Source organism: Parambassis ranga, chromosome 4, assembly GCF_900634625.1.
Source record: "Parambassis ranga chromosome 4, fParRan2.1, whole genome shotgun sequence".
NCBI lineage: Eukaryota > Metazoa > Chordata > Actinopteri > Ambassidae > Parambassis > Parambassis ranga.
In genome coordinates, this window is record NC_041025.1 from 19,955,588 (window position 1) to 20,027,676 (window position 72,089).

General features: G+C 40.5%; 1 protein-coding gene across 2 annotated transcripts; it reads left to right on the top strand.

Moving 5' to 3' along the window:
* The first annotated feature begins 15,127 nt into the window (after nucleotides 1-15,127).
* Nucleotides 15,128-50,296, top strand: brinp3a.2 (bone morphogenetic protein/retinoic acid inducible neural-specific 3a, tandem duplicate 2). Of its 2 annotated transcripts, XM_028404065.1 has the most exons (9): nucleotides 15,159-15,204; nucleotides 15,235-15,382; nucleotides 30,451-30,641; nucleotides 33,064-33,254; nucleotides 39,139-39,244; nucleotides 39,476-39,712; nucleotides 41,662-41,884; nucleotides 47,726-48,068; nucleotides 49,526-50,296. In XM_028404065.1, the coding sequence occupies exons 1-9, from the start codon at nucleotides 15,159-15,161 to the stop codon at nucleotides 50,294-50,296; spliced, it is 2,256 nt and encodes a 751-aa protein (XP_028259866.1). The 2 variants fall into 2 exon arrangements, with proteins under 2 accessions (XP_028259865.1, XP_028259866.1); XM_028404064.1 differs by having other exon boundaries at nucleotides 15,128-15,382.
* The last annotated feature ends 21,793 nt before the right edge of the window (nucleotides 50,297-72,089 follow it).

Below are 72,089 nucleotides of genomic sequence, written 5' to 3' on the forward strand. Positions count from 1 at the left end.
AAGATAGGAGTAAAGAAACGAAGAGGATGAAAAGAAGGGGGAAAAAATGAGATTGTCTGTGCAGGTTTAGGTGGTATTTCAGGGTCAAGTCTTTGCCAGAATCCGCTCAATATCCACAGCCTATTATTTTATGATAATGAGCAAACCAATGAGTTTTACTTCTATCTAAAAATGATGGAGAGGAGCAGCTGTAGGGAGAGATGAGAAGATGAAGAAAAAAAAAGTCATAAAAAAAGAGGGAAAATGCCTCATTGAGGGATTTGGGACTGACTTGGGTGTTAAAATAGAATCTCTCAGATTAAGAGCGGCTGGGGCATTAAGCCAAAATCTCTCTCTGAGGCAACTGGTAATTGAATGTTGAGTCTGAGCATATTCTGTAGAAGCACACAACGGACAGACTGCAGGCCGCTCTTACAGCTAATTTACAGTCAGTCAGTCACAAAATGGCAATATGCTCAAATCAGGGACAGATTTTTGTTTTCTTTGCAAAAAACAATAGCGGTTTGACTTTGAAGGCATCACACATGTGACATATGTAATGCTAAAGATAGCACTTTGTTAGCTTTAAGTGTGAACAGGGCAGCGTTAATGGAAGGAATAGAAATTGTATCAATTGAGTTGATACACAAACCAAACCAAGGAGTCTTTATCCACCCATTAACCCGCTTTAGGATGAGCCTCAGTGGTTCAGTGGGTGAGAGGTTGGGTAATCTCTTGAAAGGTTTGACTATTACAGATTTAAAGACACCAAATCCACTATGTCCCTATAGAGACATGATGGGGGCCTATCCCAGCTGTCAATAGGTGAGTTCTGTCTGCAATTCTGTCGCATTGAGAGACAAACAATCATTCACACTCACACCCAAGGGTAATTTAGAGTTCCCAATTAACCTAACATCTAGATCTTTGGAATGTAGGAGGAAGCTGGTGACATGTGCAAATTGTAAGCAAAAAGGCCCCAGCTGTGTGACATATTCAAACCGGAACCCACATCTTTGCCTGCACTTGGATTAACAGGGAGTTTATGTGGAAAAGATGGTTGGAGCCTCATACTTGGGACTTCCCCTTGGGATAAATACAATATTTCTGATTCTGATAAAGCAGAGTTTTAGAAAACCACCCTGACCAATGTGAAGTGTGACGACATGTGTGAGAACATGTTGATAAATCAGGCAGGCAACAGTGATTGGCCAGAAAATTTGATTGCAAATGTCTGACTTCTCACATACCATAGTTAAAGTTGCCTTCGGATGAAGCCAGTGCAGGTCTATAAGAGACGGAATTTATAGGAAATTGCGATGTGAGAAAGGAGTGTGTCTCCTTAATTTAAGAGCAACCTTTGTCCCTGTTTGTACAAGGCCACCAGCAGCAGAGGTCTATTTGTGTTTTCCCGTGATTTATAGAAGCCTAACTCCCTGTATTTTCTCAGTGATATGCGGCCATATAAAAGCATGCGAGTGAGAAGTTTACAGTCTGAGTAGCAATCATTAAGGTGACTTTTCCCCTGTTGGCTTTCAGCATGAGCTTTTATGTACAACAGCTTAAAATGATTTATGACAGGCTCGCAGATTAAAACTTGCTCACTTGGTATTACCTTGTGAAAATCTACCATCACATGTCACCACTGCATCCACTGTACATCATGCACTAATTAAAAATAAAGGTTTTATTTGATGGTTTTTGGAGGAGCTTGTGCATATTTTACAGAATGTTGATGCCAGCGCGCCATCCATCCATCCATCCTGTATAATGAATTGTCACTGTATTACATGAATGTTAGAGAGAGTGTGTGGATGTTTTTGTTATCAGTTTATTACTTCCCTCGTCCTATTTTTTTTGTGAGAGAAAGGATTTGTTGCACGGATCAGTTTCCATGTTGGCCTAGATGATGTCTGCTGTCGAGTGCCTCCACGTTAATGAGAAGCTACTGTCTCATTTTGTAATAGTCATAGAAAGATTAAATTGGATTTTTTGTTTTGTTTTTGTTTTTTTCAGACAGACACAGATTCTTGTGTGGCACATGCTGATGTTCCTCAAATAGAACAACACACTGTGTCAGTGTTAAAACCCTGACAGTACATGTACAGCAGCGACAGCAGCTGGTATCTGACTCCACTGCTCAGAGATGACCAGAGAGCTCATTCCTGACCCCAAAATATGCTTAGCATCATTTATTAGCCTTTTACATTAAAGCCAACATGAGACTTTTACATAGAGAATTAACATTTAGTACATTCAAGCCTATGCCAAAAGAGATTATATAATGTTTAATCAGATTAAAGGTAAAGAGGAATTTCAGGTAGCATGATGTAAAAGGAAGGAACACTATGTTAAGGACAAAATGTGATATCTAAGTTTCTTTTCTTCTGTAGTCCTTCACCTGAGGATATACTGCATGGACAGATGTTTTTTATCTAAACTGCCTCAAGGAAAAACAAGTTAACAAGTAAATAAACCATATTCTGTTGGTCTCTATTACACATCTTTTATTCACTTTTCAGTTAGATTATTTGTACTTTGAATGACCTTAAAGCTCTTCCTGCAGTTCATTTAGCCTCTCCTTCCTCTGTGGAGGGATTAGCATCCTGTTAGCATCCCATTTTGGTGTGTGTCTACATACATAGCCAAGGGAGCTCTGTAGTAATGCAGCTCCTTTTTTTTTAACTCATTCTTTAGTCTTTGAAAAGCACTTTTTTGGATCGGAATGTAAATATTAGCAGATATTAGGGAAGGTATATCGAATTTAGAACATTTTCACTGTCATTGATGCAGTGTTTGATGCAGAGAGTAGATTACTTTAGTAATCCTAAAGTAAAGTTACTGACACTGAGTTGGAATTATAGAAATCACAGATTATTTTTTGAATGCGTCTAAAAGATTAATCTGTGTTTGATTGAAGGAAACCTGGATAATTATAGGAATTGACTGTAGGACACTTTTTGTTGTCGTCTCTTGCTGAGGAAAAGTCACACCAGTGCCTGTGTTAGCAAGCTAGCTAGCGTCACTTCCAGAGCCTGGGATGTTTGATGTTGATGATGCATATCTTGCTGTTGCTCCAATCTGGGTTAGTTTAGCTCTCACACCAGCAATGTTTTTGTAATTACTGTAAGTGCCAGAAGGGGGAGACAAATGTTACACACTGTAGCTTTAATGACTTCTAAAAGAATACATTTTTATTTTGATATTAAAACTTTTACATAATTTAGATAGCTTATATAGCTGAGATTGATATGGATAGTGCCTTTAATGTTTATATTTAACTAGTATGAGACACCTAGCTGTTCGAGAACCTAAGTAGTATTACACATACAGTTTGCTGTTTAATATTTTATGTTGAAAAAACATTTTTACAGATTTATCTGTGGTTTAATGAAGGAAGGCAGTCTATATGACCTACAGAAGCCCTTGTTAATGCTGTCTGTATTAAAAAAATGTCTAAATACATCTCCATACATATTTGATTAAAGCAGCAGGCTGTGCAAATAAGAAATGTAAATAAGTTTCTTTTCCTGGGAGCCCACTTAAATGCATTTACATACAAAGAGGATTATAGAAGATAAAGAAATACTGTAGCTGCAGTCGAACTTGATGGTGAAGTCGTCAAACAGGAAATGAGCTCATATCTCTGCAGTGCTTTAACATATTGTATCCCAACTTGGTCCCATAACTCCTGACCCCTTCACTGTGGGTCACAACAAACCTGGTGCAGTTTGACTACTAGGTCAAAATGAACAGGTTTTGGCTTATTTCTCATGATGTGCTTGGGTTACAAACGGAATTCCAATTTCTCATCATACTGTTCATAGTCCCATTGATGACTCTTGTTAACTTTCTAACTCAGCTGAATAATTTGGCCGCCATGTTGCATTTTGTTGAAACCAAAATTTGATGTCTCAAAATTTTGATGTCTCATCACCGAACTTGGTCACATGACCCTTCACCCCTTCCCAATGGGAAACAACAGATTTGGTACAGTTTGGCCACTAGAGGGCGAAGAAGTGCCATCACATCTCTACCAAATTTTGGTCTATTGACACAAAACTTAGACTACTGTGAGTGCTGAAGATCTCTGACTTCACTACACTGTGTCACTTCAGCATTCGCTGCTTGCAGCTATATCTAAATATGAATTCGGAGCTTGCTTTGACTCTCCATGTCTTATAAATGTGGTAAACAATACTGGGACACCTGGAACACAGACAGCTCCCAAAACATGAATTATATTACCCAACTGCATTCCCCAACTAAAGGACAGCATTAATCAGGTTGAGGTAAAACATAAAATGTTAGAGCCCGTTTGTTCCCTGTAACAATATGTACTATGAGAAAACAACAACAGAAGTCAGTCGTAATTGACACCACTGAATATACACTCAAAATACATGTGCACAATACATTGTGGTTACACACATATATATTATATATATATTAGTAAACTAGAACTCGCTTTAAAATGGCGGACAACTTGTCCAGACTGAAGTGAATACGCAGAAGGAACCTTGGACAGGGCTGTCTGAAAAAAACAAATTGCGAAAGTCGGTAATCTAAACAAAACTACAATCTGTAACACACCAGAGCTGGTAAATAATTATCATTAAACCCAATCATGCTTCACATAGCCTTAAACTTCACCACGTGGTTGGCCAAGCAGCCTCACTTCAACACAGCGACACCCACTGAAAATGTATAAGAACAACACCTTGTTGCACATGAGAGATAATAGCTACTTTGTTTAGAAAACTGTAATTTCATTACTTGACCTGGCTACATAAATGCATGTTTGTAGATGTGTGAATGTGTGTGTGTGTTTCCCATTGTGTATACAAGTGCTTTGAGAGTGTGAATTTTTTTTTTTATCTTTGATGTTCCCAGGACACCACGGGAGCTTATTCTTTGTATTTGTTTGTAAGACAGCCGAATGAGTGCAACTGGCAGTCATATTATAATTTCACAAAGGCTGTGTTTTCACCCCTGGCGCTGGTATGAGAGGTATTGTTGACAGTTGTAGGAGGGAAGATAACTGGGTTAATTAGGGCCAAAAACCTCATTAGTCAGCACGGAGGGGAAGATGTAAAGTTTATCAGTTCCTGTTTTCCTACTTTGAGGATGGTTTTAGGGTTGGCTTGCAGACAAGTTACAAAGCGGATCCTGTTGAAGAAATTTTTAATGAAATGTTTTAATCAAATCCCCCTCCTGTAAAGCGTCCGCCGCCTCCTCCTCTCCTCTTCTGTGTCTATCTCCACCATTGTTTTCCTTTAAAATGTCTTCAAAGTGTGAGATATCACAAAAAGAGAGAGACTCGTCCCGATTTGCATATTGCCGTGCCAACAAAGAGGATCTGCTGTGGCGAGTGTCTCAGTCATGGATACGAGCAAGCTTTGCAACACACACACACACACAAAAGCTCAGGTAGGTGACCATTACAGCTCTGGCATCCTACAATGAGCGAGCAGATGTTTAGGGGCTGAATTCTCCGTTTTGTCCCGGTCTCCGATGAAAACGGCTGCTGAAATTCTCAAGAAAGATTAGGCTTGGGAGTTCCCACATCTCATCAAGCTTACTGTATCCTCCAGAAGACAGGGTGAGAGTCATGATCCAACACTGCAGTCAGTAGCCAGGCCCGAATCCCCCCCCCCTGGAGGAAACATGTAATTCTGGCTGTTCCACAAACTTATACTGAAAGTGCTGCAGTGCAGCCTGTGAGACGTGCTCCAAAAAAAAAAATAAAAAACCTAAAAAATTCTGGAGACAGATTAATCTATTCATCACAAATGGTAGGCCGAATGAATGAGCTGTTTAGGATGTTCTCTTTAGCAAAAATCAATTGAGGTATTAAGTCAAAGTGGCAAAACTGGCAATTTTGTTAATTCAGTTCAAGAAGTCTGTGAATCAATCAGATGCTTTCAGAAGGGGCACTGAATAATGTCAAGAATTATCAGCAATCAAGGCTTCTGTGAAATTATTTCTTTCACTGAATGACAGAAATACCCCCCCCCCCTTTCCCACACGCCCCAAGGCTGCTGATTTATAACTGCTGTATCATTGAAAAGGGACATTTTTTTGCTACTTAAATGCTTTCTTGTTGATCATTCAGAGGGAAAAAAGGGAAAAACAAAGAGACTTGTCATTTTCACACAGATGTTCCAAATAGCCAGAGGACAAAGCAGACCCACACAGTGTGCACATCATACCTCAATGTAGTGTTTGTAATGAAAAATGGCTTTGACTCACTTTCTCCACATTTTTTAAAAACATTATGCTGCAGGGAGGAATAATTTTAAATATGAACTGACGTTTTACTGGCTCTTGAATGTCTGGTTTTTCAGTCAGTAGCACTTACTGAGAGAAATGTTGAAATGTCGTGTTTATTACATCACAATATTTTTTCCCTAACAAAATGCTATCTGACAACTTCACACTTGTGAACTTGTGTCTTTTGTGCACCTTGAGCTCGAACATACCCTTTGCAGAGTTGTGTTGGGTTGATTTGTTGATAGTATGGCCTTCAGTAGCCCTTCAGTTCCTGCAGTGGAAAATGCCCTTTGTAGAAATCATAGAGTTGTGCTCCATACTGATATTTGTCTGTTGTTATAAAGAGAAAGAGACCCAAAATTATCCTTTAATGACCATGTCTAACACACAGACAGCTGCCCTAAAACTGGCAAAATTTTAGTTCCCGCAGTGGGAAATAGCTTTTGTAAAGTGCATGTAGTTGAACTGTGTAGTTTTTACAGTATTTATTTATATCATATGGAGAGAAATGCACAATCCTATCCTAAAACATCCTATAGTTCCTGTAGTGAAAGCATCCCCGAATTGTCTTAAAACAGGCCTTTAGTTCCTGCACTGCATAGTATATGTCTATTATCATGAAAAACACACTGGCCATTTTAGTTCCTGCAAATATTGTTAAATTAAAGTTGACATGTTAATAGTTTGTTGTTTGTTGCTAACATAGAGAGAAATGCAATGAAACTGTCCTACAATGTCCTTTATTCTTTGCTGTGCAAGTGGAAGCTGGACATTTTAGTGTATGCTAAAATGTCCCTTGTTCCTGCAGTGAAACATCACCATTTGATAACTTCCAAATTTAAGTAACCAAAGCTCAAAATATTGAAACATTAAGGCCTTTAAATGGCAGTATTAAAGACTGAGCATAACAGTGGTGATTGTGCCTGTGGATCACAGATGATGACGGTCCATATAGCTTTTGTGAAGTCATACCAGGTTGACATGCAGATATACACTTTTGTTATAGAGAGCCATTTAAATTCAGTTAAAAATATTTGGACAGTGATTGAACATAGGAAAAAAAACTGCAGGTGTATCAGCATCCCCAGCTTTCACTCTCTGCCATGCCGTTGATCTGCTGGACCCCTTTCGCTCAGGTAATGACGAGACGTTAAACCTTGCATACAAAGGCAGTCATCACAGACAACATGTTGAGTATTTGATATTCAGCGGTGCTTAGTGAATATAACCTGTCATTATGATAGGCAGTGGGTGTAAAAAAATGTTGCAGGGTTTATTCCACTGTTGGCTGTACTTCCCTGGAATGGCCATTTGTTTAACCCCCTCCTCTCTATATTGATCTGGCAGAGGAGAAGAAGAAGAAAAAAAAAACTTCCAAATGGATATTCCCTCCCTGCAGAAATAAACAAGACCTTGTCTTGAGTGTCATTTAGAAGATAAATTACAATCTGCACAGGAACATTATGTTTCCTTTTGCAAATGCGACTGACATTTTTTATGAAAAACAATCGCGCGTCATGTGACAAGGCTAAAGTGATCGTGCATGGGGGCACGCGCTGACTGACAATTACACCGGTAAGCACAGCTAAACCTTGGAGGGCTCTGTAACAGATGTTGAGGGGAAAATGCTCGTGAAATCACAGTTTTTTTTTTTCCTTTTCCTTTTTACATTTATCTTAAAATTCTGATTACCTTTGTGCTCAGAGTGAAACTCTAGCAATCTTTTCCTAATCCCTCCAGGAGACAAACAATCACTCCATCACGAAACAAATAAATATAAATAATTGGTTTTAAGGGGGCTGCATTTGCTATACACTGCCGCGTCTCGCTTTTTCACTTATATTATTTGTGGCGTTTGTTCTATTCAGGGAGCGCAAATCTTCATTATATTCATGTGTGGGGAAAAAAAAAATCTATTCCCCCATCATTTGCACTCCTGTCACAATTCCACTGAGGGGACCTCACAGGAACAAATAGAGCTTTCATTTCATACAGAGGTTCCAAAACAGCCTGGAGCTATATCGCTGGCCCACGTTGTGCAAAAAAATCATATTTGAGTGGATGTACCGGAGCCCCGGTGCATGCCTCTTTTCTTCGACTGAAAAAATTCCTCCCTGTTTCCATCGCACACAACATTTGACTTGTTGTTTCTAGATTATACGAGGGTTTCCCGCCTCGAGGAGGAGCGTCGTTTGATGAAAAGCTGTGTTTGCATAAGGTTGGAAATGTGACATAATGCCCTTGTGAAGTAAGAAAAAAAAAGGCACACATCTGATATCATCTCAGCGGCTGATAACAACAGCTTAGCGGAGGGGCTTTGTTTGGGTGATAATGTGATTATAAGCACAGGCCTGTCTGAAAACAAGAAATGTTTACAGGCAGGGCTGTCACAGCAAGTGTGTAAAATATTGAGGATGTGACTCAAAAGTCTGTTTTTTTTGGAGAGTGCAGAGGAGGAGTAGAAGAGTGGGTTGTTTGAAAAGGAAAAGACAAAAGGAGAAAAAAAAAAAGCGAGGCCGCCTGTGTTCTCCTGCATCAGCTTTTTGGACAGCTGCCTGTCGGATGATAGGATTAAAGAGTCTTTTAGTGTGACCTCTGTGCTGTATTTTGATATTAACACGACACGCGCTCCCCTTCCGGAACAAGGTCGTGCTGTACACACAACACGCAGCATGTAAAGCAAGTCACCGTTTCACCTATAAGATGTTGTGGAGGATTCAGGATAACTGGGCTAATGAAGCTGCACTTTTAGAGCCAATTTTTAAATGCTGCGTAGATACATTGTCGAGCTCTTGTTCTCAAACCTGCTACTATATGATAGCAACTCCAGTGTCAAGAGTGTGACTCCGCTCTGCTTGTGTGGCGCTTCGCGGCTGGAGAAAGAAAGAGAAAAAAATAAAAAACGGGGAAAGAAAAGTGAGACGCTGAGACTCAAACAGAGAGCATGGCAGAAGATAACAGAAATGCCGGGGAGACTGAGGTCTCTCTGTCTCACTGCGAATAAACTATTCAGCACTGCTGGAATGAGAACAGAAAATGCTAAAGGACTGGCTCACAGTTTAACTGCACCCACAACAAAAGCAGTTAAAACAGAATTATGGAGAATTTGCTTTTTTTTTTTAATGTTTTGATGACTTTATTTCTGCTCCTGTTTTATTTGCGGCAGTGCACAATTGTACAACTTTTAAGCCGACAACCAAAGTGACATTATAAATATCAAAACAGCAGGCTTGGAGAGTGGAGACCCATATCTTAAATTTTCTTACTTTCTACTATCTTCTATCCCAGCTAGCTTTGGGTGAGAGACGGGGTACACCCTGGACAGGTCACCAGTCCATCACAGGGCAACATAGGGACAGACAACCATTTACACTCACACACACGCCTACGAGCGTATTTAAAGTCACCAATTAACCAAGCACATCTTTAGAATGTGGGAGGAAGCCGGAGCACCCAGAGAGAACCCACACAGAAAGGCCCCAGTCAGAATCGAACCAGGAACCTTCTTGCGAACCACTGCACCACTGTGCCGCCCTGAATCAGGACCAGGAAAAAAAAAAAAAAAAAAAAGCTCGCCAAGCATAAATCAGCGGGGTATCTTAAGAGAATTATTTTTTAATCCAGTTCATCAGGTTTTAGTGCAGAGTCACAGCTGTGCAAAGTTCACCTCACTCCCATAAAGCTCCATCTCCATCAGCTGTCTCTGCAGCCTGAGTCCTGGACGTTTTTTCTCTACCCCTGCTTTTTCCATTTGTTGCTGCGCTGTGCTGTTTTGGGATGTAGAAATCAGGGGGTTACATGCATACCAATGCACTCTACACCATTCTATTATTGAGTTTGAAGAATTACAGTCTGTGCTATTGGGAATAGAAGCATTTGCTGACTTTTTTTTTCTTGTAGGTTTTGGTAGTATTAAAGTTCTTTCCACATGTTTTTTGGACTTAAATTTGACTTTCTCCCTGAAATCTTGATGTCAGATTTTGAAGTTATAACAGCAATACACAGTTCTTTTTAAAACTGGGCAATGTAGTGCACAAGTGCTTTTGACAGAAAAGCTTTTGAAATGCATGCTTTGAAGAGCAAAATTGCCTAAAAAAACCCTCCATCACAGCCAGGAACTGTACAAACAGGAAGAATGAGCCACATCTGAGCATCAGAATGTGACGCATCTTCAGAGTGATTTTTAGAAAATCTGCACTCCATAACGTTGCTGTGAAACATCCATTGAATATGGTGTTATAAGCTACAGGACTGTTCTTGTTCAATCAGCATAATCTGAATAAAACAGTAGTGGTAGCAAATTTCACAATGGCGGCATGCCATTTTTAACATATTCTCATGGAACGAACGCTGCATTTGGTTAATAATACATAAGCCAGATACTGTACATGATTATGTTTATGCAAATATATGATCATATTTCTCAATGTCATCTGATCAGGGAACCATTACAGCCACAAGAGTCTGTGATAGGCAGCAGGAGAAACATGCATCACAACAGACTCTCACTCTGAGTCTGAGGTTTAAGTTCCCCCTGGCACAGGGGGAATCTACTGGTTAACCCATAAGAACCCACGGTGACAAAGGTGTCACCAGTCCTTTTAGGAGTTCCTTATATAGGTTTATTCTTGTCTCTGAGAGACACCTACTGAACATCCTGGTGTCACATGTGACAGGTCATGTGATTTTGTGTTCACGCACCAACATTTCCAAGATGGCTGTGTGCCATGTTAGCAGACGCAACAGAGCTAGCTAATTTTAAAAAGGCTCTATCTACTGGTTAAAGGTTAAGATTTGACCAATCAAGGATTCTAATGATTACATAACACATCCTTTATTACATTTAACCTGTTGTAAACACATTTATTGAACAAACAAATTCACTAAATCAGATAAAAATCGTTGTGACATATTTGTCATATCGGACCTTTAACCAAAAAATTGGTGACAAAAAAGTGGCATGACATATACACTACCGTTCAAAAGGTTTGGGGTCACTTAGAAATGTCTTTATTTATTTATTTATTTATTTATTTTTCAATGAAGATAACATTAAAGTAATCAGACATACAATCTAGATATTGTTAATGTGGTTAGTGACTATTCTAGTTAGAAAAGGCAGATTTTTAATGGAATATATACAAAGGTATACAGAGGCACTTTTCCAGCACCCATCACTCGGTCAGAGTGAGTCGGCATGCCATTTATGCCAAGAACCCCAAGAGAGTTTGGATGGAAGTCTGCAGCCAGGCCTTGTGGATAGAACAGCGATAATGGAGTTCACAGATGTAGAAAATGGAGAGAACATTTCCAAATTTCCATCCAAGGCTCATGTAACAAACTCAAGCCATTTGCGCCTGTTGTAAAATGCTATGAATATGCTATTGTGCAGAAGTGTTGTTCACATGGTGTAATAATGCGACTACAATCATCTTCCTCCACATATCTGAATTCGATTATGGCTTAAGCTGAATATGACCTCTATTCAGCTAAGCTAATCAGAAAAAGGTGTTCGCATGACAATGTCTTATTACATGGTTTATATTGGAGTATTGCAGTGCATGTAGTGACTTGCAGTCATATGATTAAAATTCTGCATTTTCCTTCAGTTAATGTGAGCCACAAACATATTGTGTATTAAGATGTGTTATACTGCACACAGACATGTTCGAGTTCCCTCAACTGCCGAATCAGAAAATTAATCACCGGGGGAAATTGTATCCATGATTGTGCCTCCACATTAGTCCTGGACTTTATATTGCAGTGACGTCAAATTGTTGATTCAGTTAATAGAACACTAAAACATGCATGTGTATACTAATGGACACACACAGCGAGTCTTCTGTGGGGTGACGACAACGACGCTAGACTGAAATCAATTTCCAAATTGCCAGCTCATCTCGTCTCATTAAATTTACTAAATGAAAGTCCTCCTGCCTGCTTAACTTTAAATAATGAACCCTCCTGCCTGCCTCTGTCTGCGGATGAACGCACGTTAGTGTTTGATATAACGTTTCAGACCTCCCTGCATCCACCTCCAGCTGTTGTTCGCGTTGCTGTCGGCTGTGTTGTCTGAGAGTCGTGATTTTTTTTTTTTAGAACCGCACACCCACGTGCGGTCATATGCGGCTGAGTTAACTTGACGGATTGTCAAGAATACTGTATGGGACTCAATCTCTAACACACACACACACATAAGATATAACATGAGTGAGTCACGTAAGAGTAGACTGTAGGCGGAGAAAATGATTGACAGGGTTCAAAATGGCAATGAAGAGTAATGTTAGCTCAGGACAGATGGCCTGGACCACAGGTAGCCTGATAAAATTCATGACGTGTGTGTGTGATTGCCTTGATTTGTGAAATAGATTACAATAATGTGTGATGACTATAATTTAACAGCAGCACAGCAATTATTTGCTAGGTTAAAGTGATGAATTCACAATAAGAATCTAATCTCGTAGCATTTCCTTCCCGTTAAAACTTTCATATCCGACTACACTCACCAAATGTGTAACTTCACTAATCAACTCTGCCGAAGTTTTCCCGTCTGACCCATAATAAGTTTGTGATAAAAACTCACTTGAAGCCTCGAATCATAACATAACAATCGTGAAATTCTGTTTGAAGGAAAAGAGAGCTAAATGGCTCACTCTCTGCAAAGGAAGATGGATTCATAGCACATTATGGTGCCTTTTACTTAAAAGTGCTGTGGTTTTTCTTTCTTTTTTTTTTTTAATGGCTTTTCTATTCCAATGTCAGTTCCTGAGAGAAAACCAAGCAGAACTGTAGCTAATGGCACTTCCTTTCTATATTGATCCACCTTTTATTTATTTTTACGTCTGCAACATCAATAAATCAAAATGTCAATAAAATATCTGACGTAGGAAAACATTGATCTGTGTTTCTTCTCTCAAAGAGGAGCATTTTAGAGTGAATGATGTCTGCAGAATCTTAAAGGACATGTTCTATGGTGCCACTGCTAACCGTTTCAAGTACCCATGTTATACATCAAAGTGTTATTATATGACATGCCACACCACCTGAAAAAAGGTTGGTTCTCTTAAGGATGTTTTTTTGAATTTTCCATTTCCTGGAAAACAAAAATGTTGAGGACTCATCCTCCATCATGAGTATCCTCCTCCATCATCCCATTCACCAGCACTACCAAAAGTACTCTACTACTACTACTGAAAGATGAGACATTATCATTTATATTTTAGCTTGCAAAAAAGAGATATGGACACAGCTAGCTCTCATATTTAGCTTCATAAAAATAAGTGGAGATGTGTTGTGGAAACAGAATCTGTGCTCATGTTTGCTGATGACTCCTATGAATCAGTAAACTCCTAAAGGGGTGGGGCAGCCAAAGCCCATGTGACACAGATACAGGAAAACATTGTTTCTGGTTTCTTAATCATCCTTGGCTGCATTTAAAACTCCAACAAGTACATCATGATCAGGAATCTTTGTTTTTTTTTTTTTCTTGAATATTAGCAGATGATACATAACAGTCATCCTGTTAATAGAAACGAGAATAATGTTATGTTTCCAAAGCAACAAAATGCATTAGGATGTATTGTTCAGTGACTGTAAATAAAGATCAGAGAGGTCAGGGTCTCTAAGAAAAACAAAATACTTGAGAAGTAGTTTTTCTTTGGCCTGTGCTTCATCCACTAATAAAGAAGAGGCAGAGTTTATAGTGTATTCTGTCTCTGGTTGAGTGTAACCTCTGTATTTAGCATGTCTGATGCTACACATTAGCATTGTTAGCTTTCCAAAACCACAGAACAGAAAGGAAAGGTGAATTCAAATACAAACTTTGACTGCACCTGAATTGTGGGTGGAGCCTTTTAAGGCCATTAGAGCTAGTCGGGCTGCATAAAGAAAAAAACATTTTAAAATTTGGATTTAGTAGGAAACATGTTAGTATACCATACCAATTCAATCTATGAAATAGGGTGGGAGTCCTTCCCCTTTCACAGCCATATCACACCAATCATAACCATTTATCTAAAATATGTTGGACTTTACATGATATTTGCAGAATTGCTAATAACACCTTTGTTTTTCAAGTTTTTATACCAAAAACAGAAACAGTCCTGTACCTGCATCACATCCTTTGTTTATCTTCTTGGTTGTATGTCTATCCAAATGCATCCAGAGGGGGTTTAGTCTGTGTCTGCTGGTACTTCCCCCTGAAAATCCAACAGGGATCCACAGAAACCAGACTAACTTTGTTGTAAATAATAGAAAAAAAACATTAAAATGGCAGACAACAAAACAAATAGCACTCTGCTGGACATTTTATATGAACCTTAATGTGAATAGGGTGATAGCAGGTTGTTGTTAATATAAGTAGCATGCCCTCAGCCTCTTTTCTTGCTTCTCTCACATGCCCGTCTGACTCCATCTGAAAGCCATCAGTGGCAGTGATGGGAGTATTTTCTCACTATGTGAAATACATCACAGCACACTTGCCAAAGTCCATCTCTGGAGCCTGTTAACATGTTCATCTTATTGTCTGATGATAGATGATGACATTGTTAAATCCCTAAAACTAAGCTGATATTAATAGGCGTCTGTATTGTGACCTTGTTTGATGAAACTCATTAAAACCTGAAGCAGACAGTGTTTGTCTTTATGCCACATGGAGCTGTTAAAGTCTGAAATATTGGACGGTTTTTGTTTGTCCCTGCCTGGATCCTTAACTGTGTTGTTTGTATTTTTCTATAGGTGTTTGGGGGGCATTGAGGTGATGAAGGTCCCTCGGTTATCCCAGCGGAGGAGCCAGCTAATGACGAGTGTCTTTGGTTGCTGAACGCTCCCTCCTCCTCCTCCTCCGTCCCACCAGCACCACCACCACCACTACCCACCATCCCTCCTCCCCCTCTTCTCCATCTCTGATGGCTCTATGGGGTGTCGTCAGCCTCAGCCTTCACTGCTGGGTGTGTTTACGGTCCAGCGTAACAGCAACAGCAGCAGTGGCAGCCAGCCTCCCCAATGAGAAACCCGGGGGACCTCTGGACTGGCTCCTGTCGGATAAGGGGCCCTTCCACCACTCCCCAGAGTACATTGACTTTGTGGAGAAGAACCGGCAGGGCTTCTCCACCAGATACAAGATATACAGGTAAGTGGTTACTGCAGGATGCAGAGGCATTTTTTCTCTGTAGTTACAGCTCAGCTCCACTTCTGTTACACGCATGACTAATTTCCCAGCAATTCACATCAAACTGTCTCCATGGTTGTCGCCTCAAAGTTTAGCTGTGTGTAAATAAAGGGCACACACATATTTTTAATTTTTGGTTGACATTGTCTCCTTTTGGATCCTTCCTTTCTGTCCTTTAGTACTGGGTCTGCTACTTACTTTTTGACTTTACCAAGCTAATGCTAGCTGCCAAAGTTAATGATTATGCACTGCATAGCTTAAAGACAGGGTGGGGGTCCTCTGTGTCCTCAGGTAAACAACAGCAGTGTTTTAAATGTCTGATTCAATCTAAAATATCCTGATCAGGGTGAATTTGTTGCCATGGTTACAAAGAAAATAGCAGAGAAACATATTGTAGATAGGATGTTTGCCACAAAATATGTGCCTTTGACTCATTTCTAAATGATGACTTGAATAAAACTCACCAACTTAGTCTAAACATGTATATGCAAATCAGATAATATGCGAAGTAACTATGAATTAACACGTCATTAGTGCAAAGTAAAGAACAGAAATTCACAATGTATCACATGCTTCCCATGAGTGAAACATGGCGCTGCAAGGAAAAGTTGCCTTATCTTACAGCAGCTGGACATCCCTGTTCACAGCCTGTGTAGCACCAATATATCCATTATCAGAGGATGTAAGGGCCACATGTTCACTTTAATTGTGTTCCAGCCTCTTCCTGTAATATGGAAACACGCCATAATGCTGCATATTTCCTGTAGCTACTCAGTCCACTATGACATTTTTGATAGGAAGAAAATGTAGATTTATTCAGAATTAATGCAAAATGTGAATTCAAGCATCCTCAAGGCCACTTAAACGCCCTTACCTGACCTGTATTAAAGCACTAAAGTTATATAGCTGCTTTTAAATGAGGTGTGAGGACTTTCCTCCACCCTGGCTATATTAAAATCTGCCTTTATGTCATATGCTGGTAAATAAACAGACAGAAGTCGATCACAAGGTTATTTCAAGGGCATTTTTATTCTAAAAACATATATTTATTTTTTGTACTGTAAGAGTATCGTGTCCACAGAAGGTTTTTATTACAAGTGCACTTGCTTCCTTTTTTATTGTAACTTCAAAATGCTATAAGAGAGAAAGTGCATCACAACTCTGATATCTGATAACAGCGCTCACAGTGGACGGTCTGCTTTATTTGGCCTGTGTTGTCATGCAGAAAAGGTTCCTTGCTGCCGGCTATCTTGCATGACTATAGACACAATCATGATGTATTACAAGTAGCAGGCGTGCTGCTATCAGCTGGCTGTACATCACATTTTCAAGCCCTCGGGGAGTCACCTGATCAGGTGGTCAAATGAGATATGTTGATTAGCGCTGTAAAAAAAAATGATTTGTCATGACAGCAACACAGTCTGAGGCACCGGCACGCAACCAAATTAGTGGAGATTGTGTCATGAATCATATCGTTTAGGAGGACGCTGTCCAGCCAGGGCTCTTCTGGAAAAAGGACAGACGGCGTTTTCTGACATCTACGAATCGGCGGGAGGATGCTTTATGGCTTCTGTGATCGGTTGCCGTGTTAGAGCTTTTTAATAATTCCTTTTCTGGCAAAAGGCAGTGGTCCGCCGGAGCTGAGCTGCATGGGCGGCAAGATTAATAGTCTTATCATGTGGCCAAGTGATTAGTGAGCTCTTAGTACTTATTACTCTGCATTATCACAGGATCCCCTGAGAGGCTTCTGTCAGCTGCAAGGTTGTGTTTGAGGCCCTCCAGATTACCACAATGCGGCATTGATTAATAGTGATGATATTAAAAGGAAAAACTAACCTAAAAAGTAAATAGCCTGTAAATCTTCCTAAATTGAATTCACTTGGATTCAGTCCCATTCGATTTCAGAAAAGCGGCGCAGACAGCTGCCGGGTCGTTTCTGCTTTTGTGTTTTGGCAAATAATAGCTTTCCTTCAGTGTCGGTGTCGGTGGGGTGAAATGGACTGACAATTTTTTTTTTTGGAGGGGGGGCTCACACCTGGAGCTGCCTCATAAAACATTCAGGAGGATTGTTTTACTAAAGAAAGCGGGCTCACTGCAGTATTCTCTCTAGGGGGGCCAAACTTTATCGTGTACTCCTGCTGCGTAACAGAGGGCCTTAAATTTCCAAATCAAAGCTCTTTCTTCTACTGAAAGAACAGACAGCGATGCTCTGTGGCTGTAATACCCGACCTCTGATGGGTAAAAAGGGAAAGTAATGTCTGCCTGCTGCTCTTCATCGCCACATGAACATGTGTCGGATCTCTGAGTGCATCTCCAGAGACTCATGTTGGCTTTTTAGGCCCTTTTATTTGAATAAAACATTTTATTTTAGTTAACATATTTCAAAACAAGCAGCAATGTGTTGTAAAAAACTGACCAAGCATTCAATACCAACCAACCAATACTTGATTCTGTTGTTACCTATGAGGCTTCTGCTCCTGTATAGACAGTATCGAGGTTCAATAGTACAGCACAGATACAGCACAAAAACATTTTATTCTGCTGTCTGTGCCATTTATTCATAACCCCAGCTGGAAGCATACTGCTCTGCTGATTCTCTGGTCGAACTTTAACGCCTTCACATGTATTTTAATGGCTTCAAGTTATAGGCATAAATATTCAGTGCCTGCTGTATCTAACATGGACCTATATGTGTTGTAAGTTGTGTCCAGTCTTTAGGTGCATTTAGTGCAGAGAGGCTCAATTTAGGGTGCAAATCTTATACCATAATGCATATTTTTCTCTTACTTTGCAAGTTAATATTGCTCCCATGTTGTATGTGTAGCATATGTTACTGACTTTAACCCATGTAGGCAAGAATAAGGCATTGGCATACAGATAAATGAAACAACATGGCAAGAAGAGTGGCTTGAGTGGCTGGTGTGAATAAATATTATGCCTTTCATTACTATGAAACAAAACACGGGTAAAGTGGCCAAAAATAGCTAGCATTGCTAACTTAATGCTTTCTGAATTAAGAAAAGTATGACTTTTTTATCACATTATTGTAATGGAAGAATGCATTTACATATTTGCTTTCTGTCTGGCCACAGGGAGAGGAGAAATAATAATGAATTGTGGAGAAGTTGTGCAGAGCTGAGGCAACAGAGACTATATGTCTTCCTGTTTCTGTTGTGTGTCTTTTGAAACCTCTATTGTGTGGCAATATGGCATCAGATGCTTTATTTTGAAAATACTTTTTGTGCGCTAAGCTGCTTGTGGGTCAGTTTACTTCCTGTTTTTCACTAATGGCACACCCTGATGCCCTGCACCTGGGTGTCATTACTTCCTCTATTTACAGTCCTCTGCCTCCCATTTTGAGTGGCCAGTTTGTGCATCTTCCCACTTATGTGTTTCTTGTCCGCATCCTTGACTCACCTCTGGGCTGTTCTTCAGGCTGGCTACACACTGGGGGAATTTATGCCAAATTTTGGGTCTGAATCAAAGTTTGTTGCAGCCAAGTATTTGTCTGAGCAATTTTGAAGTGTGTGGTGTCAACACACTGATTTCACCACTTCTGATACCTGAGTCAGAGCCTCCCTGATCTCGAACCATAAATATAAAACACATTGGATATTTACGATCCCTGGTCAGGTGGACTGCAAGTGCCAAAGTAGCCATTGAAAGTAAACATGCTGGGAAGTGTCACCAACCTAGGACCAAATAGTGTACAGGAAAATATTTGTGTTTAATTTGGGTGGCAGGAGGAGAGGTGGATGGTTCTAACCCCGCAGCAGACTTTCACCTAAGGGTGCTCGGACTGTGTCTCCTTCATGGCACCATTGTGTTTTTGTTTTTTTTTGTAGTTCTGCAGTTATGTTTGATCATGTGTGGGATCTGGTGTCTGTGGTGCAATTATTACTGCAAATGGTAAAAGGGTGTGTGGTCTGATAAACTTGTTTTAAATTGTGAATTTTGAATTTTTCAGCTTTATTTTAAAGGTCTTATGCTACAAACATCTGTACAATCCTTATAAGACAATCTTATGATAATCACTAGTATGTGAGAAACAACCTACATAGGCTTTAATATATGAAAACATGTGCATGTTAGCATTTCTGTCTGCAAGTATGAAACGTCATACATCTGTGCTGTGTGCGTTCATGAAGAATATAATCTTAACCCACAAGATTATTATATTGTATATTCCATCAGTGTTTTTAGAAATTTAATTTAATTGAAATGAATTGAATGATGGGTTGTTGAATATTAGTATCACAGAGTGAACTAAGTACTAAAGTACTAGTACTAAAGTACTGACAGATTATGATTGCTTTATACTTCTATATGAAGGACGCCCCCGTTTAAAGCTGCTGCCAGTGCAACCACCAAGGTCTTATAAATAAGTAAATCCTGGTACAGATACTCCTCAGCGTGCAGCAAAGTACGAATAATTCATTATTTGAATCTCATTATCTGCAATTATTATTTATCCTACAAACTGTGTGCAGCCAGCCATTCAGTTTAAACTCCATCAAAAGAAAACAGTTTGATACAAGAGCCACTTCAAGTACAATGAACAACAGCAGCTTTCCTAAACCACAGGGGAGTCTGCAGGTGCTCTGAAGAGGGTTGAGGTGAGTGTTTTAGAGCAGACTCCCTCAGCGCTGCTTCTCAACTTCCCACTGCTACACTCTCACTGATGTTCTCTGTCTCAACTCCTCTCTTCAAATTCCCTCTGTGGTTTTGGTAACTTCGAGTCGCCCCTGGTGGTAAATCAGCTCTAGTAAACAACGTTTACTATTATTTAAAACCGCCTGTCTGTTAGCACCTAGCTTGTTTTTAAAGTCCTTAGAGATGCAGCCTGTGACAGTCTGCTGGGAGTCGGACACATTAATTGCTCAGCTTTTGCTTCACTTCTCACTTTTATTCAATTTAATGCTTCGGGCAAGTAAAGTGAACAATTTCTCCTTAGTTGAGCTAAAATTTGATTCAATAAGGATGATAAAAGTGTAAAAAAGGAGGCGATAATGCTGCTCTAAATGGAGAGAAGAAGACTCATTTAGGATTTATCCTCATTTCAGGCTTTTAGCCACAGTGGCTGGCAGATCCAGAGGGACAGCTGTACCAAGGATTGGTACCTAGTGTTCAAATTTTAAGGGTGATTCAAACATTGTGGTGGTGTCTATGAAGCTATTTGGGACTTGGCATCATTGTAGCCAGGGAACATAGTGGAAAGGTTTGTTGTAAATAGGAGAAATGTCTTTCACAGCCCAGTGTTTGAATATGTTAATAAAAAACAAAGTTAGTACTCAGGGCTGTCAATGCTGCATGTTAGCATTACCGCTAACAGGGCCAATAAGCTTTACTGTTAGCACTGCAACGTTCTGATTGGAGTACACGCAGGGTGGGAGGAAGGTGAAAGGTGTTGTGGATCATGGACGCTAACCTATCGCTCCTTTTGTTGTCCGTTTTTTTTTTACAGTATTACAGCAGCTACAGGTCAAATCTTTTTGTCCTTTGTAAAAGCCCATATGTGTTATTTTTCATTTAATTGTAAGAATTATAACAAATAATGGGGTGAACAAGGACATATAGTGCAAAATATATTTTTTCTCAAGCTTTGGAAGCTTATTTTACAACTTTACTGCATGTAGAGACAAAAGCTCTATTAATCAAAAAACAATGCAGCAACTTAGAGGGTTAAAAAAATGAAGTGTCAATCTCTATGTTAAAATGCCCACTTGGTACTTTGGCCTCTATGAGTAAGCTTCCTTATGTGACAAATAGATAAATTTTTTATATAACATTCTTGTTTTCATTATATTTTTCAGTCAAAGGTTGGAACAGGCCATTGGTTTGATGATCAATCATAGTGACTCCTTTACAGGATATCAAGCAGTTAGTGACCTTGTGTGTTGGTGCCACCACCCACTGTGAAAAACTGTCCAAATACTCTGTGTATATGTTGTATTAGAAGCCATTGTCAGTGGCACTATCCTGCAGTTAGAAGAAGAATATGTTGTAATAAAACCTTGGAGATTGGTTAGAGTGTGTAAATGTGTAAATATCTTGCACTACTTTTTACCCACTGTATCGACACATTCAGCTTCAGCTGTAATTAGCAAATGTTAGCAAACATATACCTGTTACACTGTAAACACTGTAGACACTATGATGCTAATTGTACAGTAAACACAGGTGTGGAGGAGCCTCACAGAGCTGTGATCTTACAATGTACATTATTGACAAACATATTATTTTAACAATAACTCATGTTAGTATGGCAGCAGCTGGTTGTGTGGCTCATTATAAAACACAGGGAGAAGCAGTTTCTGTGCTGAATAAGTACAAAACGTTCCTGTGACCAGCTCACATCGATGAGTGTCAGTGACCGTTCCACCAACAGCTTAGCAGTAGCAGCAGATTGTACATGAGCTTGTATTTGTTGTAAATGATCATTTCTGACGGTGTACTTTTTGTCTGAGAGGCACATCACTCGTGGCAGACTGCAGGCCAGAGGTGATTGAAAGTGACAATATTATTTTCTGGTCTGCTCTTTCTTATGCGCAGCTCCCTTCTCTGCTAAATCCTAATAAATGCTCATTGACAGGAGGAGATGAATTACCAGAATCAGTGCTTAGAGTTACAGCGTTTGAGCCACCTCAGCAGTGATGGAGTAATGAATTCAGCCTCCACTCCATTTCCCACTTTTTCTTACTGATTAAATTTGAAAGAATTTTTAACAAGTCCTCTGAAGGAAAATGAAAGGTGGTTTGGTGTTTTTGTGTGTGTGTGTGTGTGTGTGTGTAATACGAGGATTCACTGGAGAGCATCCCCCATCGCTTCCAATGCAAACACAATGTGGGCCTTCCGCCTTAGCCACCTGTTCACAGCAAACATTGCCAAGGGAAAGCTGCCATATTCACCAGGGTGAAGGTAGGAGTGTTGACATGTATTTGGCCTCGTTCTGAACATATTGTATTTGGATAATGCGTGTGATGGGATACGATTTCATTATATATTTAATTCAACTATGTGATTTTCTCCATGCTGAACAATATTATTAGACTATTGGTATCAGAAATATTACAGTGGAGGCAGACCTATTATTCAGGAGGACTATGGAGGTCTGTGCTCGGGCTCAGTTTGTGGAGTCTGCTGTAAAAAAAAAAAAAGAATCTTGTGGTTGCTGGTGTGCAATGAATCCTGGGATATGTTGGGCCATAAAGGATCCACCTGATGCACACACATTTAGAGGATGCTTCGGCGTGGAACACCCATGCTGTGCTGTCTACAAACGAGTCCTTTGAAGGATGCAGCCTCTCAATAAGGACACAGTTGCTCTGTGAGAATGTTCTTTGTCCTCTAGTGCAGGCATCCTTCGTTCAAATGATCCTCTTGCTTGTTATTTCATGTCTGTCAAATCATTACAAAGGCATTAAATGTGCTACGGTACCTCTATATCAGGGGTCTCAAACTCAACTTACCTGGGGGGGCCGCTGGGGTAGAGTCTGGGTGAGGCTGTATTCCACAAAATAAGGGTTTCAAATATTCCAAAAAACGTACCACTGGTCCAATCTTCTCAATCTTTCTTAATAACAGGTCAGAACATTTACAGTTCTTCAGAACATAGAACCTCAAAACCTCTTTGTTAATCATGTTCCAACCATGTGACCAAGTTGGCAACAAACACCACCAGAAGCTGTCACGTGCCTGAGGTATTGTAGCCCATAAGTGATAAAACAATGTAAACGCACAGGGAAAGCCTCAGCAAATAAGTGTGTGAGAAAAATTTGCGGGCCGCATAACGCTAAACTTTGATGTCAAGTAGGGGGCAACGAGTTTGAGACCACTGCTCTATACAATATGTAGTTGACCAGAGGTCAGAATTTAAAATAATAATAAAATTAAGTCGTGATTATGGCAACTGCAGAAAATAGGATGGCAAAAATTCTATCAACTTTGCTATGATAGTGTCCAGAGAGTTAAAATGATGAAAGTGATGTACTCCTGCGAAAAAAAAAAAAGAACAGGAATGAAATTGATAATAATAATGACTTAGCTGGTTGTAGGGGAGGGATTGCAGCCCCTAAAATCAACTCTGTTGTGAAACCCATTTCATTCCATCCTCTCCCTGCTGGATGAACCATTTGGCCTATCAGGGGTTTAAGATAAGACAGGGCTAGCTTATCACAGTCAGCGCTAACTGAAGAAACGAGCGTCAGCGGGGATTTGCGAATACTCTTTCTGTACCTGTCCCTCCCCCATGCTCCCTCCCTCCCTCTTTTCCTCCCACAGAACGTGCCGAGGCTTTGAACTAGTACTTTCACGCCGCAAAGTGGAACTCGAGAGACACAGTGTCCCATTTGAAGAGGTCATTTATTTGTATGGCATGAAATGAGGTGAAGATTAATAGCTACACCAGATATATCTGAGCAAAGGGATTAGTCAAAGGCTTTGTCTGAATAGTACAGTGTCAGCAAAAAGGTCAACGGAAAGCATACATCCATTTAACATCATTATGTTTACTTCCCACACTGCCTACAGTTCCTGCTTAATATCCCTTAAATCAGTCCTTTTGCTTTGTGCGATTACATAACAGATGCAAATCTCTGCCTCTGTAGCTCACGCTCGTAACTTTTGAATTTACACTGCGTATCATTTAAACATCTGTGTGTTGGAGCTTTCCTCATTACTCCTGGTTTAATGTGATATATACCCTTTCAAAAGGCCACACTCCCTCCATCCATCATCCACAGCCAAGGTTGTTCAACCCATTCTGATTACAGCAGTCAAGCTTTTACTGTGAAAGGAGAGAGAGAGAGGAGTGTAACATTTGACTGATTGGACAGTGCACTTCACGTACATGAAGTTAATTGTTTGTTATTTTCTGCCAAACGGAGGAGAAATAAAAAATCCTTCAGTCAGGACGTAGGACCTTCAAAAATAGAAACCAAGTTTCTTGGTGGAACTTTTTTTCCTTTTTTCCTCCCCCCCTCCCATTCTTCTCAAGCGTAATTATACAAGTAAATTGGGAGCAGTGGCAGGCGGATGGGAAAAAAGAAAAAAATTGGCACCGCGCTCTCGTAGCCTCTCATAGAAATTTCAAAGTAATCACAGCCGATCTGTTATAATTACAGCTGTGATATCGGTTTGTGGCTTCATAACTGTGCCTGTAGAAATTCATTCAGTCATGCAGAATTGTAAAAGAAAGTGCTCACTAAAAATAATAAAATAAACAATAAAAAGAAAATTAAAATAAAATAAATACCATCCAGCTCCTGGCCTAATATCTGCACATCAAAAATAGTTCTGGTCTTCAAACAGTCTTAAAATTTCCGAGTATGTATTTAATTAGTTCTACTTACAGACACAGAAGTGGGTTATTTCTCTGTGGGTGGGATGTCTTCCTTCATGTTAAGCTCATTTTTCACTCTATTTCTTGTCCAGTTCTAACTATAAATTATAAAAATGTCTCCATCAACTGAGTTTCACACTGTTGGTGTAACTGTAGATGATCTATATTACAGACAACAAACAGTGGAAACTTAGAGGTCAAATAAAGAAAAAAGGATTTACCGGTCAGTCTACATTCCCACTCTAACCTATGGTCATGAGATTTGGGTAGTGACCGAAAGAATAAAATCGCAAATACAAGTGTCCAAAACAAGCTTTCTTCGAAGGGTGTCTAGGCGCCCTCTTAGAGATAGGGTGAGGAGAGCCGCTGCTTCTCCACATCGAGAGGAGTCAGCTGAGGTGGCTCGGGCATCTGTTACGGATGCCTCCTGGACTCCTCCCTGGGGAGGTGTTCCAGGCATGTTCCACTGGGTGGAGACACAGAGGAAGACCCAGGACGCAGTGGAGAGACTATGTCTCTTGGCTGGCCTGGGAACGCCTCGGTTCGAAGTCTGGGTGTCCCTGCTTAGACTGCTGCCCCCTCAACCCGGCCCCAAATATACGGTTGAAGATGGATGGGTGGATGGATGGATGGATGGATGGATTTATAAAGCAAAAATGCTTATAGCCAGAAATATTGCACAATATTATCAACAAAATATTTGTAGAACCTACAAATTACACCTTGGTATGTAACCGCTATTTTACCTGGATATGAACTGTAACTGAAACCTTTAAAGGCTCCTGGCTAAGAGAGGAAACGGCATATTTAACAGAATTTAAATTAAAAAAAATCAATGTGTGAAAATCCTTTATTAGTCCCACGGTGTGAAAATAAAAAGTAATAATCCAAGTGTTACAGTCGCAGAATGTGCAGTAGCACAAACTATCAAATCTAGTAATAAAAAACATTTCCTACAGTGTTATTGCACTTTATGCGTGGGGGCACTGTAAACTTTAAACTGTGCATGTTAACAGAGTTATTGCACTTTTATATAGTATGAAATGTAAACACTGAACTGTTCTATATTGCACATACATTTGCAGAGTTGTGAGGGGGTGAGTGTGGGATCAATATGTAACATACAGGGTTTGCTGTAGGTGACTGTGTGGGGAGCTTATCAACCTTTTTACACACTTTTGTCTTCACTGTCAGTTGAGTGGAATGCATAACGCTTGTGTAGTAGGTGTACACTCCTTTATAATGACACTACACAGTGACAAATGACACATTTTCACACCTGATACCTCTAAAGCTGCTGTTGTTTTTATTAGTCTCTCTCTATTGGTAAAGTAAATTCATGTAAAAATAAAAATCAGCTCCTGTATCAAGCAACAGATGCTAATTTTTCGAAAAGTTCAAGCATCATGAGTTCAACAGCGAGCCGATCTGAGTGCCACAGCTGGCTCTGTGTAAGAAAAAAAATAAAAAACAGAGACCACTCGCTGTTTTTAAAAGGGCTTTAGCAATCTGTCAGATTAGACAGCGTCTCCATGGCAACAGAAGCAAACAACGTAATAACTGCAATTGAAAACAACCTTGAAAACAATACCTGACAAGACAATCTCTCCATTTGAAACACACAATCTTCCTGAGCTTATTAGATTTTCCAGGCAGCTGTCAGGGAATTATAGATTTCTGTTCTTTAGGGAATTTTTAAGTACACCTCCTTCATGTTGGCTACAAAAAGATGATGAATGAAAGTTTGCTCTTGTCCTTGGAAAGTGAAGTTTATACCAAAGTTAGAGAAGGAGTCATCAAATTCTGATCTATATTTTCCTTTCTGACTTTTAATAAAGCCACATCCATTTTATCATGAAAAGAAGCTTGGTCAGACCAAAAATCATTCTAACTTATATGTAGTATATGTAAAACTTCTAAGTCTTCTAATGTAATAACATATCAATCCCATATTATCCTAAATACAGGATGACCTAAAGACCCTTTTTTTCAAGGTGGACCTTTTGGACAAAGGTTTTTTCGAACATTAGAAGAACTTTTGTCTTTTTTTTCCCTCATTTTATGTTCATTTATTTTTTATTTATTTACTTTTTTTTATTGAAGGTTTTACCAGCTGAGCTTTGCCCTTTAAGGGAGGCTGCTTTATGGGTCACTTGTGTGTGTGACATTCGGTTTACACACTAGTGAAAGATGCTAGTCCTTTAAAAATAAGGTTAACCTACTTCAGTGCAGGTGTTGCATGAAAATAATAATAAAAAAAAACATTAAACAAAACACCATAAAAGTAACCTTTAGTCCATCTAAATGTAAATAACAGTTATGCTATCTAGGCTGGTCACATAGTGTTAAAAAAGACAGAAAGTCAGTCTTCAGTCCCAAAAAAACACGCAAGTATGTATTTGGTGCCACTTATGGCACCTATGATGTATACTGACACAAATGTAAATAAATGTGCAGTAATGACTTCCTGCGTCTCTCAGTGGTGCATCGTGGGAGTCTCCCACGATGCACCACTGAGAGACACAGGAAGTCATTCCTGCCTGTCTCAATCAAATTACTGAACTCCGAACTATAACAGTCACTTTAGCACTGTACATTCATACTGGTATATGCATGTCATGCTCTTTACTATGTAAAGGTTACTATGTAAAGGTTTTTAATAGTAAATATGTTCTTCTTCTTTAGATACAACTCAAATAAATGAAGGGATTCTGATTAGGTCTTTAATGTCAAGTCAAAGTCAGCTTTATTGTATTACTGCCATATGTGCTGGGTATGCAGAGAATCAAAATGACTTCTAGATTAACATGGGAATGTCTACACCTGAATAAAAGACCAGAAATAAATTGTATATTTGGGACAAAAAGATAAATGTTTACAGCAAATGAAAAACAATATCTTATGGTCCAAAGCAGAGGTACAGGTGAGTGCTCAGAGCTTCTATAAAGCAAACTGTTTTGACCTTATTTTATTGCTCTAGTCATATGGAGTTTGGCTATTGCTCCTGTTATCCACTTTGTTATGACAGCAGGTTAGCAGCGGTCACAGCAGTGGCTTGTAGTGTTGCCTGTTTGGGGCAAATGGCAACACTTTCATTGTAAATTAGCTGTTTTTTTTTTCTTTGGGAGGCACTGAGCTGAAGAACCTGGCTCTGTGTACAGGACTAAAGTATATTTTGTCAGGATAAGTTATTTCCTGCATAATGTTTGAGCTGTCACTATCATGTATTGTGGACTTACCAGTCCACGCTCCAAGCAGTCACAGACAGTTGATTCGGTTTTATCTCGGCTTTGCTTCTTATAATGATTCATTTCATACTCAGGAGGCTTCTTCAAAGCTTTACAGTGATTACTACCTAAAACAACTCACTTTCTCCTATCAGCACATGGCTGGTAATTTCTATTCGAGGCTTAGCTGTCATAAATAAACACCACCGTTTACTTTATAATTACCACAGAAATAGTAGACAAGTACACTGGATGGCCAGACAGGGTGTGAATGGCGTGAATGGGCAAGAATTTTGAGCGACTAGATGCAAAACACAGAACCCATGTAATGCTGCAGGTCTGTGTTCAAAGGTTGGAGGGTTGGTTGCTGCCTATAACTATTCTGCAGACTTTTGTCCAGGAAAAGGAAAACAAAAAAAAACGAATCCCCCCCCCCCCCAACGGCCAAGATGGCTCCAAAAGTAAGTCAATCGACTATGAATCCTATAGTTCATAACTTCGCAATGGACAGGTTGATTAGGATGGTTGACACTTTTATTGAAAAGTCAGAACCAATAGATTTGAAGGGCAGTACTAATATTTGTGCTAAACGACCATTGCCACATCCTCCCTCAAAAAAGTCCTCCACAAATAAAATAAATGTCCAATCCTAATATTTTTATGGTCTTGAATAAACACAGACATGTTGGTCTATCTGAACAGTGGTAGTAGTAGTGCAGTGTTTTATGGTTTTTATTGTTGGCTAGCTGCAAAAGCCAAAAAGGGGGCCGTGGGGTGTTAAGGGTTAAAATAATACACTTGTAAGTCTTATATGCTGAGTAAAACATAGGGTAAAACTTCTATATTATCAGCTGTGTACCTCCCATGGGTTTCTGAAAAGATGTTTTGAGACCCTGTGGGAGGTCCGAATGGAGGTCGCCATGTGGGCAGCATCACAGCCTGCCTAAGCTCTCGATACAGGAAAAGAGCACATGTGGAGGTGAAGTGGGCACGAATTGTCCCTCAAAGTCTTCACACATATAATTAAATACATTAAAAGCACCACTTAGGCTAGGCATTAAAAACACGTTAGGTTTAAAGATAGTTGGTTTGAACACATTTTGGTGAGGCAAATCTTTCCCCCTGCCACGGTGACAATCCCCGCCCCTGATAACACGTGGGTGGCAGGTACACAGCGGCCATTTCTAAAGTCAGTATGTTTTATTGCAATATGATGTTGGAGGTGTTTTTTTTTTTTTACTTGTGAACTAAAATGTGCTTTGTCTGTCATGCGTCTGACCAACAAGGCACACAAAGGACTCATTTCAATTTATAGAAGCTCTTTTTTTCCATTAAGCTGAGTGTGGGGCTGCCAGAGAGCTGAAACACAAAACTGCCTATGGAGGACTCTTCAACTGAAAAATCCTTCTCCAAATACCTTTTTGTGTTTCAGAATAGCTTTGTACATGATTCAAAGTACACATCAGTTCAGAGGACTAAGCCTAAGGCGAAACCTCTGCAAAAATACCACAAAGAATGCACACTGTTCCTTTTTATTGATCGATTTGTTTCCTTGAGTTTAGTGTGACATACAGAACACCTCAAAAAGGCTGTAAGAGGCAGATAGGCTGGAATAAATCTCGCCTTTAACACTAAATATTTTCCCTCCTTTTATCAGCTGTCAGATACAATAAGATATTATAATCAATGAAGCTCTGGAGGATTCATAGACTGGATGGTAAATGGAGCATATAGGCCGTGCTGGTTGAGGTCAGAGAGAAGCGGCGCAACATGAAAAGGCAACAAAGGATGACAGCGTCTTTTGTTTAGGCGGCTTTCACCATTTGTCTGGTGCTTTTTTTTTTTTTTTTTTTTTTTGCTCCTTGTCTTTTGTTTCCCTCTCATTATAGAGCAACATTCAGTGTTTGAGCAATGGAGCTGTTTCCTGTACCACCTTGTGCTTTATTCATTTTGATGTATATCTCTGTCATGATGGGGCTATTAAGGAAAACATCTGTCAGCTGTGTAGCTGGAGCACATTTCCATCCCGTGTGACGGTCTTTGTTTTATCTGGGTTTTTTTTTGTTATTGTTTTTTTTCTTTTTTGTCTTCTTAAGAAGTTTCTTTAGTTCTTGTCGCAGCTCAGGCTGGGTCGGCACGGTTGAAGGGTTTCTGTCTCTGCTGAAGAACATGACATAATGAATGAAATTCACCCCTGTCTTTCTCCTCTTTGTCTCTCTCCTCTACGCATTTATTCCTCTAAATTTTGGGCATCTGTCTACATATCTAAGAAGCAAAGATATACTATATTTTCATATGATTATTTTAATTAGTATGTGTGGTTGCTCTCATTCATCCAGGTCCCCCGAGTGGCAAAACATCTTCAAATAAAAACATAAAATAAATCCTTGAATCCAGTTGCTTCGATTTAAAATCTTGGACATTATCTTAATAATTGACCTTTTCTTTTATTCTTCTTGTAGGGAGTTTGGGCGATGGAAGGTGAACAACTTGGCCGTGGAAAGAAGGGACTTCCTGGAGTCTGCGTTACCTCTGACTCCTGAGTTCATCAGGAACATCCGACTCCTGGGCCGCAGGCCTTCCACGCAGATGATCACTGACAACCTGATCAGGAAGTATGGAACTCACTTCCTGCTGTCAGCCACACTGGGAGGTAAAGGCAACAATGTTGCTGTTTGTGATGCAGGATCATCAGCATGTTCAGAGTTAGTGAGCTCAGTCTACATTACAGTTTTCCAAAATGCTTAGACTTAATATTAAGGAACACCTCGGCTGCTTTGTTGAGAATAATCTGGAAAAATCATGATTACTGAATAATTTTTTTTTTAGTTCAGCTCTTTGAGCTGATTCATATAGAAGACACAGGAACGGTTTTGTACCTCAGTTCTAACATAACTAAATAAAATGTTTTTATAATACAATATTATATGGGGAAATGTGTTTTCAGGATTTGCTTCTCTCTCAGATGATATGGGCTTTAGTAAAGTATACAATTTGTGTTGATAAAAGCTTTTAGAATTCAGTCTCCCGGGCGCTCCATATGGAAAACAGATGGACGCGGCACAATACCACATTTCACTCAGAGTAAATGAATAAAAACCTCACAACTGAATCACATGCCACCGGCAGCGCACAGATCGGTCTTCAGAGACGTATGAATACATGTAAAAGCCTGAGGTGTACTGTAAACCTGCCACCCCCCATCCCCCCAGTCACGGTCACCCCATTTTTGGTACACTCTGATGAATGGACAGGCACTAATGGCACTCCGATTCAGAAAACTAAATAAATAAATCAATCAATAAATGGATTAAAGATGCCAGAGCAATGCAGGCAAGTCCTGAATAGCAGATTTGCTTTTATAGAGCAACACCTGTCAATTACTTTAGACCCAACTCCTTGAGCTTTGAGCTTGGAAAAGGTCGCTGCTGCATATAATGCAAGCCTCCCCGGGTTGCCTGAGCTGATGCAGCTCTGCACTATAGGCTGGCTCCCAGCCACTACTTAGTGTTATGAAGAGAAGAGAATGAGGAGTTTGCCTTGGATCTCAGCCAGAGATATGCCTCTGTGGTTCTGAATGGATTGCGTCTGTGTTTGGAAACATATGGACTTCATGAAATTAATAAATAGATTGTGATATTATGAGTGTGCCCTTCAGCAGCTGAGTAGGAAAGGCAGCGGGCAGAAAAATGGCCCCTGAGCTGAGTTAACGCTGCATTATGATGAGAAATATGAGCAGCGTCTGGGGAACTCTCAAAAAAACAAGGAGAACTCGCTGCACGGTGGCCTCTGGACTCATGAAGTACTGATGATCAGTACCTTCTGATACAGGGCGAGGTGGGGTTATCCTAAATTTGGTTAAGTGTCTTTATGTGGCTCCTGGGTGTCTCCTGGAGGAGAGCAGGTAATGGGCTTTGAAATGATGTGTAATGCAGATTAATTAGACAGAAAAGAATCTATCACAACCTTTGTTCTGCTATGAAAAGACTAGAAGTTAAAAGATCTAATGCAGGTGATTTGTGGGAAGAGCACCTCACCAGTGTGGCCAAGCAAACCAAGATGAGGATTTTATGTTGTAGTTTTTGTATTCAGGGCTTGCTTTGAGTTGACTGGTTGGTATGTTGAGCACTTTGGAGATATCTACAGCCTTCAGTTTGATGAGCACTCTAGTTATGGGCAGCACTTGAAGTTTATTCTTCGCTTTATTTTTTTTCTTCCTCTTTTTGATGCTAGAATTTTTATTACAGTTATATGACACCACTATAGCCAAGGATGTCCTGAAAAGAATTATGTATATTACTTGGTTGTGCATTACAAGATGACTATTTTATGAGCAATAATACACAAAGAATACCAGGCGAGGAAAATCCCTAAAAAATACCCTTAGACCTGAAAGGGTTTTAATGACACGCTGGCCAGTCAATTTCTTCAAAATCGACACTTTTAAGAGTTTGATGATTCTGCATGAGCTTAAATTTTGCGTCACGATCTCTCCATAGCAAAAAGAGGTGGAACACTTCCAAGGGACACACTCATATTCACATAGTGTGTAAAAGAACCGGAATAGAAGCATATCCCATTTTTTTCCACAGCCTATGAACCCGATGAACAATTTGAAACATGACATTGTTTTAGTGTCAATTATCTTCTCATCTTATCTGGTCATCTTCACTTTTAAGCTGCCCTTTGGCTTCAGTCAATAGCATTAGCATTCACAAAGACCTATGTGGAGGATAAACCAAACTGTTAGTACACCTGTGGCGTACTTAACAAACACACATTGCTGACGCCTTCAAATTGGCCAATACATCCAAGCCAATGAGTGAGCTTATTCAAAAAAAATGACTGGATAAACCTTAATTAGAAGAGAGTAATTATAAAATCAAAATAAATAAAGTAAATAAATATATGTAACATTTACAATTGCTGAGGTTTTACAGGCTTCCTTTGGAACTGGCTTCATGGTATTATACAGGTCAAATCATTAAGAAAAGAAGATAAGATAAAACTTTATTTATCCCGAAGAAAATTCTTGAAAACCCATTATCCATTAAATTATATTTTTCTCTTTGCAGGAGAAGAGGCCTTAACGATATTTGTGGACAAGAGGAAACTGAGTAAGAAAGCGGAGGTGAGCGACTACTCCGGCAACTCCTCCACTGTGACCCTGGAAGCTCTGCACCAGCTGGCCGCCTCCTACTTCATTGACAGGGAGAGCACCCTGCGCAAGCTGCACCACATTCAGATCGCCTCCACCGCCATCAAGGTAACACAGTCAGATACAGACGACTCTGTCTAATTTGATCTTTGGTCAGGAAACAATCAAGCCAAACTCGTTAGACCATGGTAATAAACCCTACAGCTACGATGTCTTCAGTGTTTCCTTCCTCTGAAAACATATAACAACTCTGTTTTTATGCCTTACATAAACAGCATATGTCGAAATAAAACAAGCATTTAAATGTAAGAACACAAGATCCTTCTTCTGTGTTGTTCTTATCCCTCGGTAACATGGAACTGGCTTTACTTTTAAATTCTAAGAAAGCACTAAATCGAGCAACATCATATCTGGGTTTTCAGATTTCCGTCTCACTCTCACTGTCTTGAGCTGCAAACACGAGAATCTGCCAAGAAACGCTGCTTATGAAACGCTTCTTGGAATGAAGACAAAGGTGGATATTCTGCTTGTTGAAAACACACTGTATGTGCTGCGTTCAATGACAAACATTCACAGTGACGTTATTCCTTTGTTTATGTTAATTGTTTCATTGTTGACATGTGAACTGTACCTGAAATTATCATCTGTGGATGCTGGCTGGTGTTATTGTTGTTGTCCTTTTAGCAGTGCCTCTTGATTCCCCATCATCTAATCTAATATGCAATTTATATACAGTTAGTTTTACACAAAGGTTTAGGAAATAGTAAAATATATATATTATTAATTTGATTGTTTTCACATTTCCTGTTTTATTTTGGTAGTCACTTCCCCTTGTGTGTGTGTGATTTTACTTCCTTCCTTTCTGTGTTCTCCTTGTTGTGTTAACCAGTTAGCTCGTTGTGTATTTATGTAATCCTCAGCTGCCCCTCTCTGTTTGCCTGTTTTCCATCTCTTGTCCATGTGTCCATGTGCAGCTTTTGCTGCATACCCTTATGTTATCTGCACCCATTATCTAGACTCACATTTGTTTGAATTACACATTTATTTTGGCTTCTCTCTCTCTCTCTCTACTTTAGTTCCCAATATTAGTTTATATAAACTTTGTTGGCCCTGCCTGCCTTTATCTCCCGTGTCTGTACTCGGATCCTTTTGTTGAACCACATTTTAACATAAAGCAAACAAGCAGCAGGGATGATGTAGTCTCTCTGCTTTACTCTCTCTTTCTCTAAAGTGTACCTCATCACCCACATGCACACTTTAAAGTACCAACGTTTTGGTGCAGTGTTATTGTGTACAGTAAATGGACAAAAGTATGTGGACAGCCAGCCTCCATGTTTCTGGTTCCTTGTCCAGTCGTTCAAACATTGTCAAGTCTGATAGAATACATTGATTGATTATTTATGCACAATCAATGCAAACCATCATTAGCTGCAAATCAAGTAGGCTGCAACATTGAGATTTCCAACTAAAAAGAGAGGCATATGTTGTCCATTTACTTTTGGTTAGATAGTCACCATCGGTTGTGTTGATCTTTTTATAGTGTCAGAAACTGATAGTAGTAAGTTTGTTCGTAATATCAACGAGCTAATTATTAACTTTTATAGATGGCAATGAATTGTGTTGAACACTTACAGCTTCCTGTTTTATTTTGGAAGTCACTTCCCCTTGTGTGTCTTGTGTACTTCTACTTCCTTTCCTCCTTTGTGTGTGTTTTTTCCTCCAGTTTTTCTGCACTCACCTGTGTAGTGCTAATCAATTAGCTCTTTGTATATTTAGTCTTCATGCTCTCCTGCTCTGCTTGTTTTCACATCCAGCTCTTGTCCATGCTTCTGTGTAGTTACTTGTTATCGTGGCTCACTTTTTGTTTGACTTGCATATTTATTTTGGCTGCCCTTTTCATTTATAGTTTGTGCTTGACTCCTTTTTCCTCCTCCTATATAATTTCATTTAATAGTTTGTTGGCCCTGCCTGCCTTTATCTCCCGTGTCTGCACTAAGATCCTTCTTTTGAACTGCAGTTTAACATAAAGTAAACAAGCAGCAGGGATGATGTAGTCTCACTGCCTTACTCTCTCTTTAACGCCATCATCCACGTGCACCAACACTCGGCACAGGTCTAGTGAATCTGTACTTGGTTGTACATTACATACTGAATGCATAAGTTCCACTTCGCACATCATCAGAAAACAAATAAACAAACAATCAAACAAACAAAGTAGATTTGAATTTCAGTCTAAACTTTAAACCTTCTAAAAGTGGCAGATTTTTTTCCCCCGTATTGTTAAGAATTTCCTTGTTAAAATGCACTGATAGCAGCAAAGGAAATAAAGCAGAAGATTATGGTTTTTATCAGCCAGCTTGTGATGAGATACCATCTTCAGCTGCCGTAAGCACATTGAGTCCGGAGGAAGCTCTGTGATGAGCACATATGGTGAGGAGAAGATAAATGAGTCTTGTGAAACACGGCTCGTGACAGGTTTCTGCCTCCGGTTGTCACCTTCAGGTAGCGTGTGGGTTAATAGGGTGACGGAGGGGAGGATGACCCTCCTTCCTGCCTTTCTTTTTTTTTTTTTCATTTCTCTGGAACACGGCGGTTTTGTGAAGTGCTGCTTTCTCGGCTGTAGCAGAACATGAATCAAGCTCCCAGTACTGATATCAAAGCTCTGTCCTTTCACTACATTGTGCTCAGGGAGTGTTGAGTATTTCTTTTGCAGCTAAGGTGGGCACATCTGAAGTGCAGAGGCAGATGCTTTTGTCTGTTTCACTTCTTGGGAATTAGGGTTTTTTTTTTTTTTTTGTAAATACAGAGAGGAAGAGACAGTGCGCTTTCATGCTCCGAAGGCAGTCATCTGGCGTAACTGACAGGTGGGAAGTGGAAAGAGAAAGAGATTCACCTCCATCACTGGTGGAGAGTGAGTCAAATGCAGTGACAGTAGTTTCATGCAGTTGTGCATCATTTCAACAGGGTGTTGACCCACGCAGGAGCAGAACAGATAGCACTTCTCGGCATGGAATCTGAATGAGTTGAGGAATGAAAGAGGAGCAAAGTCCCCCCCCCCCCGCTGTCTCCATGCAAAAGGGGAAATTGAAGCTCATTTTGGAGGGAAGAGCAGGTTGTAAAATCTGGACTTTTTCTTTAAAGAAAGCTTGTTTGTACAATGAGTAATGATTGCAGTCATTGCAGAACGGAGGGGAGCATTTCTGTTACAATTTGACAATTTCCAAGCCTGGATCAATGGTGATGTTCCACTATATTCGCAAGTCTGTCCAAACACAATGATGAACAGGGCGTCGGACTTCAACGAGATAACAGCAGGAACCTCTGCTCTCATATTTTTCTCCCCTCGCGGACAGTGTCGATTTATTGTGTTCTCATTACAGCAGAGAAACACATTTTTCTGTGCCCAATCTTATGACTCCATCGATTGCCTGCTGGACTATCGCAGGGCAGATAGACAACCACCGTGATCATCTTTGATCACGTTTTAAGTCTATCTTTATGGCTTGAGTGCACAAAATAGAGAAAAATAAAAATTACTGTGCCTAAAATCACAACAACCACATCTTGACAATTGGAGGCTAATAATCAGACTTTAAAGCTTGAATTGAGGTGTTTTTTTAGCCTCTGTTGTTTTAGTGGCACAGCCCACACATCTCTGTTCTCACCGGTCCTGTTTCTTTGTGCAGAAACCGACCATTTTCTGATGAATGCACAGAAAGCTACTTCAGCACCATTAAACTGCAGACAGGCAGCCTTTGTGGCTTCTTGGTGTAGAAACGGTATGAACTTAGAGTGCAATAGCTTTCTCAGGAGGTAGTGGAGATCAAAAAGGAGAGATTGAAATACATCAAATGAACAAAACCACAAACAGCTTTAGCTTTTCTAATAGGTAAACACAGATCATGTCTTTCTCTAAAAGGCAAAGGATTGATTCTTGCTGCTGTCACATCTAAAACATGTCAATAACTTTCTTATATGACTGATTTGGTTTGCGACAGCAATTTACCTCGAAGCCTTAGCAAGAAGGATTTGTGGAAATCAGGTGCCGTGTAGGTGAGGATCAGAGTTTGCTGTCTTGAACCTTTGGAGTCAGAAATCTATTGACAAATCACAGCCAATCAACAGGTAAAGTTTGTATGTGTATACAGACTCAAACGTGGTATTAACATAGTGTAAACACATGGCGTGTTTTTTAATAAAACCCCTTAAATGTAGCTGATAAACCATTACATGAGACATCTTAAAGTTGCTAGTTGGACTATAAATAAAGTCTTAGCCTTTTATGGTATAGCTTTTGTGGGAGGTGTTAGAGACAAAAAGGAGCTACACTGAGAGTAATCTTTGGACTGTAAACAGTTTTCATTTTTCCAGGCGTATTCATTTGTTGGGAAATTATAAGCTGAAAAAAGCAAAATCCAGATGTTTTTTCCCCTCACTTTTTACTTCCATCTCTGTACACACTCTATGGTTTCAAGTTGTAAGACTTTGTCTTTGCTTGGATTTCCCTCATCCACAATATTTTCTCAAGATGTTCAAAGCAGTTATAGTAATATGACGATATAGAAGGTGGTGTCTATACTGCCCCCCGGTGGACCAAAATGAATTCATGCAGCTTTAAAACAGATTCAGTGACAAAGAAAAAAAAGATCAGTTCTGTTTTCTATTTGAATTTTCTCTTTTGGAACTTTTAGCTCTGCAGCACCTGGACTCTAACTTCAAACCATCAAGAACATCACAGTACAAACCCACATTTCCATCTTCTCCAACCTTTTTTCTCTCCTTCACGATACAGGTGGCCAATAATGTCCTATTAAGTATTTTTAATATACCAGAATGTATCTACAGTGAATAGCAGCTGCTAAGCAAAGCGGAAATTGAATGCTCTGCTCATCAGTCAATGTTTTGCCATATGGCATATCATATGGCATATCAAATAATTCCTTATATGGATTCAATATTCATGTGGTTCCAAACCGAGCGTTGTATCTCATTTCCCCCACATTCATATCAGCATTAAAATCCCTCATAAGGGAAACAAGGGGTTTATAATGCGATATAAATATTATAGTGGAGGAATTGCAGTCAAATTATCTTCATTTTCCTTTTCCCGCTCACTGAGGATATTTATGCTTCCACTCAACCCTTTCCTCTGGATTAGGCTTTTGATTAAAGAGCCCCACACTGGGTGTTCACTTCCCTTGCAGCAGCAGCAGCAGCAGCAGCAGTAGCAGCCGCCCCAAATGAGTTCCCAAGCCCCTCCTCAGCCCTGTATGATGGTGTTACTGATCGACTGACCCTCATTGTCTCGCCTCATCCATCTGTCACTTTACACCAACTGTCCTCTGACAAGCCTGACCAGGACAAATCGCTGAACAAAATATGGTGTCCCGCGACCACAAAGGGAGAAAAATGAGCGGTGCTCCTCGCCGTGTCACAGCGAAGAAAAGAGGGTGAGCGCTGAAATAAGATCTGTTCTTGCAAATGAAGTGAAAACGAGCGGCTTTGTTGGAGCTGCTTTATGGCAAAGGTCAATCGAAACGTCTTCAATCAGCGGCGAGACAAAGAAAGAAACAGGTGGAAAACCTTTAAGATGACTTGATGACACCCAAGGTGTCCATTCCTTTCAGGATAAATATGTAGAAACGACTTTATTTAAATAGAACAGGAACAATAAACCTTTTTCCAGTGAAGCCATCACCTGCATCTAAGAAAGGTGGAGCCCTCCCAAGCACACACTAAGGTGATTGATTTCACATTGATATTGGTAAAAAAAAAACGCATATAAAAATTCATACTTATTATATGAAATCTAATTTTGAGAACCTAAAACAAAAACTTGGGACCCCTTTTGAGATTTCTGGGGGCCTCCTATGGGTCCTCAGACCGCAAGTTGGGAACCAAGGCATAATTTAGTTGTGTGAAAAAAAACTTTTGTCCTAAAATTGGAAGCAGTTGGAAATTTATGAATGAGCTCTCATTTCTTGTTGCCCAGGTGACAGAGACCCGCACAGGTCCTCTTGGATGCAGTAACTATGACAACCTTGACTCTGTCAGCTCCGTGCTGGTCCAGAGCCCTGAAAATAAAGTCCAGCTTCAAGGTTTGTCAACTTTTTATTGTAATATGTTTTTAAAGGCCGAACATTTACCTAAAAAAAAGTTTGAGGTAAACAGCAGTAATGTTTTCAGCATACAGATATACAGATTAAAAGACTTTATTAAGTGTGTTACACGCTCGGCCAGCACGGCTATATTGGCACTAAATTTTCACTGTCACTCCCCAAGTTCACAGTTTGATGACGGCACTAAACTCAGCTCCATTTTTTTTACAGGCTTGCAAGTGATCCTCCCAGACTACTTGAGGGAAAGTTTCGTGCAGGCGGCGCTCAGCTACATAGCGTGCAATGGAGAGGGCGACTTTGTCTGCAAGGACAGCGACTGCTGGTGCAACTGCGACCCCAAGTTCCCAGAGTGCAACTGCCCTTATATGGACATCCAAGCCATGGAGGAGAGCCTTGAGAGGATCACAGAGACATGGGGGCTGCTCTATAAAGAATTCGAGGAGTCAGGTGAGGACGATAATGGATCCCTGCTTTGCATGGCTCATCCTCAATGCAGGAAAAAAAAATCTGACTTTTTGGATATGAATCATTTATATGAGAGCGTTTTATCTGCGCCATTAAATCTTGAGCAGGAATCATATATGTATGTCCCTCGCTGTTCTATGATTTATAGGTTGAACTATAATAGGTGGTTGTGAATCCTGGATGCAGGCACACTATCTGAAAATTAACACGGCCAGATTAAAAATAAATCAACAGGTTTCGGCTCAGGTAGTTTACAATATGTCTGAAGCAGATTAATCAGCTATAAAAACGCATTTATTGCCAGTCCAGCTTTTCATATCACCGCGGAAACAGAGTTTGAAGGGAAGCTCTTAGCATAATGTTTGGTTATTATTGCTGCGCTCGGTCACCCTGCCTTGGCGATTATTACTCAGGTGGAATCAAAATGGATGTCTCTCTCTCTCTTTTTTTGTTCTTCCTCTCTTCTGATTTGACTGAAATATCCCTAAGTGCAATTACTTTCAAAGTTTATGTTTTAATAGCTGGCTCTGAAGCAAGTTCAGGAGTGTGCCCAGAATGTAGACACCCACAAGCATCATAAATATGTCCTTCCAGCGAGGAAGAGCACACCTCGCTGCTTTATCAGCAGAAGATGCGACCTCTGACACAGGTAGAGGTCAGGAACAAAGGGTCATGAGCGGCACCCTGTTAAAAACATAGTGATGTAAGGTTTTCTGAGGCTTTATTGTGAAACTTTTCCCACTTTGAGCTTGGGCCCCGTGTTCATGATGAAAACTTTTGAAAGCATCCTCTGCCAGAAGCTGTGTCACGATCCAGGTCCTCTGCTTTCAAAAGCTTCTTCAAATACAAAAGTGAGAAATGCAGCAAATGATGCGTCATCTGTGGCGCCCCACATCAACGCTGCTCAATTGGTCACCAGAGCATTGAGGTGATTCTTGTTGGTGCTTGATCGCTAATAGCTACATGAAGGAGAGCCGTGAAAATGCCACTGCAGGAGGTAAATAACAGGAGCCGGCCATAAATTTGCACCTGCTCTCATTAGGGACAGAAAAATTAAAGTACTGCAGCATGTAGGGGACATATTTATTTTTATTTATTTTTTTTTTATTTTAGATACTTTATTAATCCCAGAGGGAAATTCTTTACGGCTGCTGCCAAGCAGTGTCATACAATGACTAGCAAGGCGCGCCACAGGCTAGGGTGAAGTGTCTTGCCCAAGAACACACAACAGTGACTAGACTAGACAGTGCCTGTCTTTTGAGATAGTGGGGACAAACAATAGTGGAGTTTTTAGCACGGCTGCCTCACATAAAAACGGTTCCTGGTTCAAATCTGTGTGGGGTTTACACATTCTCATCTAAACCGGCCAGAAGAGTGAGTGTGCTGGTTGTTTGTCTCTCAGTTAGCCCAGTGATAGACTGATGACGTGTCTAAAGTGAACCCTGCCTTTCGTCCATTGACAGATGGCTTCAGCCCTCCTGTGGCCCTGTAGTAGATTTATCTCATAAATGTTTCTAACTATAGTGTAAAATAGACTAATTTGGACCTCAGAGTTACAGAGTTGTCATGACACCCAATTTAAATAACTTAAATATTACAAAGGTTCTTAACATACTGTGTGTATAACATGAGCAAATTTCAGTGACCTTTTGTCTTGCATGTGCACATTCTCTGATTTTTTTTTTCTACTTCTTTTTGCAAAATATCTTCAATCTGTTTTTGTATCCGCTGCACTTAGACCGGCTCTGCTTCATCTCCTGCTTTAACCGACCCGGGCCGCTGAGTTAAATTAGCTTAAACATGTACAAAACTGGAGGTTAAAAAGACACCATATTGATTCCCAGCCACACTAACGGATGTTATGCTAATAAAGGGCCTGCAGTGCTTTGTTAATGATTTACTTCTTTTCTGCATCTCTTCTGTCACCGCAGATGAATTCAAGGCTTTTTATGCACGGCTGCCCCAGAACTATTTCCTGAATGTGTCGACTATACAACACTTGTGGTCCCTGGACAGCCTGTTCCAGTGGCGGTACGAGCAGCTGGAGAACAGCATGCGGGTCCTCTCCAGACGAGCCCAGAGAGTCATCTTCAAGCTCTTCAGTCTCAGTAAGAGATGTCACCGGCAGCCGCGGGTCCGCATACCAAGAGAACGGTAAGCACAACCCCAATGACAATTTTTCTGCTCTGCTTTGTTTTTTTTTTACATTCTTCCTTTTCTGCTTGACGCTTCCCCTCAATATGTGTTCTTGCATTTTAAGTGCAAAGCAAGTCAACCTGCAATTCTCTCCATAGACTAATTGAGTAAATGAGATAGAAGTAAACATGCTGCCATTAAAGTGGTGTCATGTGTCTTGTATACACTCGTAATTATCCGTTAGTGCAGTCAAACACCTCTACTATAGAATGTACAGCTGTAGGAATCTTGCAAGAACAAGCCAGACAATATACAGAGCTTTAAACTTTCAAACAAGGCTAGCCCAGTTTTTTTTATAAACACACACACACACACACACACACACACACACACACACACACACACACACACACACACCTGGCATACTTCATTGTAGCTGCTACAACAGCAACAGAAATCCACATTAAATCTTTACTCGACTTCATGAAACTTTCATCAAGTCATTAAATCTTCATGTTAAAATTCACAGAACTTCATCTCCATGAAATCCTCTGATATGTTTCTGAAACCAGATTTTTTTTTCAATGCTTAAACAAGAGAGATTTTTTTTTTTTTTTTTTTTTTTTTTTACAATTTCATATCTGAGCTTCAGAGTTTTATCAGATTCTGAAATTTGTCGAATAATGTTGATTTACAGCACAATTACATGTTGGACAATAAAGTCACACAGATGCACCCTTTGTTATAGTTAATCAAAAGTGTTAAATTATATTTTTACTCTGCGGCATGATCATGTGGAATAATTTACCAGAGACTTTTATTTTGAAGAAGAAGGGATTGTTTTTTTTCTTTCATTGATATTTGCAGAAATGTGTTTCATTACAGTTTCAAGTGTCTGACATCTTCCTGGACCATGTGTATTTTCTGAACTGGAACACTGTGGGTGGTTAAATATCCTCCCTTGTGGTTGTCACCATGACGTTTAACATTTAATTCACCCTCTTCAGTTTTTGGCTTATTTAGTTAGTGCAGCCCATTTCCCTCTGGCAACGAGATTACAACTTCCTGCAACAATGTTAAAAGTCTGCATACCAACAACAACATTTCTGGTCTCTTCCTTCAAAATAAAAGCACCACATATATAGCTACCTCATAGGTCGGAAGAACATAAATTTACACCATCAAAAAGTAGGTTACAGCAGCAATGTGGAGATGTTCATAGTGTTTAGTGTTGGCACCAGGCGTGTCACAATAACAGAAGGCAAAATGATTATTGACATAATCAGCAGTGTAGCAAACACACTTAGGAGGGTAGGAGACACGAGAGGCTCGTAGGAAGCGCTGTATGAGTGTCAGCAAGTCATCTGAAACCTAGAGGAGACTAGGACAGTATCAACACATTGAGGCAGCTTTATCATGCGTGCTGATATCACAAATCTATGATCAAGTTGTCATTTTTTTTTTCTTTTTCCGGGAAGCGATATAAATCATTATCACTTCCTAACACTGAGTATTTTTGTGGTTGAAATGGACCAATCACACATATGCATGTGGGCCTAGGTTGGGAAATGAACCTGTTAATTGGGGGAGAAGTGTTGCCTGTGGTGCTAAAGTGTACTGTGGAGATGCTAAGGGCATGTTCACAGGACAAACTGGAGAAAGTGCTACTGTCATGGCGGCAAATTAATTGCTCACAGATGTTCCAGAGAAGTTTGTCATCCTTTGTTAACAACACTGTGCAGAGTACGATCCACTACAAAGGGCCAAGCTTTCATTTTGGACAACTCCAGAGCTACACATATAGCATATGGATTGGTGGATAGATGGTGGCAAAACCAATATTTGTTAAGTTTCCTCTGTCAAAGTTGAAGATTTTCTACAACCTACCATTCCCCGTTCACTTGTTATTGTGGTCAAACAACCAGAAAGAAGCCCCTTTTCATTGAAAATATAGACATGCCATCTAGTGTTTGACTTTTTTTCTGGCACAGACACTTTCCAAAGCTTAGACTAGCCTTTTACCATTGAATCAAATCCACAATGAATACCTTTATCGGCCAGAAGGGGTGATTGCAGGTGATGAATCCAGCCATCACTGTCAGTCACGCTACCATCAGTAACGATGGCAACAGCACATAAATCAGGTGGATCTATACAGTGCAGTGTTTAATGTCCAGCCTCTGTTTCTCTCCATCTTTTCTCGATCGTTCCTTTTTCCCTCCACCACTCTGCTACACACACAATAATCACCGATCAATATAGCCCATGTTCCTGCCCACCTGCCAGGGAAACGTCATCGTCCTCAGTTCTTAGATGTTATTACTATTATTTTCTCTCTCTTCAGCGGAAATCTCCATACTCGGTCGAAGCAGATTTGGAATGTTTGTCAGTTTGTCTTGCCTCCTCACTCTCCCTTTTTTTAAACATCCTGTCACAGCACTTGAGTTTGATGTGCGATATCTGATTGATTTTGCTTCCCAGGGACTACTTTTCCACCAACAATTATGAGAGAATAAACCAGTCGAAGCTGCAGTCAGATTGGCTTTTGTTAGGCAGGTAATAATAAGACAGCGCAGTACACGTCGTGCTCAAACTTCTTGCCATTAGGCATAATGATGCACATTGACATTCAAGTGATGTGTTCAGTACTTCTAGTTTAATCAGCTTAGAAAGAAAGTGCCTTTCTTAAGCAAGCTGCTCTCAAGAAGGAAAAAAAAATCCATGGAGTCTTCTTATTTTTGTTTGACTACTAATAAAGTGCAATTAAGATCTGACTCTAAAAGTGTTGAATAGCTTCTTAATGATACGTTCAAGGCAGTCTGTAGATCTGACTAATTTTGTCTTGACAACTGCACTGTTCCAAAAGGCAGGAAGAATCTTTATTGCACCTCATCAGTCTGGTCTTTTCTTTTCTTGCTGTCTTCATATTAATGGCTTTTGCCTACTTCCATTCTTTTATTTATTTTATTTTATGTTATTTTTTAGCACGCACAAAACAATTAAAAAATAAAACTCTGCAGGGCAACAGAGGTCAATGTTGTCTATACATCGTACTGTGTACTTTTGCTTTGCTATGTGCATCAATCATCATGGATACACACAGCACAGCAAATCTTCACTCAGAAATCCAGTGTTTCAGTTCCCCTGACACCGTGAGTTGTTTTGTTTTCACTTGCTATCAAGTTTCATATTTTAGTTTTTTCACTCACAGTGTGTGTGGGTTGGTATTAAAATAACTGGCTAAAGATAGGGATTAAAAACAGGGTAAGGTAAAGATCATGTTTTGTCATTGCACATTTAACACATTATATGCCTTTTACCTGGTAAATCCTCTTGCGCTCACTTTTTCTGTGAAATGCATGTTGTGTTTTCATGGACTGAAATATCGACATTGTTGCATTTTCCTGGTGAGGACACGCTGCAAACTTTGCGGTCCTTTTTTAATGTATGTACTGTACAGAATCTGGTTTTCAGTCTTTTGGCCCATGCAGGCAAATCCTGCGTCCTCAGCTGCACCCGTGCTCCTGAGATGACCTGGAACACTGACTGACTGGGAGCCAGACCTTATCAGCCAACATCATTATTGAAGCTCACTTAATGCTCTTGTGGCTAAAGAGGAGCAAAATGCCTGCAGCCATGTTCTAAAATCTTCCTTCCACAGAACACTGCAGACTGTCGTAGTCACAGATTGATACCAATGGATTAAGCAGGTTCAGTTGTCCTGTATTAGCTGTAATGTCTAAATTCAGTTGAAGCTTAATGTATTAGTAGATTTATTATTTTATTAAAGTTGTTAATGATGGAAAGATTAAATGATTAGTGCTCTTATTTAGAATTCTAAGTTCACTGATTAATTATTGAATCAATATAAAAGCACTATTACTATTCCACAGCCTTGTTTATGTTTCTCATTTGAACAGACATAACATCAAAATTAAGGCGTAAATGTTAAAGTGAGATTCAAGTTTTAAATCGAGATCAGTTGAATTAGATGTCAGCTTAGAACAGCTTATTGTTCTTAATGTCATTTTACTTTTATACAAATGTGGTTTCTTGACACAATGGTTCCTCTCAAAGTTAGATTGTACATTTAGCGGTTCTCCATTCAGTTGAAATGATCTTTCTTTGTTCACTCTCTTTAATGGTATTAATTGGATGGCAGATTTAGCTCATTGCTTGGCTGCAGCATTAGATACGTTCTCACTCACAGGTTTTGGTCTTCACCCACAAGTGACTAATTATTGACAGCACCACATTCTACATGTCTTATAATTAGACATTTTTAGAGTCCTTTTAATCACTTATTATTAAGGTGTTTCTGCAGGGAAAGCACAGTTTGGCTGATTGTTTTTGTCACTCTTTTAAATGCAACCCACAAGTTAGATGACACTGTATTTTAGAGGCCTGGGTGTAAGACTTATAGGGAGCAACAAGGCTGCACATAATCACACCAGGGAACTAACAGTAAAACTGCAGGCTTGTCTTAGCCGCTGCTTTTCTCTGCTGAAGCTGTCAGAGGTGAAATGCTTTACCCACAGGTAGCCGATGATGGAGGGGAAGAGTCCTTTCGGTTCATTTCCCATGACCGCTTTTTCCATTAGGGGGGTTTTGATATTCAAATCAGTGATTTTCTGAACTCTGGCATGCCTCCCGCTGCCAAGCACACAATAAAATGGGGATACATGCCCCATATGTAATCCTGAAAACACTCTCAGATTAGCATAAAGTTTACCTCAATACACCCTCATCAAAGAAGCTTTTTTTTTTTCTAAAAGGAAAGCCAGCGGTGTATAGTGAGCATTTCTTCTCTTCAGCGAGCAAAGAGGATAAGAAGCATAAAGGGATCACACTACAGAAAGTGCTACAGACGGGAATCAAACTCTAGTCCACATGGGGGAATTATACAGTATGTATGTCTGCTTTACCCCGAGGCTGCTGTGCACTTCTAATATTTATGTCACAAACTGATCAAAGACAACTTTCTCTCTGTCGCTCTTCCCTTCCTTTTCCTCCCCAACACTGGCTGTGCTCTTTGCAAGTGTAACCAGTGCTATAATGGAATGCTGTGGGACAACAAACACACGAGGTTTCCACAAGAATCTCAGGCCTAAATGATGATGATTCGATAGGGCACATGTTTCTAATAAAACTTCCAATGTTTGCTTATAAATCCAGAATGGATGGTGATGTTAGAGACATTGTTTCACTGGTCAGTCAGCAGCGATCAATGATCAATGTTTTACATAACTAACAGTAACAGTTTTTTTTCCCCCACTCCCCCGAGTGGCTTCTTCAGTTCTGCACTCGGGGGAGTGGTGAAACGTCTTCAAGAGTCAAGTCCACTTGCCTCGATTTAAACTCTTGGAAATGACTATGACCTGGATGAATGAGAGCATCCACAGATACATGACAAAGTATGTACTTAAATATATGTGACATAGAAGTTAAAATATACACATTCTGACCAGGATACAGGTTTTGAGTTGGGGGGGGGGGCACACAGCTACGGAAAGGGCAAACAGAATAAAGTACAAATATATTCAGGTATTTGTTACTTCAGTGTAAGTTATTAAAGAGAGAACGGAAATAAAAGGAAAAGATGCTGGCTGTATTTCTGTATTTCCTACTAGTAGTACAGTACACTGTAGCTCTCCTTTGGGATGATAATACCCGCACTGGCCCCCAGCCAATTTGAGACCCCTGGTCTAAAGCATGCATACTAAAATGACCCCACGCCTGTCTGTCTTATACTTTTAATGAGCAAGCTGTCTGCAGACCCAGACAGGTGTCCCAGGCTTAATGAAGCTTCTCCTTATTAAGCCCCCTCTCCTTTGCTGCCTCTCTTGTCTTCTTCTGCAGGCCTCAGTCCTACTGGCTGAATCATTTCCAGTCTCTCCTGTACTGTTCTGAGAACAACCAGCTTGGTGCATTCTCAGAGGAGCTCCACAGCTGCAGCTGCCGCTACGAACACAGCCCCTGTCAGCTGCCTCTGCCCTGCTCTGTTGGGGAAGGCTCGGCGTGTGAGGCGTGCGCGCCAGACAACCACACCCGCTGCGGGAGCTGCAATCCGGGCTTCGCCTTGACGCAGGGGGCCTGCAGGGCGATGGTGGCGGACTCTACGGAGAACTACCTTGGGTTCGAGACGGACCTCCAGGATTTAGAGCTGGGATACCTACTGCAGAGAGCTGACCGCAGGCTAGAGGTAGTTTTTCTTTTAGCCTTCTGTTTAATCGTGTCAGGCTTACTGAGAGTCGAGCTGTGTTCACAGCAGTCGCCTGGGAAGGATACATTCACACACACGGGAGCCCGCCAGCAATACAAAGTCTTGCCCTTCTGGCCACTGAGGAACTTTAGATTTTTCCTGCTTTTTTTCTGTTCTGTACTTCATGATATTAGGCAAGATAAATAAAAATAGGTACTCAGAAGGGACATTTCTGACCTTAGAAACTGAAGCTTAATGCATCACAAAGTCTTCTTTTGTAAGGAAACTCCAATTTTTATTCTGTTTCTAGTTCACATATTTACAGAATTTAAATAAAAGCCAAATCTGAAAGTCATGAATGATTTTAAACATACTGTATTTAATTTAATGGAAAAGTAAACACAGGAATTAGCATCTTCGAATATACTCGTCACTACTACAAATCTCCATTCACAACTCTTGATGCCATATTCTTCTATATTTATGCTCTCTTTAATCTTACTTCCCCATTGTTTTATGTCTTATTCCCTTTCTCTTAGTGAATTTCAGCTCTGTGTTAAATAAAGAACATGTTTTTTTTTGCCCAGAATAAATTGACACCATTGTCGGCTTTGAAATGGTTGAAAGAGAAACCCCTGTCAAATAATACTTAGATAGAAGAGCTATCATAGATTCTTGCAGATGTCACCATAAACTGTTGACTGTCAGTAGTTCCTCTCAGATACTGTTCGGGCCACAAATCAATGGTTTAACATACAAATCTTAGAATCTCTCGCTGCCTGTCAAGGAGAAGAAGAAACACTTCAAACACCAGAAAAAGAGGAACTGAAGCTCTAACTGTAATTAGCAGAATCTACAAAACAAACTAAAACAAAACAAACAACTAAAGAAATAATGAGAGGTTTAATGTCAGTGAAGAAAGATTCAAATAATTTCAGTTTTCCTTTACACATTTTTCTGCAACTGCATGTGATGATGATTTTTAGTCAATAACTAGGGAAGGACTGTCCACTTTCATTCTCTGTCTCTTAAGTGGCAAGTGGTTCATTGGTTAGCAGGGCTAAAACCCTACTGATGCTTTTGTAGCAACCACTGTGTAAATGGACATAATGTGGAGAGAATGGTCCCAAGCCAGCTTCGTCTGTGTTTCTTACAACACGGGGTCTAAAGGCAGTTGTTAGCATTTAGCAGTGGTGTGCCAGTAAGGAGAGTGTGCTGACTGAAGATTTAAATAATATGTTAATCCTGCTTTACTGACAGTGTAAAACTCTCATTATTTTTTAGATGGATAAACCATCTTTTAAATTATTATTTTTTCTAAGGCTTCTGTAGGTCTCATATCACTGGAGTATTAGCGGTTTGTAATCCTCGGATCAGTCCTTCTCTAATTGCCTGATACATAATCAGGTCCCTGTTTTTAAACAATTTGAATTGATCAGTTCCTGTCTATCTGACAGGTCCATGCGATCTTCATCAGCAATGACATGCGACTCAACAGCTGGTTCGATCCATCGTGGAGAAAGAGGATGCTGTTGACACTGAAGAGCAACAAGTACAAGTCCAACATGGTCCACATGCTGCTGGGAATATCCCTTCAGATCTGCCTTACAAAGAACAGCACCCTGGAGCCTGCCCTTACTCTCTACATTAACCCCTTTGGAGGCAGCCATTCAGAGAGTTGGTACATCCCCGTCAACGAGAACAGTTTCCCAGACTGGCAGGCCACCAAGTTGGACCTGCCTTTCGAGTGTTACAACTGGACTCTGACGCTGGGCAACAAGTGGAAGACATTCTTTGAGACTATCCACATCTACCTTCGTAGCAGGATAAAGACTCAGGAGGGGGTGAATGACAGTGTTTATTATGAGCCTTTAGAGATGACCGAACCCGCTCGAAACCTGGGCTACATGAAGATCAACAGCATCCAGGTCTTTGGCTATAGCATGCACTTTGACCCGGAGGCTATCCGTGACTTGATTCTGCAGCTGGACTATCCTTACACTCAAGGTTCCCAGGACACAGCCATGCTTCAGCTCCTGGAAATACGTGACCGGGTAAACCGGCTGTCCCCTCCAGGCCAGCAGAGGTTGGACCTGTTTGCCTGCCTTCTCCGCCACAGACTTAAACTGACTGCCAGCGAGGTGGTTCGCATTCACGCCTCCTTACAAGCCTTCAGCTCACGTCTGCCCAATTCCATGGATTACGAGACCACCAAGCTGTGCAGTTAACAGCTGCTCGAAGTTGAATCTGGACTGCCACGATGGCTGCAAAGAGAACTCAACGAAATATGCCCGTTTGTGGTGCAGATTGCTTACGTTTGTGCTCGGTTTCTATGGATTACCAAACTCTGTGGTGAATCAGGAGGCGACCAGGTGTGGACAGCTGAGGAATGTACTCATCCTGGTTGTTTTTGGTTTTTGTTATGTGACAGCTACCTTCAGTGCTACATCATATGGAGTGGGCCGGATCAGGGTTGGAAATGCACAAGCTTTTCACCAGATCTTTAAGAGAAGAATTCTGCAGTAGAAATTCAGATACCGCTACATGAAGTTGAACCATCCTGTTTCAATATGACTGCTCATTTATACTGTAAGTACCAATGCCAAATGAATGGACATTTTATGGTAAAAAAAAAATGGTACTGTCTGTTTGTTTGTAATTTTTATATGTTTCTTTGCTTTAGTGACAGTGCACTTTCCATGAAGACCAGAATACAGTGGTGTCAGTCAAGATTTTGTAGATAAATTGATATTAAAACATCATGTTATAACAGACTCCAGCTCTTGGATGTACATTTATTTATATTTGCAATTATTTTATGTACATTTAAAATCTTATGCTCCTTTCATTTAGTAAAAGTTCACAAAGGAAACAGCACTCTAAGCAAAATAACTCATAATTTAAAGAGCTGAGAAATGCACTGCATGTCTGATTGCACAATCTCCATACACAACATCAAGCCAAACAACAACAAAAACTTCAAAGGTCTTTTGTGCAAGTTGTCACTCATCTTCACAATTTTAAAAATGAGACAGGTTGAAATAAAAACAACTATTTTCTATTGGTTTATTTCAATAAGCAATTTGTAAGATTGTCAGCTGGGAAAAACAGAAGTTAGCATGCTAACTAGCTAGTTGCAGGTGGTATTTAACAGGAGCGCCTGTAAGATTACTAGATAGACAAACTGAAAACACTCCAATGTCTACTCCCTGGACAATACACTGGGCTATGATCAAGCATGGAGACCACTTTCCTTTCACAGAGAGAGAGAGTTACTTTGTTCCACAGTGTTCACACTCTGCTCCTTAAATATTTAAACGATTTCAGAGGACATTTCCTGCCAACAATCTTCGGCTGTATTATGAGAGAACCTTTTTGTTCAAGAGCAAACAACAGCACATGCACGGGGCAAGCTAGTGTGAAATTAAAACTATGCAGCTCAGATGGTAGAAAGCAATTGTGTATTCATAGTTTCTTACAATTTTACACACGTATACACATTGTGTTCTTCATAAAGTAGGAGTCTTTAAAAGGGAGAGGTTACATTCCCAGACAGATTTAGGACATATTTAAATGTCCAGGGTTTAGAGGCATATGTATTTTTTGTTGTAAGGCTTATTTATGTATATTTCATATGCTTGGTAAATAACAGCTTGTCAGCACTGAATTTGCTTCACCGGACTCTGTAGCAGCTCACACCTCACTCCTGTTATACACATGTAACTGCACGCTAAAGCCTTTGTTGACACTTTTGCCTCTCATACACAAACAGCCATGCTTGTGTATGAGGGCTGTGAGCCTTGTCTTAGAGAGCACAGCGGTGCACTCTGCTTGAACACATTCAGTGTAGATGCTGACAGAGGACAGCAGCTGCTGCTATTGTGCTGCTGACATGCTGCTTCCGCTGCCTGGCCAGTTTAGACAAGGTGACGGGACCAAATAGCAATTAACTCAGGCAGCACACAGCACTTTCTGTTCAACTCAAGTGCATAGCAAACCATTAGTTAACTGTGCCTGCAGGAGATTTGTGCGCATGGTTGTGTCAGTGTGTCAAGGCACACTGAGGAGGAGGAGGAGAAGGAGGAGTTAGCAAACAAAAAGCTTTACTTTTTTATATCCATGGCTATATTGTACAGACACTGTTTTAGCATGGATTGTTTTTCCATAACTGTGAATGTTTTAGTGATAATCACTGGCACAGGTGCAGTTTGACATCATGTTTAGCTAACAATCCACAGAACCATTACACAGAGCAGTGCAGAGGGGGTACACTGACCATGACAGCAGTGGAATTAAAAAAAAAAGGGAAAATGTCTTACACTGCAGCTCATAATAATTGGTTTGTGGGAGATGGACTGTCAAAAACTGCAGCTCCACAAATTACCACTTAACGCAGTCATTGGGGTTAAGTGACTCAATCCCATTAAATATAGACGGACAGCTGTCAAAAACATTGAGGTCGCCCCCTGGTGGCTGACTACTGGTTTATAATGACCACACTGACTCAGCTACAAGGGATGGTTTATTGGTTGTTAGTTGGGTTGGGTCGTTGCTGGTCTGCGTAAAATGCTTTGATACATCTATATTTAATCAGTTATTGTTGGTAAAAAAAAATGAGCAGAAACAGAATCACATCGTCCATCTTTATTTACAGTCTATGGCAGCTTTTGGAAGGCACTCATCAATGTCACTTTTCTTACAATCAACATACTGAGGAGGCGGGACATAGAGGACAGGAGACAACTAACCTATTTACTGCAGTCTTCCTTGCACAGTTTATCTTATTTACACAATTTCCACCTCTTTTGCCAGGATGTGATTTCTTTCTACTGTTTTTGCTCACATCTCTATAGAAAACCATTGTAACTCAACAAGATGATAGTTTTGTATCCTAGCAACAGTAAACTTGGGAGTAAAATGTTTGGAAAATGAGGTTTTGAGCACTAAATGGGGGCCAGGCAGACTTCCAAGATGACATCACACATGGTTTATGCATCTTTATTTACAGTCTGTGCTATTGCAGCCAACAACACAACAACAAGTGGCCACTTGAGTTTTTAGTAATTTCTACACTCAAGGTGATGTGAAAGAAACTATAACCTGGATGCTAATAAAATTTAAAAAAAAACATGCATTTAAAAATGTCACTCTCCAGAGCTAGGTTCAGTTTGACATTTGATGGAAGCATGCTGTGAAGTGGCCTTATAATTAAACAGCCAAGCTCAGCTATGTAGGTTTTGTTTCTGTCATAGAATTAATTACATCAATCTTCTAAATTTACTGACAAGAGATTTTTTTTAAAGGCTTTAAGATCAAACTGTAGGTCAAAGATTCTGTCAGACACAAGATGCCATCTCTTATCTGTTAACATTCACGTGCCTTAGCGACACCAAAGGGAAGTCAAGCACCTGTGAAGGTTAACAGTCATCACCTCAATTTGTCTGCTCCTCCTATCAGCTCCAACTCATGTCAAAAGCTACGTGGAACGAGGGGTAGCTGTACATGGATGAGTAGTGTTTGATGAGATGTGAGTGATGGAATGTATTACTAAATGTCACCACGTCTTTTCCCTGATACCAGCCGTGTCAATTATGCCAGCGTAATTCCATGGCAGCATGAAAGGAGCCAACTACAGAGAAGCCTCACCTCACCCCTGGTTGTGTTTGTCAGTCTGCTGTGACTTTGCTTCAACTTAGAGGTCACAGAAATGTCTAAAAACATGTGTGCTGTACACACAGAATGGAACACACAGCGTGAGTAATTAGGGATATTTGTGGTGTTTTACAAAGAAAAATGGAAATGGAGGAAAAACTAATTGTGCCCTCTCTACAGTACACGTTCCTCCTCCAGCAAAATAAAAAGATCCCAAGGTACTATACCCATAATTATGATGTTTAACAGCACTCTGCTCATTGTGCAATTACCAGGCTGGGTTCTAAAATTCCCATCTTGCAGAGGCAGCTAGCCATAATTCATTACTGCAAGCTTGTAAATAGCTCAATTTTTTATTCCACCTGTGTGACTCTCCGGCCTCGTCCCTTATGACAGTGTGATTGGGTGGCAGGAGAAGATTTTTGATTAAAGAAGCTCTGACCTTTAGTAGTCTGTCAATCAGAGGTATCAGAGGTGAGGAAAGTCCATCCAAGTCACTGTAAATCTGCATGATTAAATTCTCTCTTTGCTACGAGTAATTCTTCCTGCATTTTGACTGAATTTAGATGGAAATTTTGCCCAAAGATTGGATATATGTATGGATGACGTTCAATGTAAAGGTTGCGACCTTGTGAGCTTGTCTTCCTCTCTCCTTGTGTGTCTCCACCCCTCCTCCTCCCTAACCTAATTACCCTCATATGTTTCACCTGTGTCTCCTCCCTCATTTGTTTATTTAAGGTGTGTGTTACCTTCACTTCTCCGCAAGATCATCTTGTGTTCCTCCTCCAAGCGGTCCAGCAATAGTTTCTAGTAAGTGACTTTCCCTGTGTATGACCATTGCCTTCCTCTTTATTTTCACTCTGCAGTTCTGCAATTCTGACCTTTGCCTAAGCCATTCCTTTATGCACTGTTGCCTGCTTCATCTAAGTAAAGCTCCTGCCTACTCCTGACTCATGCTTGTCGGTCCTTCCCTTAAGCCGGGCATACACTGTGCGTTTTTTGTTCCGATTTTGACCCAGTTGTACGATTTTTTTGGGTGGGGCCGATTTTCAGCTTTAATCGCACAGTGTACAAGGGCTCATGAAAGGCGATTAACGTTGCACCAACGGCAATCAGATGATCTGTTGAATTTCTTACATGTTTGATATTTTTGCCGACCCTAGTATTGCACAGTTTAAGCAGAAAAATGGCCCGAAGTCTGTGTTTTTCCCTCACTACACATGCGCTTGCCGAACACGCTCGACGTCACGGCGCCTATGTGAAATTGTTTTAGATGATAACAAACATGGCCACGCCCACACGGTGTTGGACAGAATTGATGGAGGCTATATTTGATGAGCTGAGGCAGCAACACACAGCACAGACTCTGACTGACTTTGACGTTTTCTTTAAAACAGCAACAGCTCCAGGTTAGACATGTTTAGTTTCTGGTTCAATGTGGTCACCTGAGCACCTGAAGTTGCGTGTAGTGGGAGCAGTGACGTTGCAGCCGACCATTGCACCGTACAGTGCGAGCACATATATCGTTAGCTGTGACTTGACATCGCATGTGTTTTATTCATACTGTGTGAGTTGATGTTAAACACAGACTTCCCCAAAATCACACAGTGTTTTGGAGGCTTTAGTTAATAGCAATCTTTAGATGAATAGCACCAAACAGCCATGCTAGTAACAAGCACAACTGTGACAACAACAAAGTGCACCATGTGTTTATACTGTATTGTAATACTAGTAATAATGGTGGCACTCGGAGGGCAAAATGTGTATAATAAAAGTGTTTCATTATAATGTTTGAAACAAACTGAAATACCTCATCCATGTTTTTTTTATGCTCTTCTTCTCTTCCCATATTGCAAATCAGACGACTATTGTAAAGGCATAATGTGAAATAACCTGTGTGTTTACAGGTCAGAATTCCACAGAGAACAAAACAAACATAGTGTAGCATATGCCAAAAGGCTATCTCTCCAATGAAATTAAAGGAGATATTATTAATATGCAAATGTATTTGAACTAAATGCTGCCTGTGTAATCCACATAGAAATAGGTCTGGATAGACACACTCTCCATTACGGTTGTTGGTGGAAGTGATATCCGGCTGTATGCTCTCACATCTGCCGCTTTGTTTTCTGCATTCATTCCCGCTCACATTTACACAATTATTATGACAACTGGAGTAGATCATCTATCCCTGAGTGGAGATTAGTATGGCGCTTGTTTTATTATCATTCGAGAGACTGTAAACAACAGAAATCAACAAACATATTTGTACATAATGACACCAGTTCTGACTAACACCCATTCCAGAGAAATGCACTTGTCTAGATCAATATCTCTTGCACTGTATTTTTTGCAGGGAGTTTAAATCTCAATGTCAGCATGGATGTGCGTTTACTGTAGCACAGTGTCGCTCTGAAGCTTCTGCACAGACCAAACTTTTCCTCCCCGGGGGACCAGACAGCCGAATGAAACAGAGAACAGGAGGAGAAGGCAAAAGGTAACTGTCGCCCGCCAATAAATCAATACGCTGCTTTATTACTTCAGAGAACAAAAGGCTCTGCACTGAGATCGATTGCACCACTGAGGAGCCACCGATAAGACATAAATAAATAAATAAATAAATAAATAAAATTCCCCCCCTGGCATTTGGTCGCTCCATCCCCCCCACCCCGACCAGATCAGCATCAATTTATTACTGATGTGATGGTTTCCGCCTGATGTGTTTTTGTATAAGCACAAATCAATCCTGAGTTTATTAGCCGCTATGATGCATTGTAAAATGACATTACTCAGGGTGCTAGATGAATGCCATTCATTAGGAGGTAAGGCTGCATCGACTGTGGATGTGCTGAGAATAAGACAGAGAGACTGAAAGACATATTGTAGAGATGAAAACTGTTTTGCTCTTTGTGGCAAACTTATTTTCAACTGCTAATGTTTTATGTGTATGAATCCTGAAATAGGAAATCTGATGTGTTTTTGCATTATATTAGGAATCTGGTAAAGAGTTTAAAATCTGAGCAACTTCTGGTGGGTTGATGGTGGTGTTTCCATTATATGGTGTAATGTATATTAAGCTGAATGGACTGTAAAAAAGTCCACCACCTTAACCTGGGTTAATCCAAATACAGGGAAAGAGGTGGAGTGGAAATGTGATGGATTGAGTGGGCCAAAGGCAACAAGTCGTCATCCGCTGAATTAGGCCATATTCTTTGCCTTAACATAGTTAAAAACTTAAATCTGAATGGTGCAGGGGATTTGCCACTGATTCTCTGGTCAAAGCAACACAAGATGGACACCACAGGAGAGAGAGAAAGAGGAAAGCCATCTATAATACTACTGAAGAAGCAGAGTGAGCCTCAAGATGGCCCTGGAGCATGTATCCAGCCCCCTGGACATAAGCCTCGGCAGGGTCACCTGGAAGAGAGTGTCTGATGTTGATGTTGCAAACATGTTTATATCTGTTGTCAGCATAGAGGTTTGTGGGGATTAATTCACTTTTGGGACCTGCTTCTAGAGGCCGTAAGTGGAACTGCAATTCTTGACACTTCTTTTTCAGCTCCACAGGTTGCTGCCTGGTATGGACTACCCTTTTGTTGATGTTACCAGGGGAACAGACTTGCAGCTCAGGGTAGGGGCTCCAGCTGGTACCTGGCCCTGACTAATGGAAAAAAGAGACAAAAAAGGTGGAGTATGAGCAGAGTTCAGACAAAAAGTGAAATATTATACATGCAGGTCTGTGGTTATTGACTAGATGTTGATGAAGATTCTCAGTCATCTAGGTCATCATACGTAGAGAAGATTGAAGCAAGGCGTCTGGACTTGTAGAGTTTTCTAGAAGATGTTTCGCTGCTCATCCAAGCAGCTTCATCAGTTCTAACTGTTTGGTGGGGAAACATGGTTTATATGTGGTTACAGACCTATGTGGGTGGGTCTGGGTAAAACTTAAAAAAAAACTTAAAAACAATAGCACTGAATGTTTCCATACTTACCTGTGATGTTCTGGCTGACTGGGCCAGGTGTGTCTAACGACTGGCTAACGACTATGAAACTGCCGGAGGGGGACTGGTCGACAGCCCTTTGTTCTTACTGTGAGTATGTGCAAACTTCCTGGGAATGGATGGAATCACTGCATTGTATGTGGTAGAAAGATGATGTCTGAGGCCACCACCTCTGTTAAGGGAAGGTTTTTCCAGCTTAACATAGATGGCTTCCTTGACTCCTCTTTCATACCACCTTTCCTCCCTGTCGTCTAAAATGTGAACATTGTTGTCCTCAAAGGAGTGTCCTTTGTCTTTGAGGTGGAGGTGAACAGCTGAGTCTTGTCCTGAGGAGGTGGCTCTCCTGTGCTGAGCCATTCTTCTGTGGAGTGGTTGTTTAGTTTCTCCAATGTACAGATCAGAGCATTCCTCACTGCACTGGACTGCATATATCACATTGCTGTGTTCCTCCCTGGGAATCTTATCCTTCGGGTGAACCAGTCTCTGTCTCAGTGTTGTCATAGGTTTGAAATGGACCGGGATGTCATGGTTGTTGAAGATCCTGCGGAGTTTCTCTGATACTCCTGACATGTTCTTTCTCCGCCTGGTGTTGTCCTTCTTCTTGTTGTTGGGGGTCTTGTTTTTGTGGCTTTGATGAGTGCCCACTTTGGGTAGCCACAGGTTTGCAGGGCCTTCCTGATGTGGTGTTGCTCCTTCTTCTTCCCCTCTGTGCTGCAGGGTCCTGATGACTCCCAGTTTGTGTTCCAGTGGGTGGTGTGAATCAAACAACAGGTACTGGTCCGTGTGTGTGGGTTTCCTGTACACTTCCACATTGAGGCTCCTGTCCTCCTCAATATGTACTGTGCAGTCCAAGAAGGCCAGATTGTTGTCCTTGGTGTCCTCGCGAGTGAACTTGATGTTGTTATCCACTGCGTTGATGTGTTATGTGAACCGTTCCACTTCGCCCAGTCAGCCAGAACATCACAGGTAAGTATGGAAACATTTAGTGCTATTGTTTTTAAGTTTTTTTTTAAGTTTTACCCAGACCCCCCCACATAGGTCTGTAACCACATATAAACCATGTTTCCCCACCAAACAGTTAGAACTGATGAAGCTGCTTGGATGAGCAACGAAACGTCTTCTAGAAAACTCTACAAGTCCAGACGCCTTGCTTCAATCTTCTCTACGTTATTGACTAGTTTTTTGGTGCCAGCCTCAAGTATCCATTTGAGGTACTGCAGTTTTTGGCAATTCTGTGTTGATTTCAAGGTTAAAGTAACACAAGTCTATGTGGGGTGACACGGTGGGTGGTGCAGTGGTTAACACTGTTGCTTCACAGCAAGAAGGTTCCCAGTTCCTTTCTTTGTGGAGGTTACACGTTCTCCCCGTGCCTGTGTACGTTTTCTTCAGGTACTCCGGCTTCCTCCCACATTCTACAAGACTATTTGTTAGGTTAATTGGTGGCTCTAAATTGAATGGTTGTTTGTCTGTGTATGTTGCCCTGTGATGGACTGGTGACTGGAGTTCAGAAGGTGGTTGGATGGTAGTCTCACATGTGGCCCAAAAAAGATAGATACTTTATTCATCCAATTCCAAATGTTGACTCATGTCCATCATATGGACATATGAGACATATTATAAGTATGGAATCTCAATTTCCTCTTCCTTAATAAGGACAGTTGTGCACGTGTTTTCTTTCCATACGTTTGCAGCTAAACACATGGTTTTAAAGCCAAAATGCAGCTTTTAGCAATTTTTCCTGGAATTCTTTTGAAGCTAACTTCCTTGCCTTTGAACATGTATTTTCAGATCTCAATTGTTTGTGTAATTTCTACCGGAATTGTACATTTTAGTTTGAAATTGCATTTCAAACTAAAATGTTTGGGCGGGGGTGGGGTGGGGGGTGCTTTGCTGATGCATTACTAGTGCCTGTTTGTCTGTGTAATTACTGTGCATTATGTCTCTTGAGCACTAGAAGCTTTGCACAATAGTAACTTTTTTATTGTTTCTTTCTAACTTTATCATCTCTTTTCTTCCAGTTGTTTTGAACTTGCTACTAGTCCTATAGGTCAAAGCCAGCAATACAGTAATAGCTTTCAGCAATCATAATGCTTCTCCTATAGTTGCACATTCTAGTTTGAAATGCTATGCTTTTTGTTGGAACTCTTTCTTGCCTTTGCTGTTGCATTACTAGCATCTGTGGAAAGGTTGTGTATTTTGTCTCCTGCATGCTGGCAGCCCTGTGCAAAACAATGTTTTTTTTGTATCACAAAGAGCAAAGGAAACAGCATAAAATCATCAGCATGGAGGTAAAGAGACTGGCCTGTACACTGCTTCTCCTTTTATTATCGAAATATTCTTTTGAAGATCACACATAACATGGTAGTAATAGCACTGCTCAGACAACTCAAGCAGAACACAAGTGCTGCGCTTGAACAGGAATGCTACTCGCAAAGCACATCAGGAGCTCATTTTGGAGTATTATGATAATTGTCAGCATACGTTACATATAGCACATGCTTGCAGGGACCACTGGGTTTATGGTAATGTGACGCTCTATTATCGTAATCTGTAATATCGCACTACTGGCTGATATTACATCCATGAAAAATGCATTAAAGTGTTTGGAGAAATTATAAGTTTGCATGCACAAATGTATTCCTGCATCAGTTACGAGGAAGGGGACTCAACAGAGCACACATCTGATTAGACTTGATGAACCCTGTTGCGTCGAGGAGTAACTGGAACACCAGAACATTTGCATTGAGTCCCCGGAGTCTGTATGGCAGTGGATACAGAAAATAAAACAACCGAGATGAGACAAAAAATGGAGAGGGAAAAACAGAAGAACTAACCCCCCTCCTCCCTCCATAAATTACAGTTTGCATTCAATACTCAAGAATAAACTCCACAGCAGCTTGTTTGTGTTTGTTTCTGCTGCCGTTCATCAACGCGAGCTATGTCGATAATCAGGCTTTTAAAATTAACACACAGGACTCTTTGATCTGCAAACATATGTTTGCAGATGAGATGAAAAACCCACAGCAGGACACACACACAAGAATGCGATCACCCTTAATGGGATAATTGGATGTGAAACTGTCATTCCACCTGGTGAGTGACTGTTTGTGGGACCCGAGCGGCTAGACAATGACAACAACAAAAAACAAAAAAACAACCTAATCAGCCGGGCCCACTGAGAGCCATTTTATGCTGCAACATCAATTACAAGAGAATTGCTTTAGGGATACTCTGGCCAGGCTTTCCAATGCATCACTTATTAGACAATCCTTTGCTGTGACATGTACTCATCAGAGGATTGAGGCACCGGCGCTAGACAAGGTCATTTATGAATGATTTGGATTTGTGTCACATTTTTACAGATATGCTGCTCCAGAGTCGATGTCTGTGTCTGTCTGTGTTCAAGTGTGAAATCGGCACTATTTCTTCTCTGGATAAGTGAGACCCTGCAGTGCTGGAATAAAGTATTAGCTATTTAAAGTTCATCAAACATGAGACTCGCCCAAAGACAATGTTAATTTTATGTCCAACTGGGGTAATTTATACGGGACTCATCGTGTAATATTTAATGAAGGTAATGCTAATGGATGCAGATACTAAAGTGTGTAAAAGGGGTTATGGTTAGGGTCAGCCCAGAAACGTACAAAGTACAGATTGCCTGATTTGTCAAAAAAACAACAATGGATTTAATGACTTCATTAAGATGTTGAGGACATGTGAAAAGAAGAGAGATTTGAGAGGAAGGAAAGGGATTGAAGGGGTTAATGGGAAGGGATGAAAGGGTCGTAGGGAGAGAGATGAGGGGGCGGCTAGCTAGAAACCAAAACCCAGCTTTCAGCAAACACACTGCAATCTTTGTGGAATTAGTATTAATATTATCTTTATCAATCCCTACCAGAAAATATCTTTTAGGAACCTGAAAGAATGTTGTTAATTTTTTTATCTTTTAATATTACATATTATTTTATTTGCTTATGGGCACTCTTCCAGATCTACAAGATTTAGGTAGAAACACAGTAAAAAACATCAACAGCAATCACATGCTAACAAGTATACAAACGGCATGTCTGAAGATGTTTGTTAGGGCCCGAGCATTGAGTGGTGCGAAGGCCCTTTGTATTTGCTGGTATTATTATTATTATTTGTCTACCCAAACAAACGCATTTTTCGCCCCTTTTGCCATGCACGAAAACTCACCAAACTTTGCACAGTCATCAGAGGTGGCGAAATATTTGATATTTTGTGGTCACTGCAAATGGGCGGGGCACAATGGCTCTACGCCCCCCCCCATTTTCAAAAACCCCCTCGCATTTGGCTTGGTTTGGAGTAGGTGCACGAAAATCAGTACACGTTTACCATACCGAGATGCGCCTAAAAGTCTCTTGACACCATGACACCACCTCACAGGAAGTCCGCCATCTTGGATGGAATTTTGGTGATTTACACCATTGGTATGCGGAAGAACTCCTCCTAGGGATTTGACCCGATTGACTTGATATTTAGTGGAGGTCACCTAAAGGACCTGCTGATCAAAAGCTTCTCTCTTACTTAAAGGGCGTGGCCTCTGTGGCCAAGATTCATGATATTGCCATGCTGGTAACAGGTAATGACCTCCCCCCTGCTGGTAACAGGTAATGACCTCTTTTTACTCTGGTGTGTACTGCTCCTACATAGTTGACACCATCAACTTTGTTTCTGCCTCAACATTTTTTTTATATAACCCAATAATGCACATAAAAGTCTCTTGCACCATTGATCTAGTCCAGGAAGTTGGCCATTTTGATTTTGGTGGTCAAATTTCAGCGATTTCCACCTTTGGTATGCGGACAAACTCCTCCTAGGTATTTCACCCGATTGCCTTCATATCAGGTGGATGTCAACTAGAGACCGTGCTGATCAAAAGTTATCAAAGGCTTTTCTCTAACTTAAAGGGCATGGCCGCTGCGGTGTCACTTTGGCATTCACACACGAACAGCTGTTTCTCCTACATACTTGCTCTAAACAGCTTCAACCTTTCTGCATGTGGTCAGAGCTCCGCCCTGAACGTCTCGATGTGATCATGATCTGTGTCACTAATGGCGCTGCCTTGTGGTGGACACAGGATAATGAGACACGGCTCCATGTGTAGATGATTATATGGAAACAAATTCAGGTAAACTGAACAGGCGAGTATGGAAGACTGGTTCGCCTATGATGGGTAAGATCCCACCCTGACCACCGGGACGACCTAAGACAGGCACAGCCACGATTACTCGGCCTGAAGTTTCCGCTGTTGGCAGGAACAGTTTGCAAATTTGTGCAGTTGTGTTTTTGTGCGATGTGCAGGAACATGAGACAGAATTCAGTGTCTAAATTATAATATGGAAAAAGGTTTGGGTTAGATGAGCAGGCCAGTATGGAAGACTGGTTTGCCTGTGATGGGTATCATACCTCGCTGACACTCCAGACGACCGGCAGGCACAGCCATGCTTACTTGCTTGTTGTTGCCTGTTAGCAGGGACAGCATGCAACAAGACAGTCATTCAGTCAGTAGAGCAGAATGAGAGGGGGTGATGTGATTTTATAGTGACAGTTGGGACTACAAGCACACTAATATGTTCAGCTTTGTGTGTTGAGGTTAGTAGTTGTGCGCTGCCTCTGTGCCAGTCAGTTTTCTCTGCAACAAGTCCACCTAAATTCAACTAAGTCTTAGTTTAGCACACATTAGTTAGCTCATTTTAATTAGTACATATTAGTTAGCACTAGCACATTAGGCATGTGCAGATAAAATTAATTGGCAATAATTGGCTTCTGTCTGGCTGTGGACTGGGCTCATTGCTAGTATGACGATGACAGAATTCTGTGTTGGGTTCACATCATGGTTTGGAGCGGTGACTCTTAGCAATATGGGCTCTGTGGTTCATTCTTTTTAGATTGTTAGCTGCAGGACTCAGACATGATAGTGATGGATACCAACTGTGACTGTGAGCTGAACACAGGATTCTGACCCGATTCAGTTCTTTATAGATTCATAACCTGCTTTTTCTCTACTATTCTGCTTAGCTTAGCTTAGTTTAGTTTAGCATAGAATACATTATAGCACAAAAACAGCAGTGGTGAAAGTTCTTCTTGTGTCAGTTTGCAAGCTGAAATAAAAAGTAGTCAGAGCTTCTTCTTTATTGTAGGCGTGCCAATGTTTAGGCAGGTTTAGAAATGACAGGAGTTAGAAGGCAGTTCTCCTCTGGGTTCAGGTTAGACTGGGTCTTAGTGGTTTCTGAGAAGGCTTTCATCATGTTGTGATGTGCTCACTGAAAGACTGCAGTAGCAGAGTAAAAGGCAGGTATCCATCGTCATACCGCTGGTGATCTCTCATGGCACACCGGTTAAAGAACACTGGTGTAGCCTATTATATTAACTATCCTGTAGGTGTCATGTATATAGAAGTTACTTATAAGCCACACCTAAAAAGGCCGATAGCAGGCAGCAGTTCTACAAAGAATGCTGATTGGCCTGAACTGCTGCTAGCACACACAGTAGCTTGAGGCCTAAACTGGCTTTTAACATGCTTAGATAAAAAAACATAATCACATGACACTGGTTGCATTTCTTTGTGTAACTTGTATTTTATTCGATCATCTGAAGTATTTTGACATGGCTGTAGATCTAGGTTGCGGAGCAAATGCCTTGGACTGAAATCAGGATGGCTGCCAGGACACCGTCCTCTCACCGTGGGTCAGTGACTGTGCCTTCTGTAATCAAAACAGATTACTTGTAATCCTACTTCATATGGGATCAAAAATAATGAATGACTATATAAAGAAAGTTTATTTACTTAGGCTCCATGAAATATGTGTGTAACAGACATCACTATGTTCTGTTGTGGGAGGTAAAATGTCCCTTCAGGCTTGCAATAACGTTGATGAAAATAATGTAAGCTATGACAATAATAAACAGGACATGAGACAGTGACATTTTTTTGTATGTTGTTGTTGTTGTATTTTAATAATTTTAACATATTAAAATACAATACGTTTTAATATATTCTTTCGTTTACTGACTGAGTCTTTGTAAGGATCACCAACAAGACTGTTGGTGGGAGAGGTAGAGTCCTGATAGGTTGTACTCCGGATGTACTTTATTCCGGAGAAGAAGTGCCTAATCCTCTTTAATGTTGCTCTTCTGCATTTAACTGTTGTCAAAGTTATGTCTTCTCCACAACCTGACTTGACTTCATTTGTTTCAGAAGTGGTCTTGTTGGATTTATCTGCAGGACTAGACTTGGGATTTATCTCCAAGACTAGCCTTGTTGGCTTTATCTCCAGAACCAGCCTTGTTGGCTTCATCTCCAGGGCCAACCTTGTTGGCTTTATCACCAGGACCAGCCGTGTTGGTTTTATCTCCAGGACCAACTTTGTTGGCTTTATCTCCAGGACCAGCCTTGTTGGGTTGATGTCCAGGACCATCCTTGTTGGCTTTATTTCCAGGACCACCTTTGTTGGGTTGATGTCCAAGACCACCCTTGTTGGGTTGATGTCCAGGACCAACCTTGTTGGCTTTATCTCCAGGACCACCTTTGTTGGGTTGATGTCCAGGACCAGCCTTGTTGGCTTTATCTCCAGGACCAGCCTTGTTGGCTTGATGTCCAGGACCAACCCTGCTGGGTCGATGTCCAGGACCACCCTTGTTGGCTTTATCTCCAGGACCAACTTTGTTGGCTTTATCTCCAGGACCAGCCTTGTTGGGTTGATGTCCAGGACCAGCCTTGTTGGGTTGATGTCCAGGACCAGCCTTGTTGGGTTGATGTCCAGGACCAACCTTGTTGGCTTTATCTCCAGGACCAACCTTGTTGGGTTGATGTCCAGGACCAGCCTTGTTGGCTTTATCTCCAGGACCAGCATTGTTAGCTTTATCTCCAGGACCAGCCTTGTTGGGTTGATGTCTAGGACCACCCTTGTTGGGTTGATGTCCAGGACCAACCTTGTTGGGTCGATGTCCAGGACCACCCTTGTTGGCTTTATCTCCAGGATCAACCTTGTCAAGTTGATGTCCAGTACTAGACCTGTTTGTTTTACAGTCTGTGCAAGGCATGTTGGGGGTATCTTCAGGTCTAGTTTTTTTGTGTTTATTTCCAGGACTGTTCCTGGAAAAGACACTTTTACTAGTCGCCAGCAGTGTCTTTTGGGCTTTATTCGTGCTAAAACCCTTATTTTCTCTATCACTGCATGACTTGACAGATGACTTGTCAGGTATATTCCCACAATTGGACCTCATCGTCCTCTGCAGAGTGGACTTCTTGGGTTGACCTTCCTTTGTTCTGGCTTGCTGACACACATCTACCTGTCCATGCCTGTACAACATTGAGCATCCTTCCAGGGGGTCGTCGTCCCTTTGGTAACAATCAGCATCTTCAAATACATCTTTAAGGCTGCTGCTTGTAGTGTCAGCAGTGTTCTCAAGCCTTTTGACCTTTTCGGAAGAGGATGGTGATGAAGAAGGCTCGTCATCCTCTTCCTCATCACCCTCTCTGGGTCGTATTTTGGATTGATGAGGCAGGGCGTCCTCTTGTCTGTCCTGCTGACACACATCTACCTCACAGGGTTCCTCATCAGTATCTGTGCCACAATCAGAACTGTTTACCAATTCGACTATATTCAAGTTATTCTGTCTCTGGCGTTCAGGCTGAGGGTCCTCCTCTACAATATCAGGTATATGGTCATGAATTCTTCCCATATGGTTGATGTTGTTGCTGATGAGATCTAACACTAGCTCATATAGGTGGGGCGGGAAAAACACCAACATAGGAAATATTTCTAAATATATATCATGCATACGCATCAGCAAGTTTCGCAGTTCATATTGAATTCTTAAGTAAGGACGTAGTCCATCTGCTCTATCAAGATATACACCTCTATGACGTCTAGGTTCATCAGGTATTTGGCCTTCGTCTCCGCGTCCGTCCATTTATACTCCAAAGATTGCGCAAAGGATAAAGCAATAATACTGCTGTGCTTCAAAAAGTCTTCAAAAACGTTTAAGATTCTTGATCAGTACGGTTCCAAGCAATGACGTTATGTTTCAGGAGAGCTGCAGTTATAGTATACAAATTCACTATTAACCTCAAAACAAGATGGTTGCCCTAACAACCACTACAAAGGTCTTTGTTTGACACTTCAAAGGAGTTTGTATGACATCCCTATGACACCACTATCAATCTTGTCAATAGTGATCACTATGACATCACAACCTAGATTTATAGTGGTGTCATAGCGCTGCAGTGATCAAATAGCTCCTTAAGGATTAGTGGTAATTGTGATTTAATGCACAATTAGGGGCCGGCGTGTAGGAGCTTTTGTTCATTTGAATAATATGTTTATTTTTGGGTATTATTTAGCATGTTTATTTAATGTACATTTGTTATTGATTAGTTTGTTTAATTATTGTTGCTATTTAGCGTCACTAGGTGGCACCAAGGTTATTCAGGTAAGCACATAGACACAGGTAGACGAGAATGCACCTGGGTGGGCAAATGGTTTTTCACCAGCACAGGAGAGACAGCAGGGAAAAAGTTTGTCTTGTCTGCCTGAACACGGACTAAATACACCTACCTTAAAAATGATTTTTTTAAGAATGGACATTTAGTTTTTTCCTTCCTGCGTAAACCAAATGCAACCCACGGTTCATAGAAGTGAGTGTTTGATAATTTAGCTTTCAATGACACTATAGACACATGTTTTTTTGATTGGTTATGTGTATATCCAAGAGTTTTAACCTGTATCTGTTGGTACTGCCCCCTGGAGGTCCAACTGAAACATACAGAAACTGGACTAATTCTACTTATATAATGGAACGAGACATATGATGATTGACCAGGCAGCTAGCTAGAAACATGGATCCAAAACCAAAACCCAACAACAGCTTTCAGCACACACTGCAATCTTTGTGGAATTAAGATTAAGATTTACTTTATCAATCCCTAAAGGAAAATAAGGAAATTATCTTTTACAAACCTGAACGCTTATGTTATTTTTTTATTATTATCACATTTTCTTTTATTTGCTTATGGACACTCTACCAGACCTAAAAGGTTTAGCTAGAAACACGGTAAAATACGTCAATAGCAATCCCAAAATTGCACATAGTAATGGCATTTTTAGCCACATGCTAACAAGTATCCAAACGGCATTTCTGAAGATGTTTTTGTTGTTATTTTATTCTCTTCACCACATTTTCTACAAGTGAGATAATAAAGTAATAATATAGCCACACATTATACATTCTTACGTTCTTGTGACTGGGTAAGATTGTGATGCTTCATATGTAAATAAAAGAGTAAGTAATTCATCACTTCACAGCCAAACAGGTCTTATCATTCTTAAAAAGAATAGGCAAATTCAGGGAAAAGCAATACTGTATGTGTGTTTGTTTAAAATAGTTTCCGCTCACACTCTAAATCAAATCCTGAGCAGCCTGAAGTGTTGGGAAATGATCATTAGGAGCCTCAGTGGCACTTGAGGTGCTGCTGTCGACGCTCGGAGGATGCTGCTCTATTCTACCACACGGCGATGTGCGTCGGCAATCAGAGCGAAGAAGATGCAACCAAAACAGCCGGTATAATTAAGGTTAAACCAACAAACATAATCAACAGCCAATCAGGCTGCATTGTGGCAAAGCACTCATCCTGAAGAAGACTCTGTTAATTTTCTGTGCCGGTGAAGTGGAGGGTGGTCAGAGTGTAAATGTTCTCATGTTTGAAGGTTTTGCCACATACCTAGTTTACTGGTAGTGTCTCATACTGTTTAGTGTATAAAGACTGTCCTCTCCATTTCCTCTGCCATTTTTTCTGCTGGTTTACTTCCTGTTTCAGGAGCCAATGGGCACAGCACAATCAGAAAATTACACACACCTGAGAAATCAGGGCTTCACTTTATTTTAAGAGGCTTGAACCTGCTCTGACTCTGACTTCTGATCCTCTGCAGGCTTCCATCAGCAAATTATATCAAGTTTGATGCGCTTAGCTGCATTTCTTTTAGCTTAACCTGGACATCCACCCTGGTGAAACATGTGGAACTAGTTGAGAGGCCTTTTTGACAGTTTTGTTTGTTTTTTTGCTATGATTTTCCTGTTTTCTACTTCGAAACAGAAAACTCCTGCTCTTGCCTGTCGCAGGTGCTTGTTAGGATGGACCATCTGCTCTGTGTGGCTGTCTTTGGCTTAGTCCATACATGCATAAATATTTTTATAACAAGGATTTTTCCGCTCCGTTCACTGTTAAGGGGAAAAAATAAAAAATCTCCCTCCATATGAAAACACAAAAATAAAGTGGGTTACCAACAGCATGCCAAACCAACAAGTGATGATAAAGGCTTAATTTTGTCTCAAGTCATGTTGGCCAATCAGGATGCAGCTCAGTTAAATCAGTTCGAAGTGTCCTTCACAACTGTTAATTAATATGTGTATTTTTGGGTATTGTGAAAGCACACGGTTATCTGTGCACATAGTTATATGTGAAACAACTTTAAGACCTAATAAAACAATCTGTTTGGGGCTGTTTTAGACAGTTAAAGTGGAGATAAAGAGTAAGTGATGGGGAATGACACAACAAGAAGTGCAAACTGGATTCAAACGTGCACCACTGCAGACAGGACAATAGCCTCAGTTCATAGAGTGCTGCCTCAACCAGGTGAGCAATGATTAGATGCCCACAGTGACGTCCTGACATTGAATGAATGGGAACGATGGGATCTAGGAAGCAGAAATATGGTGGAGTACAGCTGAATGTCCTCAGGTTAGGGCAGCAACTCTGAGTGGCTGTATCTATATGTGTACACATGTGCTAAGTTTTGTTAGCATCGGTACTATAGCGCCTATTTTTGCATCATCTTTTTAATTGCCTGGATCCATCCATATTCATGGCTGGCTTTAGAATGTTCCCAAATTTTCTATTGTTTTCTCACATATTCCCCTAATATCAAAGGCGTGTTTAAGGTGTGAGCAACTCCAAATAATCAGATTTTTAGATACAGAAGATTGCAGATAATAAACCCAAGACTTGATACACTTGCTCACAGGGTTTCAAGGATTTTTCTCGTTTCCTGAGTGTGAATTTCAGAGACCACAAAGAAAAAATTGAGAAAAAAAAGTCTGGAACTGGTACATCAATTTTGCAGTGTAAACACCCATTTTTAAGGCAACTAGAGTTCACATATTTGTTAAGGTGTATCTCTGGAAAAAATCAATTATGTGGATGTTGGTTTAAAAAGAATCTGAGGACCTGAATACACAACATACACACACCACTACCTGAAGTATATTTAATTTTGATCAGTATTAGAGCAACAGTTTATATATCACAGTGTATTGAAATGTATTAGTGTGATAGCATCAGAAAACTCCTGTTTATTTTTTTCCACTTGAATCTGATCTTTTCCCTCAGCTTAATTCCTTTTTTCTTTTCTTTTATAGAGGCATAAAATTCACTAAAATAATGATGAAGGCTCGACTTTAATTAAAGAGCGCTATCGTTGTCATCGTTTTTATTCATAAACAAGAGTTAAAAGCTGTAAAGAAAATGCTTTAGAGAGAGACAGAGAGAGGGGGGGATATATTATTGATTGAAGGAAGAGATTAGAAATTAATGACCCATGTGTCCCAGATTGAATAATCAATTTCAATTAATATCAATTTCACAGTGCAGCTGCTCTGTAACAGTTATTAAGATCGGCTTTGGTGCTGTTCATTTTTCACCCTCTCGGGGAGAACATGCCAGTAAGAGGGAGCGGGTGCAGGCTGGAATCAGCACCTCCCAGGGGGCAGAAGACATATATCTATCTGATGTTGTTCCTCCACAGATATAGTTAATGTGAGCCCTGCTGACCACCCATTGTTTTATCTTGAATGAGGGGAAAATACCAAACCCATGCTGCACTTTGCAAAGCAGAGAGCAAGAAGTTAGAGAGCTGGGAGGGAGAACTCAGTGTTCCAATTTGGCCTTGAATACATCCCCCACACACCATCCATCATTCAAGTCTTATTTGTGATGACAATGATGAGGTGCTTGTGTGTGCATGTGTGTGTGTATGTGCATCTGTGCATGTACCTACATGCTGAGGAGAGGTAACAATCTCCCCTGAGAAGTGCAAGTGATATTTCGAATCCAAATTGAATGGATGGGGTGATTGCTCCGCGAGAACAGAATAGTGACATCTCAATAGGCATGCCCTTATCAGGAAAATAATAAGGCTATTTTCATGACCGAAATTAGACGCACAGACTGTCAGATGAGAGAAGAAAAAAAAGAAAAAAGTCCTGAAGCAATTGAACCAAAGAAGATGCTTATTAGAGAGGTTCAATTTGCATATATTGTATGTCAGACATATTGGCAAAAATGTCAAAAACTAAATCAAAAAAAGCACTTCTAGTGTATCTGCTGAAATTGCTCCTTGATCAGAGTGAATGAATTTGACACAACAGTGACATTCTGGCTATCTGGCGGAAATAAATCATTGCTGAGACATTTATCAGACATAGCAGCAGTGTAAGTTCCTCTACCAGACCAGGAAGAAAAAAAGGGCCAAACTTCAGTCCACTTTGAACCAATTAAACCAAATCAGATGAAGTGAACTCAGTTATTAATGATTTTGGTGTCTGGGTTCAAACAGACTCCTTTTTAAAATATGTAATGTATTTTAAATGTTACTTTTCCAACATGACAGATTCATCATGCAACTTGCATTACATGCATGGGTGGAATTTCTGTTTCTCCCTCCCGCCTGCTGCTCCACTCCTTGCCTACCTGCTCAGGTGGAAAAGGGTGGAGGGAGCAGTGAGGATGGAGGACAGATGACCCAGACTTTTGAAGTTTTGAATAGAGAGGTGAGGGCTTGGCTTTTCAGTTGTTAAATCAGTTCTGGTCTGGCGCCATCTTTGTATGTCGCAGCCCTGGATTCTTTAGGATGATGTGTTTTTGAGGCCGTAACACTTCTGCAGTGCTAAAGTAGCTAACGTCCCAAAATTAACCTAATAAACAGGGCATAGACACAGCTATGCTCATGAAATCGACATGCAGTCCGTAAGTTTTGACCATTCTGATGTGTGCTGTGATATCAAATAAATGATTAGCAGCTTAAAAAACAATGCTAAAGCTAATCTAGTCAAGTACTGTAAAACATTCTTTGTACAGTGTTTAACTATTGTTGCATTGGCATACAGTAGAAAGCATGCCTAGTCATGATGAGCACAGCAGGGCATTCCAATAATGGATGTCATCTGATATATGCTGTGATGGCAACAGAATTACAATGAGCATGTATTGCATTTATTTGTTGGTTAATCATTAATAGTGGATATACCCACAGTATATCCACAGCATACAGATTGTGCTTATTAAGCA

What these genes read in the sequence shown, in the direction of transcription:
- brinp3a.2 (XM_028404064.1), top strand. Translation starts at nt 15,159, where the DNA reads ATGGCTCTATGGGGTGTCGTCAGCCTCAGCCTTCACTGCTGGGTGTGT. An exon ending in GCTGTCAGCCACACTGGGAG is followed by an intron (nt 30,642 to 33,063) that starts GTAAAGGCAACA and finishes TTCTCTTTGCAG; the next exon opens with GAGAAGAGGCCTTAACGATA. An exon ending in TAAAGAATTCGAGGAGTCAG is followed by an intron (nt 39,713 to 41,661) that starts GTGAGGACGATA and finishes CTGTCACCGCAG; the next exon opens with ATGAATTCAAGGCTTTTTAT.